General features: G+C 36.6%; 1 protein-coding gene across 2 annotated transcripts; it reads left to right on the top strand.

Moving 5' to 3' along the window:
* Window positions 1-21660: 21660 nt before the first annotated feature.
* LOC142345652 (5-aminolevulinate synthase-like) lies at window positions 21661-52732 on the top strand. Of its 2 annotated transcripts, XM_075397844.1 has the most exons (10): window positions 21661-21717; window positions 25727-25869; window positions 30374-30631; window positions 35350-35526; window positions 36403-36687; window positions 37212-37391; window positions 38387-38551; window positions 38966-39043; window positions 44144-44334; window positions 51647-52732. In XM_075397844.1, the coding sequence occupies exons 2-10, from the start codon at window positions 25737-25739 to the stop codon at window positions 51962-51964; spliced, it is 1785 nt and encodes a 594-aa protein (XP_075253959.1). In that variant the 5' UTR covers window positions 21661-21717; window positions 25727-25736; the 3' UTR covers window positions 51965-52732. The 2 variants fall into 2 exon arrangements, with proteins under 2 accessions (XP_075253959.1, XP_075253958.1); XM_075397843.1 differs by lacking the exon at window positions 21661-21717 and having other exon boundaries at window positions 25713-25869.
* The last annotated feature ends 19357 nt before the right edge of the window (window positions 52733-72089 follow it).

Below are 72089 nucleotides of genomic sequence, written 5' to 3'. Positions count from 1 at the left end.
AGACCTTAACACATGTAGTCGGCTATTCTTAATTTTAATAATTGTAGTCTGCCATACCTAATCTAAATACATTTAGTCGGCAAAATCTAATCCTAATACCTGTTTTCGGCTATATCTAATCTTAATACATGTTGTTGTCCATAACTAACCTTAATACATGTAGCCGGCTGTAGCTATATATTTTTTGGCCTGTACACGGCTATACGTACTCTAACACTCTTAATACATGTAGTTGGCTAGAAATGTTCCTAGTATATGTAGTTGGCTATACCTTATCTTAAAACATGGAGTCGGTTTTAACCTATCTAAATGCACGGGGATTTTATGCTCTATCTTAATATATGTGGGACGCCCCTCACTCATGGTGGCCGCTATACCATATATTATTACATGTGTTGGTCACCCCTCGGGGACTCTGATACCCGCTTTTACTGCTCAGACAGATCTGTTCGGTCTTTGAAACTGCTGGTGTATATTAATTTCTAAAAAAAATGTAAAATACGAATTGATGTCAAAAAAAATAGTATTGGTGGATTTAAATACCCAAATCAAATATCTCAATTGACTTTAATGTGATCATATAACAGAGTTATACGCTGAATTTCAGACACAAAATTTCAGGTTCAGCTTGTCCTGTGTCGAACTTTTTTGCCCAACAAGATGTAAGAGTGGGGCTGCAAAGGGAGTATTTTTTAGGAAAACACGCGTGCTTCCTGTAGCGACAGAGGAGCATGGAATAAGCATAATCAATTGATCGTTATAATTGAAATATCTGCCGTTTTTGTTTTTGCTTTTAAATCAAGCAGTTCAGCCGCATGAACTATTATAAAGAGAGAAAAGCAGTTGTCAAAGATGTACAGGACTCTCAGTGGCTTTCAATGTTTCGTACATGGTCTATGTTAAGGTGGAGAAGCTTTTGAGTTCATTAAAATAAATCGATTCTATTTGTATTGAGGCTGAGCTTAATAACTCAGTAACCAAATTGAGTAGCGCTTCAAGGTCATTTCAAGGAGTTCAATTTAGAATATCATGACAAGCGAAATTTAATGCTACATTCTATCGAAACCATACAGATTTGTTCAATTTCTTCAACATTTATATTTAGCAACTATTATCAGTACACAATCGTCATTCATGAAGTAAAACTCAAACTCGAACTACCTCAACCACCGGCAAAACAGTACTACGACTTAACAGTATTGCATCAGATTCTTTGCGATTGGATTGCGAATCAACCTGTTATTGATACAGAATATTCGACAAAACTTCTACATGGTTAACAAATTTCCCATGACATCAAATTTACACTGAAAAGGTGACGTTATGGAAAAGTGTTCACATTCTGTCGACATTATTATCTACAACCAATCAATAGTTGAATTTGACATGTAAATCCACGTGACTAGCAGCATAAAAGGATCTTGAAAAACTACCAAAAATCAGAAGAAACTTGGTAATTTGTCTTATTAAACTGACATACAGTGCGTATCGAAGCACACTTTTTTGAGCGGTAAATTATTTGTTATCGTGTCTTGGTTCTGTAGACCATATTAGTGATTGTACAGTTTTAATTATACTTCGACTTGTGAAAAGAGAATTAACTTTGATATTCTCAAAACTTTCTTTCTGTGGAACGAAGTTCCTAAGTAAGAGAAACTTTGTGCAAAGCATAAAGTCAGTTTCTCCCACTGGCATTAGCGAAGCCTACTCTAGTTCAACATTGGTGTTATCAAAACCAATAGAGAGACTTGGTAACATTAAAGTTAGAAGAATATTATTGTTAGATTTCCAACTGGTAAGACTTACCGTTTTACAACTGCTAACTGCAGAAGGTTGAAACTTTGTATAGTTATAGCCAAGTTATAGAGCTACAATTTGTAGGAACGGGAATTCCTAAATTCGGTTTTTAACTTGAGTTATTAACAAAGAACTCAACAAAAATTTGATTGTTTCAATTTGAATTATTTTGTTATTCTGAGAGAAACAAGTTTGTTATAGAGCAAAGCTAAGCAATTAGTTATCAAGCGTAATAGAGCAACATGTAATGCAACGGTAATCTACAGTATAGCGGATAGTACAGTTCACAAAAGTTAGCTTTAAAAACACAATATCCGGACAGATTTGAAACCGCTGAAACGAACTGGGCGGTGTAAAGTTTTCCTTGACTTTGATAGGAGAGCAGCCGTTACATTTGGTCCGCCGACGCGGACAGTGAAAGGCAAACTGCTGTCCAATCTGATGAAGAGAGTGCCGAAGGCACCCCCCAAAGAGAATCCAACAAATCAACACCAACAGGCCAGTGAGGCGAACAGAAGAGTGCAATTCACAAAACACGTTGAAGAATTGACCTCGTTTAAACGGAACAAGCAAAGCAAACAGCAACCAGGCAATTCGAGCACAACCAGCAGAGAGGAGTTTCAATCAACAACTCACAGGTACGACAAGAGACTCCGAGACTTAGTGGAAGAAGTTAACACTAAAACAGGGATTGGTTACAAAATAATTGAAGATTCAGATCGACCCAACAAACTAAAGGTCCTCTACCAACAGACTGTTCACCTACTAGAGGAAGAAATACCCAAGCAACTGCAGCGTCGAAAAAAGCTTGTGCCATACCAAGCAAATTTCGTTGAAGAGCATCTGAAAGAAGCAAGAAAGTGCAAAGCAAGTTTAAACTATCATTGGCTTGCATATATAAGCAAAGGCACGCAACCAGAAATGAATGCAGAGCAAAGCAACGCAACCCAAGCAGTGAACGACAGCGAGAGCAACAACTACCAAACAGACAACCCAGTTGCTCAAACAGTGCAAAATGGAGCAACAGCAAGGGACCAAGAGACGGAGAATGCTTCGGAAACATCTTCAGCAAAGCAAAGGCGCGAGGAAAGGATGAAGAAATTTGATATCGAATTCGAAACCAAGATGTGACTCGAACAAGCACGGTTTGAGCGGAGGAGGCTAGACCTGGAACTGCAAATGAAGGAACTGGAAACCAAGCATCAACTGCTGGAGGAAGAGCGTGAGCTAGAGCGCAAAGTGAAGAGAACAGCATTAGAGAACGATGATGCTCGTTCCCAATCAACCAGTGCTCGAGACAAATCACCCTTCAACTGGACCCCCAAGAAGAGAGATTTCTCTGACTGGGCCAGCAGGATCGGAAACCTTCTAACATCAGAACGACCAACAGCTCGCTTCGAAGTAACCCCTGAAGTGAACAGGCATAGTCACTTCTCACGATGTCGCAGTTCACGAGACCGATCCTCAAGTGTTGAAGACCGAGACGTTTCCCCCAGAGCTGGTCTACTACGTTACAACGGTGGGTATGCAGGTAGCAATAACCTACCAAAGCTGAAGTTGAACAACTTCGACGGAAACCCTCTCGAATGGCCGGAGTGGTCTAGTATGTTCATTGCTACAGTGGATCAACGACCAATACCAGACTCAGAGAAGATGAGCCATCTGAAGACTCTACTGACAGGCAAGGCAAGGTCAGCAATCTCTGGAATGGGCTATTCTGGACAGTTCTATGGTGCTGCATGGAATATTCTGGAGAGGAAATTAGAGAGGCCTCATGTGATCATTGATGCACAACTGGAGAGCCTTCGCAAAGCAAGTCAGGTGAAACCACACGACTCAACAGGTCTTATCAGTTTCTCAGTTATTGTTTCGAACTTTGTGAATGTGCTCAAAGAGTTCAAGCAGATTGGTGATCTGCAATCAAGCTCGACATTGTATATGGCAGTAGATTAACTACCCCAAGTTCTCAAAGAGAAGTGGTGGTTCTATGTTGATGATAAAGATGAAGATTGGCCTTATCTGATTATGTTTGAAAAATGGCTATCAAGGATAGCATTCGTGCACGAAGGGTTTTCAGCTTTCAAGGGAGAGCGAAGAGAAGAAGACCGAAGAAGCACAAACAGAGACAAACGGTTCTCGAAAACGTCGAACTTCAGTGCAAGTTCCAACGTGAAAGAAACGAAGCAAACGCAAAGTGATCACTGTCCGCTAGCTGATGGCACTTGTAAAATATGGAATTGTCCACTATTCAGGAACATGAGTGTGAATGATCGGTACGCAGCTGTGAGGAAGCAACGCTTATGTTACGGATGTCTAGGTAAAGGGCATGCAATCAAAGGTTGTAAAGTCAATGCGTGCGGCATCAATGGATGCATCAAGAAGCACAACCGATTGCTGCACTCAGAAAACCAAATTGACGAGGGCAATCACGCAACCAACGCAAGCGCAGCAACAATAAACCAGAGTAACGAAGTTACTAGCTTTCTTCAGATAGTTCCTGTCTCAATACAGAGCGGTGGCAACAGGCTGAACACATATGCTTTCCTCGATAGTGGATCAACGGTTTCATTCATCGATCAAAGTGTGCAAGAGAAGTTAAGAGCCCAAGGCACCGATGTGACGCTCAACATAGCTGGCATACACGGAACGAAGGATCTGAGGACAGAAAAGTTCCTCTCAAAATAACGGGACTACATTCAAAGGTGCATTCAATCGAAGCGTTTGCACACCCGTCAATCTCCTTGGGAAACACGAACTACAACTAAAACAAATTGAAGCAAAGCTTCAATCACTTGAGTGTTCTACCCAACAAAAGCTTCAACTTGATGGAAGTTGGCATCATCCTCGGTCAAGATGCTTATGAGCTACAACGCCCATTGGACTATAAGATAGGAACACGAAGTGAACCTTTCGCCGTTCTAACAGAGCTAGGATGGGTAGTCAGTGGACCCATGACGGGCAAAAGAAGGCAAAATGTTTGTCATTTCGCCTTCACTGAAGATGTGAAAGTGGCTGAGAATATCCAAACCTGGTGGGACATAGAAACCTATGCTTCCAAAATCAACGTCGTCAGTCAGTCAAAAAAGGAACTGCAGGCACAAAAGATGCTAGAGAGTACTACAAAGTTTACAGGCGAGCGGTACGAAGTGGGAATGCTGTGGAGTGAACCAGAGCCAAACCTACCGAACAACTACAGCTCTGCCTTGGGTCAGCTTTACTCACTGGAGCGAAGATTCCAAAGGGACCCAAACCTGAAGAATTTGTATCAAGTCAATAGATACAGACGTAGAAAAAAGATTCGTAAAGATATTGGACGAGTCCGAAGTGAAAGGCAACTTCGGGAAAGAATCGTATTTGCCACACCATCCAGTGCTAAACCCGAACAAGCCTGGCAAAGTAAGATGTGTTTGCAATGCTGCCTCAAAGTACAAAGAAGTATGCCTAAATGATAAGCTACTAGCAGGACCTGATCTGCTACATGGGTTGATTGGAACAATATTCAGATTCCGTGGAGGACCAATAGCCCTAACAGCCGACATCGAATCGATGTTTCTACAAGTGCAAGTTCCCGAACAGGATAGAAGTTGCTTGAGGTTTTTATGGCGTCCAAGAACTAACGAACCTGTTCAGATATACGAATATCAGCGTCACGTATTTGGAGCTAAGAGTTCTCCAACTTGCGCGAACTATGCTCTCAAGCGAGTGGGACTGGACAACGAAAAAGAGTATCCGATCGCAGCAAAGGCAATACAAAACAACTTCTACATAGTTTTTAAATATAATTTAGTTAATTCTCTTAATTTATTAATTTATCAATTAGATTATTTGTTCTTTCTATTTGTTCTTCTTTGGGAATTGAATTTGTTAGCTTGCTTTAGTTATCATACTTGTTTGGATTAACGATTGATAATTCATAATCATCAAAAGATTTGAAATATACATATGCCAATTTCTTATTTAATAATTGCTTCTTTTCTGGAAATTGTTTATCTAATAGTTTTAAATAATCATTTTGTAGAGTTTTTATAAATGAATCAAGTGAAAGGGGTAAAACTCTATAACTATAAATAAATCGATTACAACCAAATGTAATTGAAATTTATTCCTCATTAGTGTTTGGAATTACTTTTAATTTTTGTGTACTAGATTTGTCGACTAATTTTTTGAAAAACAGATGGCAATCATAATTGCTAAAATTGGGAAATACAACTGGATTGAATTTGCTTTTTTTACATTAATATTACAAATTTCATGAGCAGGTCCTCGATAATTACCTGTTGAATGACAATGATCTCTAATTTTTTTTTACCTTCCTTAAAATCTAAATCACAAATCAATATTAATCACTGTTTTCAAATTCATTCTCATTCTTTTGTGTCAAACTCAAAGGATTATTAGTGTCTTTAAAATAGAAATTCATTTTGTTATCTCATTTAACAATTTCATCTACGAACCAATCTACATAATTAATCCCAAAGTTTGATTTATATTCATTTGGTAATAATTCAAGCAAATCACTCGCAATATAATATCCATTACAAACCGGATTTTGTTTTAAAATACTAGTAGTTTTTTCACCTATATTTAAGTTATCTATTTCGTTAATAAATTCAAAATCAGCTTATATTCTAAAATATGATGGTACTTTTTGATTATTTTTTTCCAATTTATATATTTATCATTAGAATGTTTAATACTAGTAAAGTCCTGTTGTTCAAATCTATCTTTATCCTTTTTCAATACATGTTCTTCTTCAAAAAAACTTAAACATCTTCTACAAATAAGTTTACATTTTGGATTACCCAGAAATATATGTAATTTATTGTTTAGAGCATAGTGAAATATATAAATCATGAAATCAATCTAAGAATCATATCCAGAATTACTAATTTCGATTGGAACTAATTTGAGCTTCCAGTTATCACTCTCCAAATAAAATTTCAATTCGAATATATAAATTGATATTTTTTAATGATCTCAAATCTCTTAACATCTGAAATCTTAAATCCATTTGTAAAATCAAATTGATCAATATTCAATTCATTGAAATAATCTACATAACTAGAAGTTTTTTCTGGATGTCCATTAATACTGGGATGAATATGAGCTAGTATACTCCATAAGAAACAATATTTATCTTTTGTATGTTTAATAACGCTTGACTTTTCAATGGAATTTTTACATATGAAGAAACAATCAATTCAGCAGTCTTATAAAAATAAATACTCATTGAAGTAAATTTATCAAACGCCCATCCAGATTCTTTCATTTGTTGATTTTCAATCTGTGCTTCAACTTGGGAATTAATTGTTAAATTATCCAAATCACTTTAGGTTAGATAGTGATTTATTCTTAAACTAATATTTACTGCAGTTTTATTTTCAATATATCCAATTTCTTTCAATTTTTCAAAAAGAGCACAAAATACAACTTGATATTTAACTCTGTATTGTCCTATCAATCATGCATAAATCATATCTATTTGATTAAAAATAGAAGTTATATTATTATTTTCAATTTTGATATTATATTTAGGTTTTATTGTAATTTTACTATTGAGATGACATAGATTATGAGATTCTAATTCAATAGAATATTGTAAATCAAATCTTTGGTTAAAATAGTGGAAATTTATCATTTTTTGTGCTATTTGAGAATCAATTTCACTAAGTTATGGTTTAATCAATAACTTTTTCATTGATAATTCTTTCAAAGTAGGAACTTTAACATATTTTGGCTTTTGAGTTGTATTTTTTGGTTTTGAGTTCTTAACTTCATTAAAGAAATTAGCTGGAAAAAATCTTTGATTATCTTCATGCATTTTGCTTCGTAAATGTTGCGTATAAGATGATTTATGAACATCCATTACAGATTTCACAACGTCTTTTGTTTTGCGTCTCCATTTATTAGGAAATAATTTATTCAAGTAGCTTTTTCAAATTAGAATAATTAGTAATATTAAATCTTTGAAAAAATATACTTGATAACCAAATTTATCTACATAATCAAAATCAAAATCAGTGTTATTTACTAGTTCAACAAAACTATCAAATTTATTGGAACAACAAATGAAATTTTTATTGCTATATGCTTGAAAAAAGGACATTTATTAATCAGAAAAATCATCACTATATTCATCACTAGATTCATCAATAGATTCAACATCGGAATCATCAATATAATTTATATCAGATTGATGTATATTTTCATCACTCGACATTTCACTATCACTGGGTGAGATCATTTAGAAACGAAAAATCTACTGAAGTTATTCTTATTTTCTTTTTATTCGTAATAGTATAAATTAAATCAAAATATTTAATGTTATCATAATATCTGTCCACTAATAACCAATTCATTAGTCTAACGTCTTCATATCTATTTTTCCACATTCCAATCTCATTTCCAATATTGAAACCCGTATTACAGTATTTTTTTGTAAAAATTTTGACATTAAAATTTAATTTTGAACCCTTTAAAATCAGCAAAGTTGATGCAATTAAATTTAATTTTTGTTGTCTATATATCTGCATAACATCCAAGCATATAACTGATATTTTTAATTCTGCATATTTGAATCGATTACTAACTTTAGCTTGTTTTTTCTCTAAGGTTTAGTCAACTCACGTTTTTGTTTTGTAACTATGGTATTACATATTAAACATCTAAATTCATATTGATATTGAATTAAAAATTTTCTGCAGCAAATTCTACACATTGTAGTATATTTCATAATAATTTCATCTTCAGTAAAGTCATTTCTTGCTGACAATTTGTTAAGTTTTTTGAATCTGTTAACTGTAGTGTACCATCATCTAATTCAACACTTGATTGAGTTTTTGAGCTCTTTGTGTTGAACATAAATTCATATCTAGTTTTCAAAGTCTTAGGCATTTTGGTTTTGAAGATGATCTTGCCATCATAAATTATATATTTTTCGTTCTTAAGTTCTATGTAAAATTTATTGTTTATGTATTTCATTTATTAAAGAACAAAAATTGAAATTAGTTTTCTAAATTTAGTTTTGCCATTATTCTATCGTTTTCATCTAGTGTTAATTTTGATTTCTTCAAAATTGATTGGTTATATCTTTCAGGTAAAAAATCAATATGATAACTCAGTATATTACCATGAAATACTTCTGTTATCGTGTATGGCTTATTACTCTAATTTGTAGTATCACCTTAAGAGAAAATTTTTTCGATATCAGCTGTTCTAACTAAGTCCCCTAATTTAAATTTTGGTGTGTGTTTTTTCCTTGTCTCTTGTATGTTGTGTAACGCTTGCTTTTCGTTAATTTGTTTAGAGTCTTGAATTGGTGTCATCTTCGTTTAACTGTGTACTGTGTTGTTAAATTTTTTTGTTATTGAATCAAGAAGATCGATCCAATTAGCATCTCCATTTTCAAATACCGGCTTCTTCAAAAGATTTCGTAAATTTCTGTTAAATCGTTCAGCAAAAACTGCGCCTTTCGATGTATATCTAGAATATGTTTTGATATTCTTTTTTTGTTTTGAAATTTTAAATAAGATTCGATGATTTTGTTTGCAAATTCTTTTCCATCGTCAGTTTCAATTAATTTAGGTGTTCTTTTTGATTTAATCAAGATTGTTGAGAAAGCATCCTTAATTGTGGATGCATATTTATTTTTCAGTGCGACAGTCCAATCGAAATTACTGAATTGTCAACACAAACCGAAATATAGCGATAACCTCTATTGTCTTTACAATATAATCAACAAGATCTAAGAGACTTAAACTCCAAGTATCATCTATGCTTTTAACAATAATTTTATTAGTTAGGTAAACTTTTTTATGAGGTGGATCATAAATTTTATCAATGAAAATCTTAGATAAGTCCTTCTTCATTTATTTTTTTGAAAACACATGGTTTTTGAAATAAAATTATATAACACGAAGTCTAAGGCCATCCCTACCATAATTATTAGTTAATGTTATAATTTTTCCAGCCTAAATTGATTTTAATATCTGAGCAGTAGCTTGACCTGCTTTTGGATTTTTCGATTTCTCAGCCACAGCCGTACCAATTACGAATGCAGCCGCGTTAACAGCAGTCTTTAGAAAGTGAATCCAAGCCGTTTTGCTACCCTTAAATACTTTTTCAATAAAACTTTTTGAAGAATGAACCTTCTAAGTCAAATTGTTTTGGTGCGAATGTTATTTGTTTTTGGTATTTACATTTCTGATTTGGCCACATGTCGTGGAGTTTTAGAATTGTTCCAATTGCGTTAAGATCGGTCCATGCTCAATTTGTAAGCACACTTTAATGTCAATTTTTACATTTTCCACGTTTCGGAAAGTTTTTACCTCTACTCAATTATTTGGTTAATATTTTAGATATGTTTCTGTTGCAAACTGCACACTGACCTATTATTGTTACTACCTTCTTTTTAGTCTTTGGATTGATTTTTTCAATTTGTGTTTCATTAATTGTTTGTGATCTATGCCTACCCCCCACACACTAACTTTCATTCATTTAATAGTTGTGAATATTACATACAATTTTCATAATCATAAACTCTGTTTGCTTGGACAAATAAACCATGATCGTGATATTTGTTACTTTTAGCTGTGTTATCTTTTGCTGGCATTGGTTGAATATTAGAGTAATGTGATGCTGGTTTTAATTATTCGATATCTGATAAATCAAACGATGATAATTGTTGAACATGGTCCAAATGAATGTTATGCCAAATCATTTCACCACTCATCAAAAATCCCATATAGTTTTTAAATTCTTGAAAGCTAACTCCTAATAATTTTTCTCTTTTATCGTTTTTAGAGTTTGTTTGATTCAAAAAGCATTTCTGAGATATTTAGATAACTTATAATTTATATCAGTAGCATATCTGTTGTTTTGATATTTTTCCATATACTCTGGATTGTTTTGTCTACATTCTGAATTATTTTTTTTCACATGCTCAGAATTGTTTTATTTCCATTGTAATTTACAATCTTTGTGGCAACCCCGACAATGAGATTGCATACTATCTTTATGTCTCAAATCGGAATGGAATTCAGAAAATATTTTACATCTTTGCATTTTGTAGTTTGTTTTTCATTCATCTTTTTAATTAGTATATAAAATTTCAATTGATTTCGTCATATCACGGCAATTCAGGCTCCGATGGTTCAAAATTATGTGTATGCAAAATATTAATATCTATTTTTTTAAACAGGGTTTTTCTAATTGTTGCGGCTGCTCAAGAATCTCAGCGGAACCCAACTTCGCGGCCTGGTTCTCGAGTTTTACGCCGGCCTGGTTCTTCACTCGGTTGCTATCGACTAACACTCGCGTAGTAACTATTAGTCGCTCAGTTGTAATAAAGGACTGTAACTTTAATTTTTCGTGATTGAAGTTAAGAAAATCCTTGGTGATAATCTATATCCAATCTCGTGCTGAAGTTTGTAAGGCTTCAGCCCAAAGCTAGTACTGTTGCTAACTTCTTGTTAAGAAAGCTCAACTAACTTATAACGCTCGAGATCTTAAGATCTAGCAAAACTTAGCGCAAAAGACTAAAGTTGATGAAGAATCAAATTATAGTCAATCTGAGAGCCAACTGCTCCTTATGACAGTTTCTAATGGTTCTAAATACAATATGGTTACACTATTCAGACAATTGGGTTAAAGTAAATAATCCGCTAAATATCATTTATAACATCATTGTCACTGATCTCTGATTGGTTAATCGAATAAAGTGATTTAAGTCAATGTTTACATAGTAAATGTCAAATTACCGCACTATTTGCTTTTGTTGACATAAGCACTGATGGTACATACGTAACTCTAAATGCCTCAAATGTATGACAAATGACATTTAACAAACACTTAAGGGATCATAGAATTAACAATTTAGCAAAATTAACAATAAATGACAAAATATCCAAAAATGCACTTTTTGCTCCATATAAGTGCTAATAGCATCACTTGTAGGTATGATGCAAGGATGTTCGTTGGGTCCATGGATAGCTTAGGGGTTACCCTAACCGTGTGCTAAAACCTTGGGTTGCTCAGGTTTTCCCTTCCCAAACTCGGGGGGGGGGTGGACAAATTTTCGGTCCCAACTTGTAAAAATTTTCAGTTTTGACCTTTTTCGAGTTTTGGCAAAATTTCAAGTTTTTGAGTTTTAATTTCATTTCTGTTGGTCTGATGGCTCATGCTTCTGTTCATTAGTGGCGCTAACATCGCCGGCCCTGTTTTCAATCTCGGAAACACCATCGTAGAAGACTGGCGCCAATTTCACCACCGGCCTGTTGAATTCGCCATGTGCCATCTTGACTCTCGCTGATCGTACGACGCCATCGTTGCCTTTGAAGACTTGGATGACTCGTCCCATCTTGTACTCACATCGTTTTACTGAATCATCTACCATCCAAACAAGTTCTCCTTCTTTCAGATTTCTCACATGTTCCTTTGACCACTTTGACCTCTAATTCCATTGTGGAAGATATTCACGAGTCCATCTCTTCCAGATCATGTCGGCATATGCTTGAGCCGTTTTGAATGATTTTCTCAGGTCATGGTAGCGCTCGCTGGATGGCATAAATGGTGCACTTGCACTTTCTCGTCCTAATAGGAAGTGATTGGGTGTAAGAGCTGTCAAATCCTCTGGATCGTCACTTACTGCTGTCAGGGGTCTTGCGTTGAGAGTTTGCTCCACAAGACACATCGTTGTACTGAGTACCTCGTCTGTGAGGCTTCGGTTGTCCAAGATTGCAATCATCACTTTCTTGCAACTTTGAACCAGTCTTTCCCAGATTCCACCAAAGTGTGGCGCTCCAGGAGGGTTGAATTTCCAAACTATCTTTTTCTGAGCTAAGTCACTTTCAATCTTAGCTTTGTCCCATTCGTCCATGAATGCTTTGAGTTCCTTGGCTGCTCCAACGAAGTTCGTGCCGTTGTCGCTGATGATGGTACTTGGGTAGCCACGTCGTGCGATGAATCTTGTCACTGCCGCTAGACATGACTCGGTGTCCAATGACTGTGCAACTTCGATGTGTACTGCTCTGGTTGTCAGACAAGTGAAGAGGCAGCACCATCTCTTCAATGTACGTCGTAGGAACTTCACTTCTATGGGTCCGAAGTAGTCGACTCCGGTATGGGTGAATGGGAAAACATGTTCATCAAGTCGTTCTCGTGGTAGGTCCGCCATCGGTGGGTGGATTGGGTTGGCGTTCCTGTGTCTGCATTTGATGCATCTGGACTTGATTTTTCGTAACGCATTTCGTATTCCAATGATCCAGTATTCTTGTTGGAGCATGTTTCTCACGTATTCTGTGCCTTCAGGTAGGTTGTCACGATGAGCTCTCTCCAACAGAAGTTGTACTACTGGATGCTTTGCTGTCAACAGTATTGGATGTTTTGCATTGTAATCGAGGTTTGAATGCTTCAGTCGACCTTTCACTCGAATTGTTCCATCTTCCTCTATGAAGGGTGACAATTTGGCGATGTTCAATGTTTTTGAGATTTCCTTGCTGTTTGTTATCGACTTCGAAACATTCGGGAAGCTTTCGGCTTGAACAAATCGCAACAGAATTTGTTCTGCTCCATGGATCTCCTCAGCTTTGAGAAGTCCCTTCTGCTTCGTCTTGAACCTCATGCAGTAGGCAATAAAGTTTCTGATTCTATTGAAGCTGCTGTATCGGTCCCAAACAAATGGTTGATGTAGTTTAGTTTCTGCGGCTACAGTACTTGTAGCTTGCTCAGCTTCAATTTTGTTCGCTTGGCACCACGGCTTTGGCCATTTTTCTTCATCTGTGTGGAGCCATGCCGGCCCGTTTAACCACACGGATTCCTTGAGGCCTTCGATAGACATTCCTCTAGTGCCGATGTCCGCAGGGTTCTCGATGCCTTTGACATGTCTCCATTGATCCATGGAAGAGCTCTCCAGTATTTCAGCTGCTCTGTTTGCAACAAACACTTGTTGCTTCTTGTGAGCTGATTGTAGCCACTGCAGCACCGTTGATGAATCAGTCCAATGATAGACTTTGTCGATTTTCACGTCATGTTCTCTCAGTATCTGTCTCTTTAGACGAACTCCGTAAACGGCGGCTTGAAGTTCTAACTTCGGAATCGTCGTGTGTCTGATAGGTGCTACACGGCATTTTCCAATTACATAGGTTAGTTTTAACGTTGCTTCATCTTGCAGGTATGCCACTATGCACATCGCTTCTTCTGATGCATCTGTGAAGATGTGGAGTCTCAAGTTTGTACATCCGTTTTCGAAATAAAGTCGATTTATTGACATCGTCCTTATTTCTCTCAATTCAGAACGCCAATCACTGAACAGTTTTGAGTGTTCTGCTGACAATTCTTTGTCCCATGCTTGTCCCATTGCTGCCCAAATGCTTTTGAGCAGAAACCGCATTCGTATCGTGAAGGGTGAACATATCCCCAGTGGGTCAAACACTGCTGAGACAAAGGATAGGACAATTCTCTGAGTTATTTTTGCTGGAACCTCTTGCTCAGTTCCACGACAGACAATGAGACTATCTGTTTCCACATTCCAGTTTAGTCCAAGTATTGATGATGATTGAGGTTCAGCTTCGAAAGTTTTCACAACTTTCGTTGATCTGTCTGTCTCTGGGATCTGTGACTTGACCTCTTCGTCACTTGCTATCCATTTCGTCAGTTTGAATCCACCTTTGCTGAGTACGTCTCTGACTTTCTGGTAGATTTGGATTGCTTCTTGGGGGGTACTGACTGACTTAAGGAAGTCGTCCATGTAGAAATTGCGTTGAACCGTTCTGACGAGATTTTCGTCGTTGTTCGCGTTATCTTTCGCCACTTGATGCAAAGCGTAGTTTGCACAAGTTGGCGAGCTCTTCGCCCCAAAAACGTGTCGTGTATACTCGTAAACTTCTATTCTCTGTTCTGGATTGTCTCTCCAGAGAAAACGTAGGCATCGGCTGTCAGCGCTTGGGACACCAATTTGAAGAAACATCGCTTCTATGTCGGCTGATAGCGCTATTTGATGTTCTCGGAATCGAAAAATTATTCCGACCAGACTCTGTAGAAGGTCTGGTCCAGATAGAAGTTTGTCGTTGAGTGCCACACCTTGATACTGGGCTGCCGCATTGCAAACTCTTCTGACTTTCTCCGGTTTATGCGGGTTGATGACGGGGTGATGTGGCAAATACCATTGCAGTTCGTCTCTGGTTTCGTTCAGTTCAGTTTGATCGACTTTGCGAACGTAACCACCTTTGACATCGGTGTCAATTGTTTCCTGATAGCGTTGTCGTAACGTATCATCCTTCTGTAGGCGTCGTTCTAGGGACTTGAGTTGCCCCATTGCAGAGTAGAAGTTGTTCGGCAACTTCACTTCGTCCTCTCGCCACAGAAGTCCAACTTCATATCTCTCACCCGTAAATTGCGTTGTTCGTTTCAACGTCTTGATTGCTCGTTGTTCGTCTTTTGACTGGCCTGTGACATCGCAGTTGGAGGCGTAGGATTCGATGTCCCACCACTTACTCAACTGGCTTGCTAGTTTGTCCTCTGACACTGAGGTTGCTGTAGTAGCAAGGGTTGCTGCCTGTTTTGCTGGTAGGGGACCACCTAAGGCCCATCCTATTTTCGATTTCACTGCCCACGGTGCAGCCTTGTCATCGGACCTCTTAAACTCTAATGGGTGATGGATGTCATAGCAGTCTTGTCCAAGAATGACTTGAACTTCATTTAGATTGTAGCTCTGATTCGGCAAGTTCTTCAAATGTGGGTAGCGGCCTTTCAATTCCTGCAGGTCCACCATCTGGTCACCCAGTTTCAGTTTCTCGTGCACATAGAACTGCACTGTTGTTAATGGTCTCGACTTCTCGTGTGCTGAAACAGCTATCGGCACTATTTCAGTCTTGACGTATTCAGATCCGTGGATTCCTGCTACTGATAAGGACGCTTTTCTGCCTTGCAGCTGCAGTGTAGATACAATTGACTTGTCCTCAAATGAGATTGATGATCCTGTATCACACATCGCTAGTACGCTCAGGCTGTGGTTTCCATTTACGAGCTTAATTCGCACTACAGGTAGTCCTCCTTGTGTGATGTTAGTTGCTAGTGCTGTTGTAGCGTCTGAGACACTCGTTGTAGCTTCCTTCTTTGAGAAGTCACTGTGCAAAAGTTTGTTGTGTCGTCGTCCACAATTGGGGACACTGCAAGTTTTACTTCTGCAATCCCTTGATCGATGACCAGGTCTCAGACAATTGAAACACAGTCTGAGCTTCTGAACTTGCTCTCGTCGTTCATTCAGTTTCATTGATTTGAATTTCTCGCAATTCCAGATCGCATGCTGTCCATCTTTCAGTGGACATTCCAAACTCTTTGGTTTTGTAGAATCTTCAGCATTTGATGCGAATGTACTGGTTTTCGGCTTTTCCCGATTCTGAAACTTAGAGCTTGTCTGAGCTAACAAGTCCTCATGTATGAAAGCTGTTGATTCTAACCAGTCTTTGAAAACAATCAATTTTGCTGCCAGTAGCTGGTGATCCTGTAGGTGACGTAGCCACTGCTCTTTGAGTTGAAGGGAGAGTTTTCTTGTTGCTGAACTCAGAACTCCTTCCGATTCCAGGTCAGGTTGAAATCCAAGCCTGGTCAAAACGTTTACTGTGTTTGTGACTACGTTTGCAAATCGAACAATGCTACTGGAGTCATCGTGTCTAACTGGTGGATGAGTGTATATCTTCTTAAGTTGAGCTTCGACTATGACTCTCGGTCTGCCAAACTTCTTGCAGAGAACATCCCAGGCTTGATAATATGACTGTGAGCTGAAGCCCAATCCCGATATTGCTGCTTTCGCTTGACCCGTGAGGCTGGTCTTCAGATACTGCATCTTCTCAGTATCACTTAGCTTCTTCTGATGAACAATTACATCGAAGAGTTCACACCACTCAGGCCACTCTAGAGGATCTCCTGAAAACTCTGTTAACTTCAGTTTTGGTAATCCTCTTGAGCCATCACTTGGCATCTGATATATAACTTGTGGTGTGGGTTGGCTCAACGTCGTTTGATTACGATTCTCCATCGATCTGCCGCGGGAGTTGTGTTTGGGACTTTGACTTCTCTGCTTGTTTTTCACTGTTGACGTTCCTTGCTGTTGAAACGTCGTCCTGGACAAATGCACTGGCGGATCTGTCACCCTAATTGATGTAGGGATTTCTGATCTCTTTAGAAAGCTTGGTTCCTGTCGTGGGGCTGAGAAGATTCCTACACCCGGCTGGAACAGCGGGGTAGTTTTCGGGTATGCACTGAACCTTTTGTCAGTTCTGTCCTGTGTGACATTCTTAGGAGGGTCGACCACAACGTTTGGTGATAGTGGCCGGCTAGGATCGGACTGCTCGGCTACGGATTTGAGCCAGTCCTGCGATATTGCTGGCTTTCGTCTGGATCTCACACTTTCGATATCACCTGCTTCTGATCCAGATGCTCTTGAGCTTCCCTTAGTCAGTTCCAGTTTTAGAACTCTTTCTTCCTCATCAGCCTCGGCCTTCTTCCTCTCATTTTCAAGCTCTCGCTCATGCTGCCGCAAGCGCAATTCGTCTTCTTGTTGTGTCAGTTGTAAACGCAACTCTTCCTCTTGTTGTTGTTGCTGGTGCTGTAATTGTAAGCGTAATTCTTCTTGCCGTCGACGCAATTCTATTTCCTCACGTTCCTTCTCTAGCTGACTTTGACGCTCTCGCAGCCGTTGATCGGCTTCTTTCTTTGCTCTCATGTTTTCGAGTTCTAAGTTCTCAATCTTGCGCCTCCTTGATGAACGTGAGTTGGCAATACTGGGTTCTTTTTTGCTTCGGTGCGTTCCAGAATGCCTAGAGGTTACTTCAACGTTCTCTTCGACATTTTCTGTCACTCCGTTTCCTGTATCAATTACAGTCTCGTTTGGGTCCTTATCACCTGCCGATGTAGATGACACCAACGATGTTTGATTTCCACTCTCTACGGTTTGCTGGTACTTTTTAAGTAGATCTGTAAGTTTGGCCATTTCGATATGAGTTGACATGCGCTTTTGCTCTGGTTTGACAAGTCGGATCACGTCTTTCCAATTAATGACTTCAGTACGATACTCTTCAATTTCTTTGAGTCCTGGTACCTTCTCGATGAGCCATTGCAGTACCTTTTTCCTTTCGCCCAATTTTCGCTCAGTGTCGGCATCGAAACTCTCTAAGTACTTTGGCTTCAGGAGTTGTCTCTGTTGCTGTCTGTTTTCTTTCAGCTCATCATATGTCTCAAAGAAGCATCGATACACTCTTTCAGCTGTCACTGTTTTATTCTGGGCTAGTTGTGCTTTTACGGCAGTGTCATGCCGGTCAAAGGTTTCCAGCAATTCGGTTTGCTCCTTTTCTAGCTTCTTGAGTTGGCCTGACATCTTGTAGTCAGTCGTTTTCCAATGTCTATCGGGGCTCTTTCCAGCCATCGTAAGGATTTCGTTATGGTCCACCAAAATCGAATCGATTCGTCTCTGTTCGTGTCACTGCTGTCTGGATCACTGTTATCCAGATTACTGCTCTCCGGGTCACTGTTGTCCGGGTATCTGTTCGTGTTGTCGTTGTTGTCCGGGTCGGCGGACCAAATGTTGCGGCTGCTCAAGAATCTCAGCGGAACCCAACTTCGCGGCCTGGTTCTCGAGTTTTACGCCGGCCTGGTTCTTCACTCGGTTGCTATCGACTAACACTCGCGTAGTAACTATTAGTCGCTCAGTTGTAATAAAGGACTGTAACTTTAATTTTTTGTGATTGAAGTTAAGAAAATCCTTGGTGATAATCTATATCCAATCTCGTGCTGAAGTTTGTAAGGCTTCAGCCCAAAGCTAGTACTGTTGCTAACTTCTTGTTAAGAAAGCTCAACTAACTTATAACGCTCGAGATCTTAAGATCTAGCAAAACTTAGCGCAAAAGACTAAAGTTGATGAAGAATCAAATTATAGTCAATCTGAGAGCCAACTGCTCCTTATGACAGTTTCTAATGGTTCTAAATACAATATGGTTACACTATTCAGACAATTGGGTTAAAGTAAATAATCCGCTAAATATCATTTATAACATCATTGTCACTGATCTCTGATTCGTTAATCGAATAAAGTGATTTAAGTCAATGTTTACATAGTAAATGTCAAATTACCGCACTATTTGCTTTTGTTGACATAAGCACTGATGGTACATACGTAACTCTAAATGCCTCAAATGTATGACAAATGACCTTTAATAAACACTTAAGGGATCATAGAATTAACAATTTAGCAAAATTAACAATAAATGACAAAATATCCAAAAATGCACTTTTTGCACCATATAAGTGCTAATAGCATCACTTGTAGGTATGATGCAAGGATGTTCGTTGGGTCCATGGATAGCTTAGGGGTTACCCTAACCGTGTGCTAAAACCTTAGGTTGCTCAGGTTTTCCCTTCCCAAAATCGGGGGGGGGGTGGACAAATTTTCGGTCCCAACTTGTAAAAATTTTCAGTTTTGACCTTTTTCGAGTTTTCGCAAAATTTCAAGTTTTTGAGTTTTGATTTCATTTCTGTTGGTCTGATGGCTCATCCTTCTGTTCATTAGTGGCGCTAACACTAATCGATACATTTATTTCACCTTTGTTAAAAAATTAGCCAATTTCTGAAGTTGCTCATTGCTAAAAACATCTTCAGCCATTTTGACAAATATATCTTCAACACCAACTTTTGTAGCATTCATGATCTTCTTTTTATTAATTAGATAGTAATCATATATCTTTTTCAACTCAAGACCAACTTTTTCATAAATAAATTTATCCATTAATGATTTTTTCGGTACTTTTTCATAATCAACTCTAATTTTAGTATCAAAGTTTCTCAATCGTAGATAGCGTTCTAATAATTTCGAAAAATACTCATTTATAACTGTAACATCAATATAGATTAACAGTCCACTTGCTCCAATTACTGGAACACCAACCACAGCTCAAACACCTGTTGCCGTCAAAGTTATTCCGGATGAGACTCCTAAAATTCCACTTACTATTCTTTCTATAATTATGATGCCTTTCTTAGTATTAAGTGATCTACATTTCCTCTTATATTTCTCTCCACATCGATTAGCTTTTTAACTACCCTTCTTAATTCAGTTTCAAATAATTATATTCTAAATCTTGGATATAATTATCTTTCTTCCTAACAGAGATGAGATTTGCTTCAATATCTTTGTTTAATTCTTTGAGCGTACTCATTTAATTATGCAAAATATGAAACATCAATTATAGCAACATTTCAACTGTATAGGTAATCATGAAAGTAGGTTTTCCAAATCGTCATAAGTTTTATCAATTTTAAAATTTAGACCATTCTCAATTCGTGTGCAAAAATTCATCTGCAGATAATGCAACCTTATCTACTTCAATTTCGTATAAAAACATTTGATTTTTAATGAGATATGCTGTTGAATTTTGAACTGCTTTTTCAAAAACTGACTTCAAATCAACCTCCTGAATATGTAAAGCAGCAATTTCAACTTTATCACCCTTTACAAGATGCAACCAATCCCAGAAAGACGAACAAATAGATTGTAATGGGTATTATTGCAATCTATTTCACCACTTTTCAATATTGTTCATTGATTTGTAAGAGTGTGTTTAATTTCAATTAGAGTTCCATTATTAAACCGTTACCAAATTTCTTTCCAATACTATTTCCTACACCCCTAACTATTATTCTAAAAATTTACGATTTACTAGATTTCACATTAATTTCAGATTGTATCAAATGTAGTGAATTGGATGCACCTGTGTTGGTACAAGTATATATTTAATATGGAACTCTTAAAAACTTTTATGAACAGAAGTAACACTATTTGCCTTAAGGCCACCTGTAAGGGGGGTTGATTGTGTCCCAAATCATAATTTTTTTTCAAAAACATGTGGACTGGCAAAAGTAGTTTCTAAATCACGTCTGAGAACATCTGGGTTTGTTGAAAGTTTATTCTGTATACTATCTAATTCTTCATCTTAATACAATTTGTTTACAACATCTGTTGCTGCTAGTGGAGATCACCCATTAGTAATGTTGTTACCATTCTTATTATTTTCCCTTTATTTTAACAGATTTTTGTTTGAATATCAACAAACTCTTTCTTTGTTAATTTGATACATTCTGCTGAAATTGTATTTGCTAAATCTATTGTATTTTTATCTAAAAATTATTTCTATTATCTCCTGACAATCATTAGGGTAGAGTGTGAAACTGCCTTAGATCTCCAAGAAAGGGTCTCTGAAGCCACCCGACAAGATACAAAAGTGGAATTCAAAACTCCGAGAAGCCGTTTGCAAAAACCGGCGACAATTTTTTGCGTAGAACTAAGTCTCTCTACAACCTAGTTAGTAGAGTATACAAAGACGACGGGCAGTACCTAAACAAGCAAACATTGCTGAGTATTTACTAAATTCATTGAAAAATCCTTCACCGAAAACAATAAATGCACATGGAGTTTACTCTGCATATGTGGACATTAATCCCCTGAACAAAATTAAACTGAACCCTATAAACTGACTTTGAAACACGGGTGAAAACCCTTGAACAAATGCTTTAAATCCTTATCCACTACTAGTACTACTAATAGGGTTCGAACGCCAACCTGAGTCCAATTCTTCCACCTCGACAGAGGCATTAACCACTCGGCTATCAGGGGCTTGTCATCGTATCTCTAACAATCGTTTGTTCTAACAAACTTTATCTCGGAGTGAGAGCAATTGAAATCACTCAAAAATCAAGAAGTGCAAGGAAAAGTCACTTCAGGAAGCAAAGATCACTCTAGAATAAAATCGCAAAAACGGTCAAGGAGAAATTGTTCCTAAAAATACACGTTTACAATAGCTGCTTCTCATCCGAGAGCAATCAACAACAATATCAATATGCTTGAATTGCAACAAATCCTCTTTTCCAAAAGCCGTGAGTCAACCCTAAATCTGTGTCTACTATTACTACTACTATTTTGCACACTTTTTGCATTATATTAAGACAAAATTAAGACAAAACATGAGACATGAACTTATTTTCTAGGAAACGTGCACGCACCGTTGTTGGTGTTTTACATTTAATACGCATTACTTTCAAAAGGGCACTGTCTGACAAAAGGCCACGGGCAAAAAGGGAACAGGAGCCGCCACTAACAAACTTTACAGAAACGTTATTAAATTTAACGCAAAAACGCATTTTTAAACCTAGAGCATAATATTCTAGGCTCTGGGAGAAAGAGTACATGAGACTTGACTACAGTATACTCTTATGTACTCAAAGAAAGGTTTCTTGCTGCCTTAAGTAACTGCAATTAATTGGAATTATCTCAGTTAATTGATAGCTTCAAATCCCATTTTCAATTAAGTGATTGCTTTATACCGTGAAACGTTGAAAAATTAGGACTTGGCCGCCGAAATTTAACTGAACGCAAATGGAAAAAGGTATGATCTACGCGCTATGGACGGAACAGTTAACACCACTATGAGACAGCACAGCAGCGTATTTAAATTTACCGCATTGTATTTTAAACTTACTTATGCTAGGCTCTAGGAGCCCCGCTAAAATTTTATATGACCGATCAGTTTTAAAATGAATTAGCCTCAACATTGAATAACTTTTCGGTTTAACTTTTCCTAACGCATGGGATCACGAGAAAGAGTACGTACACGAGAATTGAATAAAGTATACTGTTATGTACTCACAATTAGGGTTTATTGATAATCACAAAACAAAGGTTAGAAATAGCATATCTCATGAATGAGTAGAACTAAAAAATACGAATGAGTATGTTGTTGTCAAAATTGAACCAAAAAACACAGCTTTCTTAATATGCTGTTGTTACAACCCACCAAAAGCAAGCCCGTATAGGTGGTCTGAAACGTCAATGATCGACCTTCTCGATGAGCTAAAGACACATGCGGAAAAAGAAAATTGTGAAAAGATTATTCTCACAGGCGATATTAATCAGGAGAACACTTGTTGGAAAACATTGAACTCAACAAATGATTACAAAAACAAAACTGTTGGGAAATTTAGTGAATACAATTTTCAGGAAATTTTGAACCATATACAATTTGGACAACTGGATGTCTTCCTCAAAAACAATCCCAATCAAGTAATAAACCGCGATACCAAAAACGAGTTCCATAAATCTTTTAATTCCGATCACGATGCTTTTACTGTGAAGATAGAGGCGCAAACAGATATGCAGTCCGAAACCAAACAGCATAAGTTTAAGTTCAACGAAGCTGATTGGAAAGATTTAAATAACTATATACTAGAAAACCCTTTAAAACCATATTGCTACAGCAACATTGACGAACTAGTCAAGCAATGGTATACATGGCTTGATGATGTTTTAACTAAAAACGTTCCCAAAACCACGCTGCAATGATCCAACCTTCCCTCCTGGATAAAAAAGGAATCCTCCCATCTCTTAAAAGTCATATCTACTCTGAAAAGGAAAACTAAAAACCCAAATCTTGGCAGACTGATAGATTTAAAAAGCAGAGAAGAAATACAGAGATCAGTTGAAACAAGATCAAGCGGACTGTGAAGACAAAATCTTCCGAGGGAGGAGATTCTCTGATCTGCAAAAGTATCTCAAGTCTGTCTTTAAATGCAATAGATACCCGGAAACAATGTCTTACAAGACAACAAGTTGTTGTCTTAGGACAACAAGACAAATGAAGATAGCCAAAAGTGCAAATACTTTAACGATTTCTTCTCCAGTATTTTCCTCAAAAGTAACACAATTAAAATAAAGAACTCTTACGAAAAACGAAAATTACCAAAGTAATCTTTGACGAAAGAAAAATCAAGGAGATACTAACCAAGCTTCAGACAAAAAAAAACTTGTGCAACTGATAAGGTTGGAAATACACTCCTGAAAAACCTGTCAACCCTCTCAAAATCATTGCATATAGTTTTCCAAGCCGCTTTAAATAAAGGGTGTTTTCCAGCATACTGGAAAACAAATGAAATTATCCCAATTTTTAAAGATGAAAACAGAGCAATGATAGAGCAATACAGACCGATCAGCTTACTTTGCAATGTCCCGAAGGTTTTAGAAAAGTTAATTTCAATGAAATTTACGAAATAGTCAAACCACATCTGGATAACTCTCAACATGGATTCAGGAGACACAGGTCTGTGGTTACACACTTTCTGCTCTTTCTAGATCTTCTGTACAAAGAACGTGATGACAAAGAAAGTGAATTATATGTGCTGTACTTAGATTTTAAAAAAGCTTTCGACAGCGTACCACACGACAGGTTTTCAGAAAAATTTGAAGAGCTGCAAATCGGCGGAAATTTCTTGAAAATCATTGCAAGTTAACTCACTGAAAGAAAACAATATGTAAAAGTTAATGAAAGCAAACTGAAATTTTCTCAGTTACTAGCGGAGTCCCGCAGGGGTAACTCTTAGGTCCTCTCCTATTTATTATTTACGTGAACTATCTACCAACTCAAGTCAAATGATGTGACGCTTTTGTGTATGCTGATGATTTCAAGTTAGTATCAACTCAGCCAGCTGATATCCGAACAGATCTAGAAGCAATAGAAAGTTGGTGTGAAGTGAACAAAATGAAGCTGAATGAAAAATGTTACGTCTTACCAGTAAAACAACAGCAAAACAGCGAATAACATTTCCAGCTAAATTCTAAATTCCTAGAGAGCAAGTTTGAACACAAAGATCTGGGTGTCATTATATCTGCAAAACTTTCTTGGAGAGCAAATAGTCTACAACGATGTAAAAAAGCTTCGAAAGCTTTCCATTTTCTCAAGCGAAACTTATCGGTTTTAGCAAACACTAGAACGAAACTTAATGCTTACGTGGGATATGTCATACCAGTAATAAGTTATGCCTCAATGGTTTGGTTTCTTAATAAAACAGAATGCAAAGAAGTAGAACGTATCCAAAAGAAAGCCACGGCATGGATTCTCAGTAGTTGGGAATTGAATTATAAAAGTAGAAGCTCAAGCTTCTGCTGCTATCATACTACTTCGAACTCCATGATTTACTAACGCTTCTAATATGTTGGGAGGCAATTACAACATCAATTTGCCAATAAAATAAACGAATGTGCAGTAAATACACGACAAAACGAGCTCATAGCAATTGATAAAACTTGTACCAAAAAAGCGGATGAGAATTTTTGGATTAGATCCAGCAAGCTACTGAATATCATTATTAAAAGCGCTAACATTGAAATAAAGTAGATTGACAAACAATATCTAACAAAAATTTACTGGAATTACTTCGAAAATTGTAAATGGACCTTGCTGTGCAATTGTGGCAGCTGTAACACATTTCAGAAAGTGGTCAACTCTACCCCTCAATGATGGGTGCAAACCCTTGTGCAAACTACACAGAAGCCTAAACTCTCTCTCATTGCTGCCTTAAATAACTGCAAATAATTGGAATTCTGCCAGTTAACTGATTGCGTTGAATCATCATTTCAATTAATTGAATTTCATTTCTTCACTCAGACTAAATTCTTTTGTCTCAGAAGAAATTCTTTAAGTTATTACTCTCTTAAATGTAGTGCAATGATTCTGAAGTGCCAATTCTATATCATATAAGCTTAATTTTGGTTTGCTATGAATCTTCCTGAAACAGCAATTATTGATTATTTATTTTGCAAATTATACCCTTCGCTACTGTGAAAGTTTATTTTTGTATATAGGAGTCCCCCCCTCAACTACCCAACTAGTCGAACAACTGCCCCTTCAGAGGAGCGGCCTTTTCAAGTTGTTTTTTTTTGTATTTGCGTAACAGTATTAATAAATTTGAAAATACAGGGTTGATTATTTATCAGCCAATCACAACCAAGTAAAGAATATCCTCTAAATAACCAGTTTTGATAGGAACTTCACCGGCTGGAATTAATGGTAGGTTGACAAGCTGTATTTCATCTTTTGAAAATGCATCGTTTCAGAGTTTATAAAATGGAGCAACTGATTAAACATTGTCCCTTTGTGTCTCGATTACCTACCAATTACATTCGTAAAGTCAACGGATACCTCCCAAAATATGCGGAACTGTGTCCTGTGATGTCAAAAATCATGGATCATAATTCTGGTTTGTAAAAATTTTCAATGAACTACTCCACAGAATACTTTTGTGATAAATTAATGCATTCATGATTTTGTACACCTTTATTCAGAAAATTCGCCTGACTTACAAAAGTGCAGTTATTTTAGCTTTCGAGTTTTACCTGACTTTGAGATTGCTTATTTAAAATTGAAGCCAGCAACTCAACTAGCTTTTGACTGAATGTTCCCACATTTGTATCTAACAGCGTTCTATTAATGATATCACCGCATTTAAGCTAATAATGTAGTTTTTGACTTCGTTCAAAATTTCGTGTTCTAGCAATCCCTTGAAAACTAGACATCTATTTTTACTTCATTTTTGAAAAGGGGTAAAGGGAAAAAATGAATTTTTATAGAGAAACCAAAAAAAGCCTCGTAACTTTGGAAACATATTATCAGAGCAGATTTATAATTCAATTGTACTTTTGGAGGCTTTTAACAATTATTAAAATCCAGCAAGATTGTTTACACCAGATCAATTTATTTATCATTGTAATGAATACAAAACTTTTTAAAATTAATTTGGGACAAAAATATCCTATTAGAACAATAGGACAAGAATTGACAGCAAAACTTAAGATTCGCATACGTTTCTGAGAGTAAATGCTGTCACTAGAACCATTCACTACATGCAACAAGGTTTACAGAGAAGAATGAAAATATGCACCGGTATACAGCTCTTCTGACCTTTCAATTAATTGGCATCGTTCGAGAATTTTTGTGACCTATCAATGTCGAAAATTGTAGAAAATATAAATTTTAGAGACTAAACCTTTGAAGTCTGAATTGATTCAATTTTTTATCAATACAAAGGGAAGAGAGCTGTTAATAAGGTGGATAAAGGACGAAATTCAAAAACAACAGATCCGGGCAAACAGTTTTTTTTTTTGAAAAACGAGTGCTGTCGAACTAAATACCATAACGAAATTAAACGGTGGAACGGTTTAAACTGTGCCTCATCACAAGGGGGATAAGACCTCTTTTAATCAACATGTGAAAGTTCGGGAAAAATACAAACAGGGGTTGAACTAAAAACTTCTAACGCTATTCCCAGATAAATAGTTGTCAAAATAAAAAATTAGATGTTTTATTTTTTAGCTTTTGATTGCTTTCCAGAAGACTACACATGGTGAAATGAGGAAGCAGTGAGAACATCAGTTAAAATTCCGGACGTTAATTAAAACTAACGAAAAATTTCTCATTGAATCCAAAGGAAGCATGAAGCAATTTTACGCCCCAAGTAGTTTCTCTTATTGCTGGTGAAAAAATGGCAGAAAATTTGGGCTCTACTTGACTTAGAAAGCTACCAAATGTTTGAGCAGATCTGAAAAACAGTAGACTGCGTCCCGATACAACTAAAGTTTTTGGCTTAAAAATATTCAGAGCGCAATAGTAGACAGCGGGGCGTGTAGGTGACGCAGTTATTGTCAACTTATATTGACGGTTGCTTAAATCAAACTAGAATCCATCTAATTTATTTTAAATCTCACGTTTAAAGAGGCCATGAAGCTCATGGTTTTATTCTCAAGGTTATAGAGACCCCAGGACCAAACTGCTTTTGTGAATATTTAGTCAATTTTGCCTGTGGAGCAAGCTTTGTCTGAAAAAATTAAACTTTTGAATTTTGCTAATGAATTATCTTCCTAACTTTAATTTTTTAACAGATTTTCATGAATTTTTAACCAAACTGAGACAGATCAGAGAAAAAATATTCATTCCTGGTTCTCGAATAAAAAAGCGTTATCTAAAATGTTGATCTGGATGGAAAAAGTGTTATCTAACATGTTGATCTGGATTGAATTTTGCTAATGAATTATCTTCCTAACTTTAATTTTTTAACAGATTTTCATGAATTTTTAACCAAACTGAGACAGATCAGAGAAAAAATATTCATTCCTGGTTCTAGAATAAAAAAAGCGTTATCTAACCTGTTGATCTGGATGACTAAAACGAGCTAAAAATTGTATTAACAATTTTTTCTTAAAGAAGTCAATTCTGTTCATTTAAACACGAGATACAAACAGAAATCTAAGTTAATCATGGGTGTCAGATGATCTCAAAAGTTGTTATTTAAATGATCCGAAAGCCGGATGTATTTTTTGCAAAGCATCAAAGGGAGTAACCTTAAAAATGAGAATATTTTTGCTGGGAACACAAAATGATTTTATTTCGAAGGAAAAGCAGAATACCCCGCAGTTAAATTATATTCACTTTTAAGGTATCAAGATGAATTTGACAATTTACTATAAAACTGGCTTCTGGTATTAAAATATTGAATGCTTTTGAGGATCCATTGACTTGTAAGTGTTTTGATTAATCCTTTGGTATTTTGCCATGTGCCTTACTCAAGACTTTTTCATGGGAATAATGGGCCATCTAAAAATTACCTACAGCGGTTAAGTTGGGCCAAGAGCGCATCCTTCAACAAAAACAAATTTGCTAAGTCCACTAGACAAAATTGGAATTTAAGATGACACAAATACAGTTTTCCGTAAACTTCAAAATAGCATTTTAATTTTGTCAACTTTTAATCAACAACGATAATTTACGTGACTATAGAAGTCTTATTAATTGCTCTCGAACGAAGTTTGAAGCAATTACTGTTAGCGTGTTGGATTATTTTATGTAAAATTTTTGCTTGCCTTTTTTTCGCTTTTGTTCTGGAACATTCTGACTTCTCAAGCCACTTTTCCTCCACTCTTCACATCTTCATTTCGAGTGATCTCAAATTGGTCTCATTCTGAAATAAAGTTTTGCTAATATAAAAGCGATTGGTAGCGGGTGAGTATCAAAGTCGTTGTAGCATAGTAGTTAAGATGTGACTGCTCACCTGGAGGACTCTTGTTTGAACTCCTATCAGGACCGAGTTCTTTTGCGCCCTAGAAAAATTTAAGCTACATCCCTGAATTAATATTTCCCTTTTCTGTCCTCTTTGGCAATTTATGAGCCCAGATATACTTTAAACTACTTGAATGTAAACTGATTAAACTATTTAATTCTTGTTGGTATGTAGATATATTTAAAGTGCTGCATCGAAAAGACGAGATCTAAACGTTTCAATGAACAGTTCTTCCTTATTTCCTACTGGTCTTTAAAATTTTTTCAGCCTTTGCCACTTTTATGTAAAGGCCTTTCTTTTTGCTTTTTGGCCTGGGTTCCTAAAACGTATACTGGCATCACAGTTATTTGCAGGAATATAAATGGGTTTTAAACTTTAGATACTGCTCCTTTTTAAAACATGCATGTTTTGGTTCATAAGAACAACTTCGTAAAAGCTGTCGCGTTTTTGGTTGTTATAATTAATTGATCTTAAACGTAGTTTGTAGTAATTTTTTTAAAATCTTGTGGTCTTCCTAAACCGATTTTCTGCTTGAGCAATTTTTCGTCTGACTCTTTTAAGTTTTCGTCCTCAAAAATGGGATAAACATGCAAAGTCAGGCAGGCATTAAGTGTCTGGACAGAATTCTTAGAGCGTTACGGCTCACTAGTCTCTAAGTATGCGCTTCACCGAAAATGTTTTGAGTAGGTAGTGTGAAGGGCTGTTCTTTATTGATCCCCTTCAGTCAGTTTTCTAACTTGATTGTTGACTCGGATTCATGTGGACAATTTATCATTCTCGAGACGCACAAGGAACGTTAAACGAACCCTTGGTAATTTTTTGGCAGCTTTTTAATTGAATTCGCTATCTATTTTATGGTATCAATGCTTAGATTTTGTAAATGGTCATCTGAAAGAATCTTAAAATGGCTTCACCTTCATTTTGAGCGGATTACTAAATATTGAACTTTCATTTTTTTGCAGTTTATAAATGTTCCCATACTAAACTTTTGAATGAAAATTTTAGATGTGTAATTATATTAGCTAAGCATTATTTGACAACTTTGTTCTTTTGCCATGTTTTTTAAATTCCTTTTTTCCTCAAGTTTAAATGAAAGTTTCTCAATGTCAACATGACTGCAAGATGGAATTATTAAATAGTATATTTCTTTTATAGTATTTTTTGAGTGAACCTTCATTCCTCGTGATTTTTTTGACAGAATGATTTTGAAAGTACCTTCATTGGTGATTTTTTAAGGAAAAAATCGAACACATTCCCATACAACTTGAATACTTTTACAGAACAGTTTAGAGAGACTTTCAAAATAATTTTATGTTAGGTTTAAAAGAACATTAATTCTTATATGCAAAACTTTCAATAATATTTTGAAGTTTGTGGTTGAGAGGGGTTGGCACATATGTGAGAACGCTTATTACCGAGTCTCCTTTTAGGTAATTATAGATCGATTAATTACACTGACTCATGTGAACTTGACGTTCTTATCTCACGATCTGATACTATTATGCGAAGCTTAATTTTTGGTTGCAAGCCAAATTATCGGTCTTAAATCTTTTAAAATTTGAATGATAATAGTCTACATAAAGTTTATTGTAATTAAACTACGTTATGATGTTTGTATTTAGATACTACGACATATGATGTTTGTATTTAGATGAGGGAGCAACAACAGCCACAGAAAAGTTCGAAACTGGCCTGGCTACAATTCAATCTGCCTCTGACCAGCTGGCTAAGTTGCACAACCAGTATGGCATCAGATTTGATGCCACCGATTCCACTGAACATAATGCCGCATCCAAATGTCCGATGCTGAAAGGGCTGAGAGGCAATTCGAGATCTCCGACTGAACATAATTTTCCTATTGTGAAGCAAGTTTGTGATGACATACGACAGCAGAACAGTAAATTGCCAAGTAAGTAGAGTTAATTGTGCTATAAATTGCCTTAAGGGTAGTGTTTTAGGTTACTAGATTCTTTGGAAATTTAGGACTGGTCGACTCTGGATTGCGATTACTTGAGCTCCTAAGGTATAATCCCCTGAACTAATCTTCAGAGATGCGTTTTACTAATTAATGTACTAGTCGTTTCAGCATTTCTTTTGCATTGTAAATTATAAATGGAGAGTTAGCCTGGGTCTCTTTGGCCTGGGTTTTGGTTGCAGCATTATTGCCAAATTAGAAAGCGATACAACTATTCCTAGCGACTGGTATTCACGCATGTAGAGGATCAACTACTACAAAAGAAAAACTAAAAGTTCTGTTATATATGACGAAAACTGAAAACATTAATTTTACAGGATGACACAGATAATCTCAAAATTGACTAGAGAGCCAATTAGATATTGCAAGAATTTGAAGAATTAAGTGTATAGATAAATTTGATCCTGATAGTTTTTTTTTAATAGTCGCCCTCATCTTCTCAGCCGGCTATTATAGCGCTCGTATTTTTTTTACAATTCAAAGAATTTGAATTGTATTGGGGCGCTGTCTTTTTTTCACAATTCAATGAATTTGAATTGTATTGGGGCGCTGTCTTTTTTTTTAAGATCTGTTCACACATTTTCATGATTTTTGAAGTCAAATTGGAGAAGTGATTTTGGTCACGCCGAAACAGGAAGTGGAGCGAAAAAGCGAGTGGTTTTGCGGCGTGAAATTTTTCGCTCTAAATTTCAAGTAGAGTGAGAAAACGGGGTTTGAACAAAATTTCGCTTTCTCGCTAGTGGTTTTTTGTTCACATGCGGCAATTTCACTTTGATTTTTACAGTTTTTTCAATTTTTTGGATTGGATTTTTTTCTAAATGGTTTTTCTAATCCATTCATAGTCCGTTTTTTGTCTAGTTTTCTGTTTAGTCAATGAAAATTCTTTGAATTGTACGTCAGGACTTGTCCTGCTATGCTTTTTTTAAGATCTGTTCACACATTTTCATGATTTTTGAAGTCAAATTGGAGTGGTGATTTTGGTCACGCCGAAACGGGAAATGGAGCGAAAAAGCGAGTGGTTTTGCGGCGTGAATTTTTTTCGCTCTAATTTTAAAGTAGAGTGCGAAAATGGTGTTTGAACAAAAATTCGGTTTCTCGGTAGTGGTTTTTTGTTCACATGCGGCAATTTCACTCTGATTTTTACTGTTTTTTTTCGATTTTTTGGATCGGATTTTTTTCGAAATGGTTTTCGCAATCCATTCACAGCTCATTCAAGGCCTAGCTTTGTTTGAAGGAAGTTTTCATTTCTCGCTAGTGGTTTTTTTGTTCACATGCGGCATTTTGACATTGATATTTTGTTTTTTTTTTTTCTTATTTTTTTATTTGATTTTTTTAAAATGGTTTTCTCAATTCACTCATAGTCCATTCTAGGTCTAGTTTTTCTGTTTAGTCATTGAAAATTCTTTGAATTGTTCGTCAGGACTTGTCCTGCTATGTTTTTTAACTTCGTCGAACAAAAAAATGTTTCGCTTTACCTCATCTTGCCGCTTTTTCAACATTTTGCGTGATATCTTTTTGACTTCTCTAGGCTAGTTTCTCTCTTCTCTCGTTCTGCTAAAAGTGAATTTGAACATCAGTTGCTCAGCAAAGCAATTCAAAATGAACATAGTCAGAATAAAAAATTGAAGTCAGAAATAGAAACGGGATAAACCCATAAAGCCCAATTTTAGATGCCCGCTATTTGAACGTCGTTCCTATAAGTTTTAGTTGCCATCTCTAATGCTTATTGGTATTGACAGTATACCCTGTAGCCTCTCTCTAAGAAACAGAAGTACGTTATGTTCAACTACGAAATGCCATCAAAATAAATCGGACTTAAAAAATGTCTTTGTACAAAAATCTTTTTTTTTTCAATCTCTTCTATTCTTTCAATCCCAATCATGCTTATTGGAATCAACGGCGGCTATTTTCCGGCAATCTGCCGGGTAGGTTTGATGTGCCAGCGCTAAAATGAAGATTTGAAAATTTTTCTAAAACAGGCTTATTGACGAGCTCAATGTTTTTTTATCGAACATGAACACTGATCAAATTTCTGGTAAATTTGTAATCATTCGATTAAAGGAACTCATTGGCATTGTACGGATTCAAACTGACGCTTAAAAGTGGTCCGCGCTTTTCATCAAATTTGTATGGAAATAGCTGCTATCAACCTCCGTCTAATATATTTTGACCCTTATTATTTTTCGGTTTCTGTTTGGTATTGTTAGGCCAAATATTGTGAAATGCGTATCTACTCAACTCATGACGTCAAGTCACGGTTAGTGTTTTTGTTAATCTGATCATATCATTTTTCATCCGATTCCCACGCCTGCTTTGATCAGATAAACAGAAATAATTCCTCATAACCATAAGAAACAAAAATACGTCCCGAAACAAATTTTATATCTAACCATTTTCCTAGTCAGCAGTCTTTTACTGAACGCAATAGTTGCTTCAGTGTTACTTCAAAAAATGTAGACATCGAACTCAATCATGGTCCGCTCTCAAAATGTTAAGATGTCTACGAATTTTTACACAAACAATCAATCGACTTAAAACTATTCCACTAAAATGATCGTACATAACGAAAAAAAATTGTACATTTCATGCAATAGTTGTATATATGGAAAAACAGAAATTTGGTTGAGTGCCATTGAACAAGCTTGATGAATTTCTGGTCTACTTGGCTCACGACATTGATAAACAATTACTGGAAACGAGTCAGTAATTCTAAAGGGTGATTATTTGAATTAGTTCTGCAAAAAACAAAAACAAGGGGGAAACCCTTTTAAGACCATAATATTTTTGAGTCCAATTAGTGTTGATAACCCCACCAGAATCGCGTCCCACAATCAAACGCTCAGACGTTTTAATAATTTATGTTCTTATCGAAAATAGCTGACTGAAACATCCAAGTCTGAGCGCCTAAAATATTCAATAAATCGGGTCATAAATTGCAGTGAAAAAGCCGCATCTATTAAAACTTCGATCAATTTGCAAATATGATGACTGTTTTTCCCTTTTCTTCACAAAACGTGAGTCCTTACTGGTTCCCAGAATCCTGCAACCTTTAGGACTTACAACTCTGCCAAAATGAAAGCTTGGAAAATTAAATGTCCTGAATTGAATTATTGGTCAACCAAATTTTTGTCATTTTTCTTGTAGAATGGAAAGAGTAACTGTGAATGAAGAAACTTCGGACTGCGTCGTGGTATACTAAGGCTATCCTCAGGATACAAGTTTAAGGTCTTTTTGTAAACAACTTAGATTTAAAAACGGGCCATGTCATCCAACACATACTGATGATACTTTCTTTTGAGATCCCATTAGAACCATGATAACTATAAAAGGTCACTTGAATACTCAATAGATTTTATACTGTACTCTTTTAAGTCACTGGCAGCTAAGCCAAATTCAGATAAAACCGAATTTATTGTGTTCAGCAAAAGTTATCAACCACAATCACTTCAATTTCGAAAAAACAACGAAAACTCAAGTAAATATCTGGGAATAACTATAGAGAATGAGCTCAGATATCAATCAGATGTCAAAAAGTTTCTCTCAAAAATGGAATAAATTTTTGAATGCTTATACAACTTGAGAGACTGCCGACCAAACAGCTACTTCCTGTTATGATTAATACTCTTGTGAATAGCCATTAATCTAGCTGAACAACTGAGCACCATTGATAACACTCTAATCATTATCTTAGAAAAACTTGTAAGCTGGGAAGTGAAAGCGTGTTATCATTATCGGAAATTCGAATAACCGAAACTCGACTAAAAGTTAGGTGTTATACCATATCGAATCCAGACCAGCATACAATACGTCAATTGGAAAATCGCTACCTCCGCTATAACCATAAATGAACTGGAAAATTTTTTCGTCGAGCTATTATTAAAAGCATATACTATAAGACAAGCTTAATCCGGAGAGCTCTTGAAGTTTTGAACAAGTTGCCTGAACAGTTTGTTGCCAAGTTTAAAATTCATAGTTTTGGTAAAGTTTTCATGAGCTTTCGATTTTTTTCAGGAGCAAATTTGTTTTGTTTATTCTAACAAGTGTAATTTCTTTCCATCCTCAATGATGCAAGCGTGCAATGTTTCTTTTCGAAATACTGAATAATTTTCTGTCTTTTAATCACCTCCTTTAAAACTAGTAAAATACACTGCCTGAAGCTATACATAACATTGTAAGGTGTAAAGATTCACGTATTTTAGTATTTCAGTGTTTCTTTTTTCAACTTTTTTTTAGCTGAAGATGTCCCTATAATTCCAGAAGTTCCATGATGCAATATTTCATAATGCGCCTTTTAAAAATTTCAGTTATAGGTTATTATCAGCTCCTATAAGATAATAATTCAGTTGTCAAATAATTAACACGTTAATTCCTGAAATGATATATAAAATGCATCATGCACGTAGTGTATATACTAAATGAATAATAGACTTTGATATTCATTTAGTTATTTTGTAGGATCTTTTAGGTAGCGTTGAGAATTCATCTCATCGTTAAGAACTTTATCAAGAAATGAAAAATTATTTAATTGTTTTCTGTATATCGAAGCCATAATAATAAAATATATCACTGAAAATATTTGCAGAAGCAGGCGGCAACTTGCTCACTCAAGATAATAAAATTAAAAATTTAAGTGAGAAAAGAAATGTTTTTAGAGTTCGGTGATGTAGACTACGAGGAAATAATGGAGAAGCACATAGAGAGTAAGAAGAGTGATCATTCATACAGGATGTTCAAGTCAGTAGAGAGACACGCGGGAATACACCCTATTGCATTCGAACATGAGAACAGTGTCCCTGTGTGGAACTCATTCTCTTCACAACCAAATCATGGTAAATATAATTTAATATAAATGACTTGGAATTTGTGTTGCGAGTTGCAATTTTTTGGCACTGGAATTATGGCGAGATAAATTGATTGAAACTTGTAAATTACCCTCGAATGAAGTCTGAAACATTTATTGTAAACATGTGTGTCCTGTCCTTTTTATGCAAAATTTCGGCTTGAAGGGCTTGATTTCAAAATTTCGGCTTGATCGTTCGAACTTTTTTTCCAGAACATTCTTTTGCTAGCTGAAGCGAATTAAGTTGACTTTCCATCTTCGAAAGTTGTATAAAGTGATAGAGCCCGTGGGTGTAAATGTCTGAGCGGCGCTCGTGGTGCTTTAATGGGCTCCGAGGGTAAGGTTCACTGAAGCTGCTATGAAAGCAGAACTTCAATAGGCTGGTGACAAACCCTCGCCTGTTGTTCGAGATAGTCTGTTTGTTAAATTACTCCTAAGCAAGGTAGGAACGATTTATTGCATTTCTGTATGTCACTGAAATAAGCGCCCGAGCGTTGGATCGATTTTCACGTTCGTGCTATTGCCTTATTGTGTGTTGCATGCGCTAGTCGAACTCGACGCTTAGCGTACAAGATTCTTGCAAATCCACCGGCTGACAAGTCGGTAATAGACTAGGGTGGGCATTGTTTTGTTTATTCGCCTGTAGTTCATTAATAGCCGCGAAGCGATAGCTGAGGTTTTTAACTGCCTTCTCTTGCTTGGGCTTCAAATAATTATTAAACTTTTAAATAAATTTATTATTAATTATCAAATTAACATTTTCCAAAATGATAAACTGATTTTTGTAGGTTGAAAATTTTCAGAGAAATTAACTTATCAAAGGCATCGAATAAGTGACTATGAGGACAACCATTATTTTGTTCAGGGACAATTGCTGAACTGAAAGACACAAGGGACATAACAGTGTGGTGCAGTAATGACTACTTGGGAATGACTTCTCATCCTAAAGTGGTGGAGGCAGCAACCGCTGCCATCAATCTACACGGATCAGGGGCGGGTGGAACGCGCAATATATCCGGAACAACTCCATTCCACTATATGTTGGAGGCGGAATTGGCGGATTTGCATCAGAAAGAGGCGGCATTGATATTTACATCGTGTTATGTGGCAAATGATACAACACTCTTCACTCTGCCAAAATTGTTACCAGGTAAAGTTTTCAATTTATCTCTCTCTTGATGACATGAACTTTAGAATGGGTTATGTCATGAATGGGTTATCAGGCTCATTGGTTAACTGCTTTGTATCCCTGAGCTACACAATCTTGGTTTTAGCAATGCACTTGAAATTAGTTTTAACCGGTATGAATTATGAACTTATTTGATCTCTCAATGAGATCTGCCTCAAAACGATCACGAGGCGGTAGTTCTGTTACTAACTGGGACATAATTGTTCTAGTCGGTCACGTTTTTTTTCTAAAATGACGATTTTTTGTATCTTTGACCTTAAACTAACATCGATTAGTCTTTGTACAATTTCTTGATGACTTTCTTTATAACTTACGCTCCCAGGGGCATGTGTACTACAGACATAGCGAGACATAGTTTGTAACGAGGTGTTATGATAAACATTGGGGGAGGTGGTGGGCAGAATAGATCTCGATATCTTTCCAGTTTTAAGCTGAAATGTTTTGTTTCTGTATTGGATTTGGGTGATGTTTGGTTTCCTTTTCAGGCTGTGAGATTTACTCAGACGAGGGCAACCATGCCTCTATGATACAGGGTATTCGCAACAGTAGAGCTCCCAAATATATATTCAAGCACAATGACCCTCACCACCTGGAACAACTCTTATCCAAAGCTGATCCAAACACTCCCAAAGTGGTCGCATTCGAAAGTGTACATTCTATGGATGGTAAGAGAAAAATTCATTTTTTGATCACTGAGATTATGGAAGAATAGACTTGTAGCGTTATATTCAGAAAAACTCATTCTTTTTTTCATCGCTCAGGTACGTTGTGACCCCGTTTGATAGTTGTTTGCCATTTTAACCGTTAATGAATAAGGTAGATGTTTTTACGCAAACTCCGGAACGAGAAGAAGACTTAAATTCTAGTCACAGATTTCAGATGCCGTGTCACAGGGAGTGTAAAGTCAAAATATTTACAATTCCAATGGGACATAGATTTAAAGTATTGAAAATATTAGAAAGTTTTTCTTAGCAAAAAATATGCAATTGTTATCCTGAGGTAGCAGCAAATTAATTGACTAAGCTAATAGTCTATGATCAATAGGGAGCTTTTAATCAAGAATTATTCTAAGAATTAATCAAGCTAAAATAGTCGTCCTAGTATAATGTTGCTGCATTTGAAGTTATATAGTTTACATGAAACGGTTGTTAGCTTTCAATTGACCTTGGCTTATCAATTTAAAGCTGAATGTTTCGATTATGCATTCTTGACACAAAAGTGAACTTGAGACTCTGATCGGCTCTATTTAGTCCTCAAAGGTTATGTGAGGTTATAGATTAGTTTGTTTTGTCAGTTGAAATTATAATTTAACATCAATCCTTTTCGCGTAACTTTTTGAAAGACTGCAGTCCTGCCTTGTATTGGTACTCTGATTATTTTAAGCAAATTCAGTGCTTAAGTTCACTATATTTGTGTTCTAAAGATCGGAAAATTGTCCAAAGTTCCTAAATTAGCCAAAAGGGCAACTGTTCAAGATGCTGAAATCGTCTATTTTTGTAAGAACCCTCAGACCGAATGAACAATAAGAGTATCCAGCAACAATCTCGTCGTCTGAAACTACTGAGGGGTTGTTCAGACATTTCCATTCAGATCACGAAGGATGGAGTAACCCTTGACATTAAGCATTTTTAAGGAAACTCGATTGTTTTCTGTGTTTTAGGGAGTATTTGTGACCTTCACGAGATGTGTGATATAGCACACAAGTATGGGGCATTGACATTTGTGGATGAAGTACATGCTGTTGGGCTGTATGGGCACAGGGGAGGAGGAGTGGGGGAGAGAGATGGGGCACTGCACAAGATGGACATCATATCTGGCACACTAGGTGAGGAAATAATTATCTTTTCTACAAGTTTCTTTAATTATCTCTTGTTGTTAAGAATCCATTTCTCGCATAAATTTGCCGCCTAATCCATAAGAGAAGTTAGTGACAGAATTGATAAGTACTGAACTTCGACCACTTTTGGTAGCTGGGTCGGGATTTGAACAGAATTGAAAAAGCAAAATTGTCACTTATCCTGTTATTAAACACGCTTGCCGCTCAATTTGATGGGTCACGTTTTTACTGGATTTCGCGGTTGAGCCCAGAAAAAAACATTTTTTTTGGCTGGCTCAATGTGTATCCTAATTATATATATAGCACATGGTTTGCGGTTGATTAAAAGATAGGTTTTTGTTATTAGGCGCATAAAGTTGGAGTAAATGTCATTTCAAATAGAAATATTTTTTTTTGTTTCAGGCAAAGCTTTTGGCAACATAGGTGGCTACATAGCGGCCAATGCCTCACTAATTGATGCCATTCGCAGTTACGGATCGGGTAAGTTAATCGAAGTTTCCTGAAGTTTGGATTAACAAAATTTACTCCCTTTACTTGTGAGTGTCGATGCTCGAATAATTTAACGAAATCGGGAACATAAATTTTGGGTATGAGTCAATTACGGTTAGCAGGAACTCTTCTTAGAACTTATCCAAGAAGTTGATCTGATATCAGCTCAAGCTGTGCCTGAGAGTATTGCTTTCATTTGTAATTGAAAGTACAGATAAGCGAAAAACTATGTGAGCGATTTTGTAGTAACTATATTAGCCATGTGGTCTTTTTCATGCGATTTTTTGCTTGGTTATTTTTTTCGTCTTATTCTAAGGGTTCTTAGAGCCCTACCGCATAGTAGACTCCAAATGTGCGGTTAACAGAAACGTTTTTGGACACATAAATTTATGGTGTGAAGGGCCGGGGCCGCTTTAAGAATTTGACCCCCCCCCCCCCTTCAAACCTCGCCACACACATCAGCCCTCCGCCCCTGCACATCGATTGTAAAAATTTTAGTTGTCCACAGTTCTTACAGGAAGTGAATATCCTTTTTCAATAAACTCGTCTAATAAAGAGGAGTTTTTATCTTATTAATAGCCTCTCAACGATTTTTAGCTGCTCTGTTTTTTTTATATAATCTTATTAGTAGCTACCGGCATCCTCTCAACTAATTTTAGGCGCTCTGTTTTTCTTTAATAATGCAATGGATTTTTACAGTAAAAAAAGAATTTGGATTGTAGTAGTGAGCTGTATTTACGGTTCGAAGAGGAGTATTGATGGAGCGTCTTTGATCGATAATTTTTTGGAGTGTATTTAAAAAAGATGTAAAAGTTAATATTGCACGTAAGAACTCAGTGTTTAGGACAAACGGCTGAGGGAATTGGAGGGCAAAGAAAAGAGGAAGTGATTTTCTGATCATACTGCAGAGAGAGAGCGAGAGAGAGAGAGAGGGGGGGGGAGAGGGTGGAAGAGAGATTGGGAGAGAGAGCGAGAAAAGTGGGCGTGCAAAATTTTTCCACATGCGTCTTAAATTAAGTTTTAAATCCTTTTGGCTAGACCCTATTGGCAAGTAACTATACGTTTGGAAGCATTTTAGCTGTCTCAATCACATACTAGACTTTAGATGCAATCTTGAGCTATTTTTGTGATATCTCCTTTTTAAACGTTTCAGTGGTTTTTGCAGCCTTTTCCAAGTTTAAACATCTCAGGTTATTTTCTGTTTCATTTTCATGGTGCGACCCCCTCCCCATCCACACTTACCCCACCTTCAATACTATGCGGAGTATTGGTGGAGCGTCGTTTTTTGATGGGTATTTTTATTGGAGTGTATTTGAAACAGGATGTGAAGTGCGTGAAAAGAAAGTGTTTAGGTCGAATTGCTGAACAGTAAGGGGTTTTCTGTTCATGCTATATTTTTGAGATTGCGAGAAAAGTAAGTTGGCTGCGATATAATTGTCATTGATTTTGAGTCATTTTTTTAAAATAATGGAGTTAATTTAAGCAAATTTTTGGACGATTTTTGTGGTTTTTGAATAGTTTTGCTCAGTTTAAGCTTCTCGCTATATTTTTCTTGTTTAATCTTAAGTTTTGATCGATTTCATAGGTTTCGCTCTTAGGAAGTGCAAATGGAAGAGAGAGGGCAGTTTTCACTGAAAAGAGTAATAAAACTTTTTCGGGTTTTTTCGTTCTATGAAATTTTCATCATTTATTTTTGGCGAGTGTTGGGCGGGTAGATGCCTGAACAGAAACAGTAATAATTTGTTTTTGTCGAATGTTTGAGGGGAAATAGCATTTCATCATTTTATGGAAAATTTTGTTAAAATGTTTTGTCGAAATTTTTTTCGCACTTCCTTTTCCTTTCCGCGGTTTTCTCTATATGAAGTGTTTTGTCGCCTCTTCTGTCAATTGGCATTCAATAGTTAACTGAGAACTAACCAAGTAACAAGAAAATGATGTCATGATTTTTCAAAACTTAAATTCAAATAAATTCTTTTTGTGGAAACGTGATCTTATTTGTGCCAGAAAGGTTGCTAACTACAAGGCTCCTTTCGATGAGTTTCAACAGGCAGTAGCATCTTCTGCTCGAAAAGATGGTGTACAGTTTTTAAGTGGCGTCAGTAACTTTATCAATTTATTTCTATCTCTTTGTATCTACATTTTAGTGCTCGTTCAATTTGCAGCTATATTTGGCAGTCGTTCGGCTATGTGTTTAATTGCTCTCAAACTAAGTTTGTAACATCAATTATTTTGGTCCTGTCGGTCTTAATGCGATTTTTCGCTTGACCAATTTTTCGTCTGACCCATTTGACTTTTGGTCCTCAAAAACGAGATGAACAGGTAGCGCCCAGCGGGCATTAAGTGCTCTAAGAGCCTTTGAGCTCACTAGTCTGGAAGTATGCGGTTCACAGAAACGGTTTTGGAGAATTTTACTTATGATGTGACGGCCGGTTCTTTGAGTTTGACCCCACACACACGGCCCCCGATGCGCTCACCTCACGCCCCCTCATTTAAGCTATCGCTAGCCTCACTGAACCGTGGCTAGCTACTGACGAAGGCAACCGCTCGCCAGTCGTTTGAGAGCAATTTGCCCGACGTTAGTCGGTTATGTTTAGTCTTATTACTTCAGTTAAATGTTGCTCGAGATCCTAAGTTAAGTTTTATGTCCCAGTCAATGATCTGTTTACTGTTTTCGATTTTTTCATGTTAACCAGAAATCAACTTTGCGATTATTTTAATCAGGCTGGAGTAAGAAACGCAGCGCAAAAGTGAGTTGGTTTGAAGTGATTTTTTTTCAATATACCTTCAAAGTGGAACGAGAAACTGGTATTTGACTGGTGGTTTGACTTTAGGCAATTTCTGTTCTCTTACTGTTTTCTGATTTTTTGACTAATAGTTGAAAAGTTCATACATGTGTTCTAATTTTGCTTAGTTGTATTTTTTGGAATTTATCAAAGGACAGTAATGGTTTTGGGCCATTTGTGCACCTTCCAGTACATTATGCATCCTATATAAAAATATGATACGAGCGTCTGGGGTCGCTATTAATATGCATTCGGTAAACTAGGGGGCTCAAACAAAAAAAAAACATCCAATTGTTTGTGACTTAGGCGCTGTTTCAGTATAATATGCGAATTGTTTGTTCCTTGTGTTGTCTTGTTTCGTAGTGTCACTAATGATTGGTCTCATTGACTTTTTAAGGAGGCACAGTAAGAGCTAATCAATGGTTTTAATTTAAAGGTAAAGGTTTGAACTACTTTGTGACCACTTGTTCTCAAAAAAATTGTTTTTTTTTTAGTTTTCTCCCAGTTTTGATGTTCTTTTTGTTGTGTGATCACTTAGTCTCAGTAATGACTGTTCTTATCGTTTGCGAATGAGGGATAAATGCGTCGAATTTTTGAGATGAGTGCATAGCTCCTTTTTTCACAACTTGACACTTTGTTCACACTATTTTTATTGTCATATCACTCAGTCTGATTAAAGATCAGATCAATCATTTGTTGCCAATGAAGCTCAAATAATCGAATAATTTTGGTTCATTTATTCATAATTGTAATCGGTTGCTAATGAAGGTAAATGAATGTATGTAAATTTTTGAGTTCATAGCAGTTGTTTTTTTATGACTTCAATTTTTTCTTTTCAAAAAATCTTTCTTGTTTGGGAGTCTTGCCTGCTTTGGTTCAATTATAAGATGTCTTTTATAATGTGTCGTTTGAATCGCAGAGTTAAATGCGGAGACTTGAGTTTATGAGATCAATCATTTCATGCCCTTGTCAGTTTTTTTAGCTCATCGGTCTTTGTCCATCTCTAAAAAATCTTCAAAGTTCAGGGGGTTAAAATAATAAATCTTATTCTCTATGTCATTTTTGTGAATGGCGTCCATATTACTTTCGGCTATTTTTGCTTGCCTCAATGATGATTTTTTGTCGCTAAGACCGCGTTTAGTGTGCTGCGGCAAAGGATAGTTTCGGCGCAATAAAATTTTCCGACGCTTTTCACTTCTTGGATTTATCCAGCTTTGTTTTATTTTGTTACGGTTTTTAATTGCTCTTAAACGAAGTTCGTAGCAATTATTGTAATTGTGTTGGTCTTTTTTATGCAGATTTTTTGCTCGACCTTTTTCGCGCTTTTCTTCTAGAACATTCTTTACTTCTTTGCTTTTGTTCCTTATTTCTGAGTGATCTCTATTGCTCTTACTCCAAAGTAAAGCTTGTTGCTATTATAAAGTTGGTTGCAACAAAGTAACAAAAAGGGTCGGATAGCCGGGTTAGCAGTGCGTATGGTTATCGATGGGGAGGTCAATGGTTCAAATACCGGCGGGGTCAAACGTTTGTCCACCAGCCTGTTGTTCGAGAGCAATTGTTCCGACATTAGTCGGTTTATGTTTATTACTATCTATGACGTCACGCTGACGTCAGGCTAGTTTCACTCTTCTCTCATTCTGCTAAAATTGTTTTTACAGCAGTTGCGCAGCAAAGCAATGAGTCAGTATCGGAAAACGAAATCAGAGACAGAAACGGGATGAACACATAAAGCCCAATTTTAGATGCCCGTTACTCGAACTTTGTTGTTAGTTACCATCTCTAATGCTTATTGGTATTGATACTAGCCCTTGTGTTGTCTCACTCCAAAGCAGGAGTATGTCCAGCATCAAAATGACATCAAAATAGTTTGCACTTTTGGATGGTTTGTGTACAAAAATCATTTATTAGTTTTTTTCTCCTTTCAATTCCAATCTTAGTTATGGGAATCAACGGCGGCTATTTTCCGGCAATCTCCCGGGTATGTTTTGAAAATGCAGCTCTACGAAGGTATCACAGAAATTTTTGGGCAATCCGCAAGCTATGTTGAAGACTGAGGTAGTGATAGGCGCTTAGTTAGCTCACATCTCAAACATGTATGTCAGCTTTTTTGGACTTGTGTAAATTGAGTTAAATGTTCTTCGTCTGAATTCCTTTCAATTTGTAGTAATTGTTTCTGCTGGATCTATTCGGTTTACGTTGCTAATTTTTGTAATATAGCTCGCTAATTTGTTTGTAAGACATCAGCGGGAGATACACTACGCACAACTTTTCAAAGTGTACGGTGTTGATCGATCCATCCAAATTTTAGGTTTCATCTTTACCACCTCTCTTCCACCCTCTGTGCTGTATGGCTCCATTACATCAATTCGAATTCTGAAGGGAGAGGAGGGGAGGGAGTTGAGGGAGAGACAGCAACACAATGTGACTCTGCTGAGGAATAAACTACTCCATTCTGGGCTGCCTGTCATAGATGCACCCAGCCATATCATACCCATCCATGTTGGTGTATTTGTTTGAAAACTTTTGTAATAGCAACGAAGCTTTAAAGTGACCGTAGCTATATTCTAGTGCTCATAGTTTGAAGACTAGAAGGGGTGTATTTTAATTAATAGCCGCCCTCATCTTCTCAGCCGGCTATTATAGCGCTCCTATTTTTTTTTTTTTTACTTCGTCGAATAAAAAAATGTTTCGCTTTACCTCATTTTGCCGCCTTTTCAACATCTTGCGTGAAATCTTTTTGACTTCTCTAGGCTAGTTTCTCTCTTCTCTCATTCTGCTAAAAGTGATTTTGAACATCAGTTGCTCAGCAAAGCAATTCAAAATGAACAGTCAGTATAAAAAATTGAAATCAGAAATAGAAACGGGATAAACCCATAAAGCCCAATTTTAGATGCCCGCTATTTGAACGTCGGTCCTATAAGTATTAGTTACCTCTCTCTAATGCTGATTGTTATTGATAGTAGCCCCTGTAGCCTCTCTCTAAGAAACAGAAGTATGTTCAACTACGAAATGCCATCAAAATAAATCGGACTTAAAAAAATGTTTTTGTACGAAAATCTTTTTTTTTCAATATCTTCTGTTATTTCAATCCCAGTCATGCTTATTGGAATCAACGGCGGCTATTTTCCGGCAATCTGCCGGGTATGTTTTTAATTCCTTTTACCTTTAGATCACGTTTTTCGTTTTACATAAGTCGCAATTTTCACGTTTGACTTCTAACTTTCCTCACTCACTGTTTCAACTGAATGGATGTTAAATTCTTTCACGCATTCAACTACGCAATGTGATGAATACTGTCAAAGTCAGGAGATCAAAATCAAAAGAGACGGGATAAACCGATAAAGTCCGGTCATGTAAGTTATTAGGAGGTTGTCAAAGTTCATTAGAGTGTTTGCTAGCTGACAATGGTATTAAGCTTATTAATTGCTCTTGAACGAAGTTCATAGCAATTATTGTAAGCGTGTGTCTTCTTTATGCAAAATTTTTGCTTGACAATTTAGTCTTTTCGAGTGACTTTTACGCTCTTTACTTTTTGCGTTTCGCGTGATCTAAAATTCTCTCTCAATCACAATTTCAAACAGCTGAACTCAATTGGCGGCAATTTAATACTAAAAGTCAAATGAAAAGTGCGCCAAAACTGGTGCCATTTTTTACTTTAAATCTTAATAGTGATTTATGTTAACCTCTAATGTGGTTATTTGAAGCCCATTATTGAACTTCTTAGTCCCATTTAAGCTCCCCCTCTCCCCCCCCCCCCGACTGAAGCAGGCTGCAATGCATTAGTGCTCCCACTATTCGTTCGACAGCAATTCTTCCGACGTTTAGTCGGTTATGTTTAGTTTTCATTTTAGAAGCCAAATTAAGTATAGTTTGAGAATCCAACTGAAACTGCACGCCAAATTGAAACTTTTTGACACTGAAAAAAAAAACAGAAAAAAATTGTCAATTTATCTCTTTTTTCTGTTTCCATCCCGATGTACATGAAGCGCGTCATTGGCGGCAATCTGCCGGCTATGTATTTTAATTGCTCTTGAATGGAGTTTGAAGCAATTGTAAACGTGTGAGAATTCAGAAATTAAGTCTAAATCAAAACCGATTATTTTTAAAGCGAGGTTGTTAATCTCCGCGTCTCTCATTCGAGAGGTTTCGGGTTCAGGCCCCTCCGCAGTCTGCGCCCAAATGCTTTTTGCATCAGGAAAGTTTCTCTGGCATATGCCCTCTTTCTAATCGTTTGCCCCGCCAGTCGTTCGAGAGCAATTCGTCCGACGTTAGTCGGTTACGTTTTGTTTTTAATCAATAATTTTGTTAGAGTGAGTTTGAAGCAGGAGGTAAAAGCCTTAGAGAGTTGTTCATTGACTTGCTGAACAAAATATTGGAGCGGCTTGAAAAATGACTGGCTGTTTTTCATACCACTACTGTGAAAGAGCGAAAAATTGGGGCACAAAATATTTTTTTACACAATCTAATTTGATGACGTGCTGCGTTTTCAAGATTTTTAAATTGCTCTCAACCAAAGTTTGTAGTTATGTTGGTCCTGCTGGTCTTTTTCAATGCGTTTTTTCGAAATACCAACTCTTCTTCTGATCGTTTTTTTCTCGCCTGACCATTTGACTCTTTCTTCTCCAATACAGGATAAAAATGAAAGCCCATAATGCATCGATCTCTTACAGCCTTACGGCTCAGTAGTCACTGAGGGTGTGATTAACCTGAACTGTTTAAGAGACATAAATTCATGTTATGGATTTAAGCCCCTCCCCCACCACCACCGCCACCCCTAACTAAACCCGCACTATATAAGCCTCAATATGCTGTAGCTAGCCAGACGATTGAGAGAAATACGCCCAAAGTTATTCGGTTATGCCTAATAGCCCTCCTCATTTTTTATTAGTTCTTATTTAAAATGCAATAGATGAAAAAATAACTTGACTTGAGTAATTTTATTAAAATAGTTTTTCATAATTGTGTTCTTGAACGCAGTTTGAAAATGTTATTATTTATTTTTTTCCCGAAGTTTAATTGTTCAAACGGCGTTTTGACCTAAAAACGAAAGTGAGTAAAATTTTCATGTAAACTAATTTTTCTTGAATGAGGGAACTTCTTTGTTTATGCTCTGCGTTAAGTAAGACTTTTCGACTTGGGAAAAATTGTTTGAGAGAATGGCAGCTATAGATAACCATTCTCAGCGGTTTCTTCGTCCTTTTGGCTCAAGTTTTTGCTTTTAATTTGTTTTTTTTTGTACTGTTGCTGCATTAGTTTAGCTTTCTGAAATATCGTAATTTTCTAAGTAATTCTTATTTTCAATAATTTATCTTTTTTTGGATCTTTCGGTGATTTTTTTCTATAAAACCAATGCATATGCAACCTCTTTTTGACAACTCATGCACTAAACACCTCTTTTTGAGGAGTTTTTGTTTTGAAAGTTGAAACACATACTCATCAGATTTGCCCATTTTTGTCCAAATTTTGTTGATTTTAATTAGTAGAAAGTCTTTTGTGCCCCGTTGCGGATTTTAACTTATGCTTTTTAATAATTGAACTTTTTGGCGTTAAGTCTTTGAACTTCGGTTGGATTTTTTCCATAATCGCAGTTGTGATAATATTTTTCCAATATATTTTATTGTTTCGAATCTTTGAAGTCTTTTTTAACTTTTTAGACAGGGTGGGCTTTGTTATTCCTCCAGCCATGAATGCTAATTAGTGAAATGTTGTTTTTCTATTCCATTTATTAAAATTTTGATAGTCGTTTTTTTTTTTTAAAAAAGTACGAAGTTCGTCTCTAACAAGAGAGAAGTATACTTTATTTTTGTTCTAATTGCTGTGACGCCAAATCTGTTTCTAATCCTAAAGTTTATTTTTTTGAAACTTTCTGTTCATTTTCTAAGAATATTATCTACCTTATGCTTTCCTATGTGTCTTGGACCGCATAGTTAATGGCGCAGTTCTAAGTAGTAAAGAACATTATCATGAGTTATTTGCCAATGATGGCATTTTTTAACCCGATCAGTTTTGTGATCCTATCAGTATTTGTCCGTCCTAATAATTTGGTCACTTTTTCAACTTTACCAGATGTTTCTTATGATGCTGTTTTGCGGTATCAAGATTTCACAGTTAGTCTTTATCGGTCAGAATTATGTCAAGATTTAGATCTATGCGGCTTTTTTGTATGCTTTCGGAATGATGTTCGAAATTGTTTTTAGGCTAGCTTTTTTTAATGATATGAGTGCTCACATCTTTCTTGTTACGACGGGTGTGATCTTTTATCGAACATTTTGTCAAATCTGGCGAGGTAAGGGATAAATGTTTAAAGAAAAAATATAATGGTTTCGGCTGCTGTTACAAGTTTTTTTGTAAAGTCGTTACCGGAATTCTTCCGGCTATGTTTTATGTAAAATTTCTGGCCCACTGTTTTGAGTTTTTAGCTAGAACATTCTTTCGCTCATTTCTGCGATTTAAGTGACATTCCGTCTTCAGAAACGGGATTCACTGATGAAGGCCGAGGGCATTAAGCTTTAGCAAAGATAAAACTGTTTCTATTCTAGCTGAATTATACTGCGTCAGTCATTAATATTTTGGCAGCTATTTATATCAGTCTGCCTGCAATTTTAGGTCAAACTTTCAAGCCTGAAATTATCAAATAAAACAAAACAAATCTAAGGAATGCCATAATTCTGAATGGAACCAAAACTATCACCTTAAGTGTTTATCAGTATTTCTGTCTCGTCTTTAAACTTGATATGATAAAGCAGTTCTTCTATTTTGAGTTTTCATACTATTTTTGAAGCAAATGCGGGGTGGGGTCACATCTTTTTGTTTGACAAACTCAGACGATTTCGTATAAGTAAACAATTTAGTGTGTAGTGTACACACCCTAATGTAATGGCAACACCCCAATTCAGAGCTACGTTCTACTGACTATAAATGTTTTCAACTGTAATTGCGACACCACTTGTAATTGTGGACTTAGTGTCGGAATTCCAAGCTAGTGAGCTTTGACTATGCACCTGCTAGCTAGCTATAATAGTAAACATAAAGTTAAAAAGTTACATTGCACTACGAAAGGAAGAAGCTAACAACGTTATATATGCAAAAGCTTGTTATTGCATGGACGAATAAAAAGCAAAATCATGCAGTCCCTTAACTAACTTGGTCCGTTTGTTCATGAAACTAGCACCGATCATGTAAAATACCCGGTTTTTGGAAACTGCAGTTTTCGCTAGTTTTGAACTGGTGTGGTCAATAGTGACATTGTTATTAATAGCCGTCGTCAGCCTCTCAAAGGCTATTATTAATAATTGCTCTCAAACGAAGTTTGTAGCAATTGTATTAGTCCTGTTGGTCTTTTATAAGCAATTTTTCGCTTGACCGATTTTTTGTCTAACCCATTTCGACTTTTCGTCCTCAAAAACGGGATAAACAGGTAGCGCCCAGCGGGCATTTAGTTCTCTTAGAGTCTTTCAGTTCACTAGTCTCCAAGTATGCGATTCACAGAAACTGTTTTGGAGACTTATGGTGTGAAGGGCGGACCCCCCCCCCTCCCTCCCCCTCCCTGCACTTCACCACCCCACCCCCCCCCCCCCAAAAAAAATACCCACATCTGCACATCGTTCAGATCGTAAGGGCCCCGTGCAGCCGAAGACCCCCTCACATCGTTGCCCCACCCAAAAGTTGCCAACCCTGATTGTTGAGTTTCCTCTCTGCTCGGTCCTAACACGTGAGGATGTATAAGTGAAAGCACAAGGCTACAGACATAAATTGAAAGAAGTTCACCTTTAGTATATGGGGACGTTATTGCTAAATAGAATAAACAGAATATCAATTCCTCGCAAAGTCAACGTATGTTTTTTTCAATTCAAATAATAATTGTATTGGGGCGTTTTTGTTATCGAACAGGAGTATTGGTGGAGCGTCGTTTTTGATTGAAAACGAATTTTGAGGTTGTAATTAGAACAGGCTGTAAATGTCAATGCTGCACGTGAAAATTAAATTTTTGGGACAAACGGTTGAACGAACTGAAAAGCAGAGAGAAGAGTGATTTTCTGTTGATGTCGTTTTTTTGGGAGAAAGCGGGAGATGTAAGCGTGAAAAACTTCCGCTAAGCGAGCGAATATTTTTAATTTCGTGTGGCAGTCTCAAATCTTCTTCTGTCAAAATTGTTTTTCTCAATTATCTAAACTAGTCACAGTGCCTGGAAGCATTTTTAACATTATGAATCAAGTATTACACTTTTGATTCAATTTTCAGCTATGTTTAACCATTTTGCTTTGTTTTTAGCTTTCTCAGCAGTTTTTGTATTCTTCGAATTTTTATAGCCTTCGGAAAGTTGTGTGGTTGAAATTAATTGTTCTAGCAATTTTAGTATTTCATATTGATTAATTGCTCTCGAACGAAGTTTGTAGCAATTATATTAGTCCTGTCGGTCTTTTATGCGATTTTTCGCTTGACCGATTTTTCGTCTGACGCTTTAAACGGGATAAACAGGTAGCGCCCAGCGGGCATTAAGTGCTCTTAGAGCTTTTCAGCTCTGTTTTAGCTCAAACTGTTTTGGAGACTTATAGTTATGGTGTGAAGGGCAGTTCTTAGAGGTCGAAGACACCCCAACTGTTGACCCCCCCCCCCCCCACTTGCCCCTACCCCCCCCCCACTGTGATGTTGCCCCCCACCCCACGGTTGACGCCACCACCCCTCCCCATCAGCAACCGGAGTTTTCTAAGATGAGCATTAGGGCAATCAGAATCTTCAGTTTTATATTTAGAGTAGTTTCCGGAATTCTTCCGGCTATGTTTTTGAAATCTGTTCACGCATTTTCATGATCTTTGATGTCAAATCGGAGAATTTATTTGGTAACGCCGAAGCAGGAAGTGGAGCGGATAATCGATTGGTTTTGCGGCGTGAATTTTTTTTGCTCCGCTTTCAAAGTAGAGTGAGAAAACGGTGTTTGAACAGAAATTCGTTTTATTGCTAATTGTTTTTTTGTATAGTTGCGGCTATTTTACTTCGGTTTTCCCAATCCATTTATTGTGCATTATAGGCCTGGCCATTTGTTTAGTCAATATAAAATTCTCTAATTTGTGTCAGGATTTGTCCCGCTATGTTTGCTGGACCTGCTCGATTAAATTATGCTCGAAAGCAAACTTGTGATTTTGTTGCCTTTGTACCAAATTTAGCAATCTTTGGGTATTAGTTTACCAATGGCTAAAATCACGCTCTTTCAATCCCTCAATTGGCGAAAAATTGGGCTGTCAATCATTAAAAGCAACATTATCTTGAAATTTGAGGATTATTCCGTAACTCGAGTTATTTCTTTTCAGTATGCTATGGAAATTCGATCTGCTATTTTTTATGCTGATTTTGCGAAATCTGATATTTTCCATGCTTCCTTTCGAATGAATAGAGAAGAGAAAGGATGTGGAATATAGTTTAGGTAGTGGAAACCCACACGTGAATATTTTTGGTAACTTTCTTGTTCATGATGCTTCCATATTAGTAGGCTGTTAATAATTAGTAGAACTTCAATTTAAATAACATTCGCCTAACGACACCTAGTAAAATGTTTCATTTTAAATCATCGCTCATGATTTCTATAGCATGAAGTTTATAATGTATTTTATAATTTAATATTAACAAGTGGGGCTACTCAATTATAGATGGCTGTGAATTACGGGAAAATGGTTGTGAAAATTTTTCACAATTAATTGTGGAGGCTTTTTTTTCAATCTTCAGGACAACACAAAATTGGCAGTAGATCTTACAAATGTATACAAATAGTAGATACAATTATATAGATTCCCTTCAAAATGATTTTTGCTCACAGGTGGGTAACCCTGAGGCCTGTACACGTGTATCGGACTATCTACTGGACAAATACGGAATCTACATCCAAGCTATCAACTACCCTACAGTGGCCAGGGGTACGGAACGACTCCGAATAGCCCCGTCTCCTTTACACACTGAAGAAATGATGGACGAGCTAGTGGGGGCGCTGTTTGAAACATGGGTCGAAAACCGGCTGCCTTTAGATCTGCCCCTGTGCCCGGCTAAGGGGTGCGACTTTTGCAAGGATAAGGCTATGGAGGATGAGTGCAGCTTCAGAGCTGAAAATAATGGGAGAGTTCAGGTCGCAGCCTTGTGACAAAGGAGCACTTAAGAACAGTTTCTAATGGATCCAAGATTATTTCCGAACTATGTATACGGAATAAATGGTTCTTTCTTAGTGTTGTAGTCATCCGCACAACAAATTTTATAAATGATAAAGACCCCGCTCCTTTATTGAGGTAAATATCAGTAATGAGGGGACTTTACACTATAGTTTAGGTCACTGAATTAGAATGACTATAATGAGAAAGAATCTTTTAATTATATGGCTGATTGTCATTTGAAGACTGACTACTTTAACTCATCATGAAAGGACGACCTCAGCTGACTCAAATAACTCTGATGTGCTGTAAAAATGTTTCATATTTCAAAGAAGAATTAATTGGTAGTCTTATGTGTATGAGGGCACCTCTATTTGGAAGTAACGACCGTCACACGAATCTCAATTGTGGTTTGATTTTTCTCGTTTATGGGACAAACTACGAATAAAATCAAACTCAGCAGCTGCTTTTTGTTTAGGCTGCTAAAAATGGTGATTATTAGGCTGCTATAAATATGCTAAATTCTTCCAAAAAGAGCATAAGTTGGAAAAAATCCCCGATTTAGTGCTCATTTAAGCGCAAATATTCTGGGTTTTTGTAAAGATGTGAATAACCCCTAAACATGCGATGTTTTCATAACCTTATGCTGGTCGTTCACCAAAAATTTTGAGGATTTTATTATGAATTCGAGCTCCTTGTCAAATATCAATTCCGAATATTCTATTGAAAATTATTACCTGAGAAGTCATCACTTGTTTTACAAACTTGTTTTGAATTGGTTTCCAGAGTTACAAGTAGTTAGAACTGCTAGGGATCTATTATCGACAAGAAGAAACCGGATTTTGGGAATAAAAATAGCGCTATGACGTCAAAATTGATATCAAATATCGACTATTTGATATTTTTGCTATCTGAAGTGCCAGTTTTTTTAAAAACTGCAGGTTTTGGTGCAAAGTTAAAATCGATTTTGTAAAAGCTTAATTTTCGAGGTAGGGTGGGCAGGTTATACTTGATAACTGTTTGACCAGTACCACATAGTTGATGCTAATGTAAGTGTTCAAATGGCAACATATTTGTTTTTTTGTCTAGTTTCTGCCTAAAAGTTGACTTCAATATTAAACTGCATAATTGTTGATAAATTGAGTTATCAAATCTCAATAAAACTTTCAGTCGCCATTCTGACAAATTTGGCACTGCCAACAAGTCGCTGCCATTTTTGTTTAAACTGGCTCCGTTTTAAATCGACAGATGTTGAGTTAACAATCTAAAATTAGAACAAATTTTATCCATTGTTAAGCGTACATTCACGTGGTATTAGATTCAATAACTTTTGATTACAAGTACTGAATTCTGAACAGGTGCGCACAATATAAACTTAAAATATAAAGAGCACAGACTAAATGCTAGCGAGCTGGAATTTTTTTAAAATTCATGCTCAAAGTAATTTGAATTCACCAAAACAATCTTCGTGATTGTATTCTCTGCATAAAAAACATGATCTAAGTACATTACACATTTTAGTAGAAATCACTGACGACCGCAAAAAGTTCTATGGATTGTATCTTAAATAATGGATTGAGTTAGCATGCGCTAAGTTGGACAAATATTTTTTTCGTATTGATAATTTCTCAGTCGGTACTATTCGTGCTAGAAAATTTTATTCCCTGAAAAGTAATTTATCCGGGTTATTGAAAACCGCAAATTGTCTAAACATTGTAATAAGGTAGCATTTTGAAAGTCGACAGATAATAATGAATTCTTCGCCGTCTACCACCTTATTGTGCTCCATTAAACTTTTCTCTGAAAAAATAGCCCGTGGACGAATTAAAACTCGACGTGTTTTAAATACTTATTGCTGTCCAACAAATTAATCAGTTTTTTTTAATCCTGGTGGTTTGTTTTTGATTGCTCTGGAACGAAGTCCGAAGCAATTATTGTAAACGTGTTTGACTTTTTAATGCAAAATTTTAGCTCTATCATTTTGGGGTTTTTGTTCTAGAATCTTCGCGATGAAGCGAGTTCCGTTCTTGGTTTTTTTTTATTTTTGCTATATCTCAACTGCTCTCAATCCTAAGTAGAGTTTGTTGATAAGATAAAACTAATTGTGAGAGATGGTGCAATAAAACGGTTGTGGCGCATTTGGTAAGGTCGACGACTGCTAATCAAAGGCCGCGGGTTAGAAAACCTATGGGGTCCGGCATTTCTAGTTGCCATAAAAATTTGGACACCGATTTCAAATGCCACATTTGTCGTTCGAGAGCAATACTAGACCACTGCCTCTTTATAGCTTACACACTTATCGACGCAGCGGAAAGTTGTGAAATTTTTTGCGCGATATTTTCACTATCGTTAATGATACTTGTACTCTGAAACATATTCTAAACTCCATGGATGACATAAAGTCTCGAGCTTAACGAACGGCAAAATCGTGTTAAACAAAAACGGTTCAACATTTAAGGTGCCTTCGAATACATGTTTAGCTCCTAATGAAGCAGTTACGCTTCATGGGAAACTATAAGAAAAGATAATTTTAAATTAGCATTCTGTAACTCCTGTGTCCTCCAGGTTTGCTAATTGTTTGAAATTTTTTAGTTTCTAGTAGTGAAGTCACTAATAGAAAATATTTTTATATGAATTGTCTCATCCGATCCAGAGATTCATAGATTTTCTATTAGCGACTTCGCTACTAGAAATTAAAAAAAATCAAACAATTAAAAAACCTGGAGGACACAGGAGTTACAGAAGACTAATTTAAAATTATCTTTTCTTATAGTTTCCCGTGAAGCGTGAGTGTGGACTCAATCACTGAGAATTGATGTTTAGGCACCTATCTTTACAAATTCTAAAGGACTCTGAACTTGCTGATCTGTAAACATTACTAACGTAAGTTGTGTTTGAGCCTGTGTACGTCAGGCAGTAGTGCATCAAGTTGACGCAGATGCTCTATTTCATTGATATTTTTTAAGAAACCCACCCAGTGCGTCATAATGTTAAACTCAGATAACTCAGGAAAACTACGATTTGGGGTTTGATGACTCAATTCATCAAAGTTTCCTTTTAAATTTTCATAAAAATTTTCGAAAACAAATGCGTTCAAAGGGCGAAACAAATTGTGAAACCAATCCAAATAGAAACGAATCTCTTTTCCTGATAGTTCTCTTAAAAATAGGTTTCCGCCTTTAAAACTTCTGGATCGGATGCGCACCATAATTGCAACAGCTTGGTGAACAGATTGGAAGTCCGACAGAAAAGGGAACAAATATTGTGAAGAAGGATTTTTATTGCTGTCTGCCTTGCCCTTTTTCCTTGTCTGTTACTCGTTTTCTGTGCCATTTGCTAAACCTTGTTTTCTTTTTAGCTCTTTGAGAAACCAAAAATAAAAACATTCTTCAGAGAAAAGACTACCTTTTAAATTAAAAACGCCAAAGAGATTTTCCCACGTGCATCTACCTAAACATTTTGAAAGTTTTATTTGTCCTTCACTTTTCCTATGTCTGTTTCTGAGAGGCAGAGGGATCTCATTTTGTCTCTTTTTCTCTATCGCTTATGTCGTACACAATCAATATTGTGTACTTGAACTTGCACTGCAAATCACGTTTAGAATTTCTGTTTCGTTTACTTGTGCGGCGAGTGCACTTAACACAGTTTTGTACTTGAATTCGCTTAGCGAATCGCTTATCTAATACTTGTTTAGTTTACTCACATAGTAAATAAGACTGACACGAAATAAGTTAAATTGAGCAACTGCACTCGATGTGCAAAACTAAGAGAATGAGATTTATAATAAATTAGCAACATTTAAGTCATAACGAATGTGAACAAATAATTCCCAGTGCGGGAATTAGGGCAACAGACATACTACGTGAAATAAAAAGCGGTAGACAGTGAACTTAAGATGACTTTATGATACGTCCTTCAATGTTAGGTACAATCATTAAATAAGTACATCGTATAATAATTTTACTGCACCAAATAAAATGATTATGTATAACATTTCTCCCTTTTTAGTGAAAATAAAAATTGCACATGAAAATTTTAATAACAATATTGATTATACACTTAAACTTATTCAACGGTTAAATAGTTATCAACAATATATTTACTGGTTATCATAGCTAGTCATAAATAATACTGTACGGAAAGTTTAAGTTTACATATCCTCTTCATCAATAAACAATTCTTCTGGTGGACTCTGCTCTGCTGGGCGAATGCGAGAGGCAGTTGGATAAACTTCACCTATGTCTGGCGAGGGAAATGGATTCGGAATTGGCTCTACTTGAGCCGCAGTATCCACATATGTTTGTTTCACCGAAGGCTGCACGGATTTGACGTCACCTGCACGACTTTTCCTGCGAGGCTGTAAGAAGTTAGGTGGGCATGAATTTGTCGATTCACCAGATGAATCTTCATTGTCAAATCCGTAGTATTTTGGTTTTTTCGTGTCCTCTTAGTTGAACGTGGAAGGATTTGGCGCAATGCTTCTGCTGGTGCTGAAGTAGAAGGTAATGTCAATTCTGATCATTGATTCTTTGGTGGAGGGGCAATAGTTATTTCAGAGGCTATAATTTGTTGGGCGGAATTGGTCTCTGGTTGCGATGGGGTCTCTGTCGGTACGAGATTGGATGGCACTTTTGGCATCCTTACTTGCATTGCGCTAGCAATATTGGATTTGTTGGATGAGACAGCGCTTGCCGTATCACATTCCTTTGTGGCCATGCACATGTTTTTCTCAACCTCTTCGTAACTACGATAATTCTCCCAATGGTCTTCTGGTAGCAATTCATTGGGTGTGACTGTCTCTTCGTCTAAATAATGATTTAAAATTTTCTCATAACTTAAATCAGAAGAGTGTGGTTTAGTGCTAATATTGCTAAGCGGAGTATTGGCTTGTCGCCCAAAGTTTGATTCGAAAGGTGAAATTTTAGTAGTTTTATGCTTACATGTGCGGAGCGGGTAGAGGATTAATTTTAGTGCTGCTTTAATGGTGAAAGAATTTAATTCTTCATTTGCTTCTTTTATACATGCAGGGCGCTGTTTAATTGTACTAATTAATCGTTCTACTAAACCTATAGCTCGGTGATCATTTGCTGGAGCTGTAATTAGATTGCTATTATTTTTTGTGCAAAAACTTTTACTGGGTTTCCTATAAGAAAACGGGCTTGATCTATTCTTAATGATCAAGGAACTCCGTGGATGTGTATATAATTATCCAAAAATTTAATGACATTGGAAGCATTTGCGTTATCAAAAATTTCAGCCGAGGAGTATTTGGAAAATCTATCAATGCATGTTTAAATATAAATTTCATGACCTTTTCATTGTTAATAGGTCCTGCGAAATCTATTTGTGTCTCTTGGTTCGGGACTATACATGGTTTATGTGCTTGAAATTGGTTTGCAGGAATTTCAGATTTTAAGTTTTTACCGATGGCAGTGCAAGGTTTGCTCTCTATTGCTCGGACCAAAAGGTCTCTTTTCATATATGGCCACCAACAATGCTGGGCCATACATACCATCCCCCAGCTACCCGAGTGACTGGCATGGAGGTCCTCGATGAGCGCATCCTTTAAGTCGTTTGGGATAGCCACCTTCTCGTCCAAGCAAACGCAACCATCGCTTTCATGTAATTCCCGCCAGTAGCTATGCAGGTAGTGGTTTCACTCTTTCAAACGTTCCTCGTCAGAGCGGATGATGCAGTCCCTGGCTTCTTTGACCACTGCACCTTTACTTGTTATGGAGGCGATTAGTCCTTTGTTGAATACTTTACCAGTCACCTTGTCAAGAGGAGAGGACTTGGGGGCTATCGGTGAGCGGGGTGCTGATATTTGAATGTGATTATTTTTGGCGAGGCGTGTTTGGGGTTGAATTATCCGTGAAGGAAACGAGAGGCGAGGTTCGGGTAGAACGAGTAGAGGTTGATTTGCCTCTCATTGCGGACACCTGTTGGCTCATTTTTGATGAGTTTGTTGAATTTCAATTAAATTATTTGAAGAAGAAGACAACTGAATCTCAGAGTGTTTGAGCAAAAAGCGACTTTTCGTTGTTTGTCAATTGAGCACGTAAATTATTTAAGGTATGTGACTTTTGAGTGCTAAATAAGGAAGAACTTTGAGGCTTAATTGTGATTGACAAGTTAAAGTGGCTTAATTCAGTGAATTGATGCTTGTTTTGGTAAGCGAGTGATGTCTTTCCTGTTTTTTGCGTTCCAAATAGTGCTATTTGAGGTTCAATTTGTGGTGGAGTATTTACAGTATTTGTACTATGTGACGCGAGTTGAGCTTTAATTTTGGTGTTTACTAGTGTGAGTTGCAAATAAGGCATTTGAGTTATGCGAAATATATGACTGGTTGAATAAGATGGGATTATGCCCGGCGAGTGCTAATTTATTATGAGTAAAGCGTACGCGAGGATCGAAATCACCATCAACAATATTATGATTTGGAGTATTCGATTGCAAAGTATAAAAGTGCTGAGCAGGTGTTAATTGGTTTTGATTTAAATGTACTCGCGTTGCGGGTGTGCTATCAACTTTTTGTACAATTAAAGTGAAGGAAATTTTGATTAGACTTTCACTTCGCGAATGTTAATTTCTTTTGAGTTTAGCGTACGCGCATTGCGTGTTCACTATCCGAATTAATATTGTTAGAAGAGAGTATATTTGAATAATGCTTTCGCGTGGCAAGTTATGAATTGTTTTAAGTTAAGCGTACGCGCGTTGTGGGATCACTAATAAAACTATGAATACGTTTCATGGTAAATCTGTTAAGACTTTGCGGAGCGAGTGCCATAGTGTCTTTTATTAACAACTTAGGCTTAACAGAATTTACATTCAGTATTGGTTAGTCTGTTGAGTGCTAGATGTTTGTATAACAGGTTTATTATCGTGGTAAAAATTATCAAGTGTGACAGCCGAAACATGTTTATCTTGTTGAAGTAATTTTGCATCAGTTTGTATACGGGATAATGTTGCAACTAAAAATTCTTCATCATACTTAGAAATAATTTTTGCTGGTTGATAAGGGTTTCGGGATATATAATCGACAAGTCCCATCTTTGCGCCTGGCAAATGTTCTATTTTAAATTGGTAGGATAAAAATTGATAAACCCATCGTGATAAACGACTGTTATAGCTTTTATTGGATCTACGTTCTTTTAAAATTGAAGGAAGAGCTCGATGATCAGTTATGATAGAAAATTCTTTGCCATAAAGATAATTTATAAAAAATTCTATGGACCAGACCACTCCAAGGAGTTCAAGTTCGTTGATGCTGTAGCGTTCTTCATTACTATTCAAAAATATAGATGCAAAAGAAATCGGCTTCCAACCATTGACTGTCAATCGTTTTAATGCCGCTCCTAAGCCGGAGCTAGAAGCATCACATTTTATGTGTTTCGAGTTGCGGGTTATAATGAGTGTTTTCTGTGTGATTAGCGATTCGCGTTTTAATAGCATTGAAATGTATGGTGTGTTCGTCGGTACAGATTTATTTTGTAGATTTACGGAGAAGGGGTCTTAGAGGATAGCAAAGTTGTGCTAGATTGGGAATAAGTTTATTAATATAGTGAACCAAACCAAGGAAAGAGCGTAATTTTTTAAGTGTATTAGGTGGTTGCAATGAAAAGATTGCCGAAGTTTTAGATTCAAGAGGTGACGTTCCGGATTTATTAATAATATACCCCAACAATGAAAGTATACACCAACAATGAAAGTGATCTTCTTCTGAACCTTTGCTTGCAAAAAAGATATCGTCAAGGAAACAAAATATATTTTTAAGGCTGATTAGTGTGTAATCAATTGCCTTTTGAAACTCGGCAGGCATGTCTGTAAGTCCGGAAAAAACTGGTTTAAATCGATATTTGCCTGTCATATCACCACTGACATTATTGAAGTTGCAATGTTTGGCTGTGTCAGGATAGAGATTCAGTTGACTATACGTATATTTAAGATCTATAGTTGAAAAATAAATTTTATCAGGTGGTTCTGTTTTGTAATCTGTAATTATTTGTGATATGGAGTCTATAAGTGTTTCCATATTCGGCATTTGGTACTTGTTTTTATTTACGGCTTTACTGAGAATTTTTGAGTCTAAAGCTATTTTTATTGTTCGATCTCTTTTAACTGTAATAAATATTGGAGATATAAAATATTGATCGGAGCAATTGTTAACTTTCTATGTGTTCTTCTTCAAGAAGTTATTTAATGTCATTATTATTTTGGTCTTGTATATTAATGGGTACTCTGATACCTTTTTGATGTTTAGGCTGAAAATTTTTGTGAGATTTAGATTTAACAATGTGAACTTTTGAACTGCCAATGCGTGAGATAAGTTGAGGAAATTGATTTGTTATGCGTGTTTTGAATGGGCATTGACTTGTGATAGTGTTGACCATACTACCTTCATCCGAACAAAGAATATGAGTGATTGAAGTTCCAAGAACTTCAAATAAGTCTCTGCCAATCAGTGATTTCAATCCGTCTCGAACAACCACAAATTTGGCGTCTTCAATCCGCCAACCATTACTTTCTATCGGCGCTTGCATCATTCCCTTGACGGGTTTTGGTTCATTAGCAAAGGTCTTGAGTTCTTGTGCAGGTGCTGTTGTCAGCCATCGTGCAAGTGTAGAAATGTAGACTACCTCTGTAGCAACGGACTCGTTCAAATTGCTATACACACTCACCGAATCAATGAGAAGTCCTACTTTAGTATTACCGATCTGTAAGATTGTATTTTTGGGTTCCATTTGAACTGTTTTACTAGCAATGCTATCTACCATGTTAACATCCGAGTTTTCGTAGTCGGATTCACCTTGAGGATTATAATTGGCATTTTGGATTGCATTGATAGACTGTTCAGTTGTATTTTCCTCAATTGAGTAAACATTAGGACGAGTTGGTTTAGTAGACGAAGACTTCGGTTTACGGCATACACGTGAAAAGTGATTCTGTAAACCACAATTATTGCACGTCTTGCTTTTCGCAACACAGTTGTCCTTGTGATTTGCTGACCAAGTGAGGCCACAATTTGGGCATAGTTGATTCGTCTGTCGGATAGGGGCTGAAAGATTTTGTCGTTGATTTGATTGGCGAAAGGACCGTTGTGGAATGATTCACAAGCGATTCGGGTTGTGTGTTTGAAATCTGTAACTGATTCCGTTGTCCGAGTTCCATATTTATGGCCAAGCGCAGGGCTTGTGCTGGTTCGAGAGTTTTTCTAAGTAATTCTCGTTGAATTTCAGGATCTTGCATATTGGCAATGAAGAGATCTCTGATCAGAATATCTTCTTGATTTCCAGGATCGCAATTCTCGGACAATTCCCTCAATTTAGCAAAGAAATGTTCGATAGATCCCCCTTTTGACTGCTTGGTGGTAAGGAGCATGTACCTATCAAAGGTAATGTTTCGCTGACAAAAGAATGTAGATCCACCGTTGTTCCACCTTTGTCAATATGTCCATCTTGAGATGCGGATTTCTGCTACATATGATACGTCTTCCTTCGGTGCCCAAACTGAGATATAGCATAGATGCTGTCTTGCGGTCCGCCTGTGTCCATGGCTTGTCTCCACACATAATCCCCATCTCCATCTGTTTCTGACATCGATTTTCCTAGTTCATTTTCAATTGTGCATTTCTAGCTAACCGTTCACGTTCCGATTGGGCTGAGGAGCCTGTTTTTGTACTCTCGTAGATCAGTTCTAACGGAAGTTGAACATTCTCGGGCTTTGGTTCGAGCAGAATATCCGATGTAATATTCTCTTTCGCAAGAAGGGCCAGTTTCGCCTGCATCTGCCATTTTTCCCACCTCAACGGAGGGTCTGCACTAGGTTTTTCCCAGAAGGGTTCGATGCCAAGTGGAGTTTGTTTTTGCGTTGCTGACTGCGCCATGTCGTACACAATCAATATTGCGTACTTGAAATTGCACTGCAAATCACGTTTAGAATTTCTGTTTCGTTTACTTGTGCAGCGAGTGCACTTAACACAGTTTTGTACTTGAATTCGCTTAGCGAATCGCTTATCTAATACTTGTTTAGTTTACTCACATAGTAAATAAAACTGACACGAAATAAGTTAAATTGAGCAACTGTACTCGATGTGCAAAACTAAGAGAATGAGATTTATAACTAGGGCAACAGACATACTACGTGACAAAAAAGGCCCAGTAGACAGTGAACTTAAGATGACTTTATAATACGTCCTTCAATGTTAGGTACAATCGTTAAATAAGTACATCGTATAAAAATTTTACTGCACCCAATAAAATGATTATGTACAACAGCTTATATTGAAATAGTTTTCGGTTTTCATTTCGAAATCAAAGAAAACGAAAGACAAACAAACGTTGAGAGCAATGAATGCAGCAATTTGGAGAAAACAACAGAATACAAACTGAAGCGGAAATTAAACTTTTTGACCCAGCCTTATCTTCATTTATGTTTGTCTGTTTTGCCTAATTCATTTCTTAGTATCACTTGATTTTTTACATGTTTTTTATTGAACAGGAAGCCAAAATATGCAGGACTTTTCAGAGAAGCAACCTTAATTTTAGAAGAATTTTAGTTTTTTCAGTGAATGAACACAACCAAAATTTTTCACTTTAAAACTGCGGAAACCTTTGACAAATATGGGAAGGACCCGAAAAAATCTACAAGAGCACAACATCGACGCAAAGAGATACATAATCTTGTTCTCGCTAAAGGTTATGACCCCTTTTCCCTTCTTTATCTTTTCGCTTGTTTTTAACTTTTCTTACACAAAAGAAAATCCATTTTAAAAATCTAAATTTTTGAGTGTAAATAAGCTCTATATTTTGTTTTCGTTTTTTCTTTGAGAAACAAAAGAAACCGACAGAAAAACAAAAATTTCAATTTAATTTCATTACGCTTATAATACGCTTATTTCATTACGTCTAATTGCGGTGCTTAAAAAGGGCATAATAAGATCAAATATCTCTTCTTTCTGTTACTCTGTTAACTTGCCTGTGTGCAGACTGAGGATAACACACATTCTAAACCGAGGTCATTTAGTATCGCGTCGCTTTTGATCTTTTTGAAAGCCAAACAATCCTACATTTTAGAATCTTGCTGTAATGGTATGCAAAGTAACTGGTGTAGATTTTCCTTCTTTGTTTCAATGATTTTTCAGTTTTCCACAATTTTGCCAGCTAGACGGTTTCTGACTTTCCTAAACATCTATTGTTCGGAAACTTAAAATGTTTAAATGTTAATAAGCTACTAAAACAGATAATCGTAAAAGATTTGGAAAAAAACACTACAATTTTGAACTCTGCCGTTTTTATCACTAAAGAGTAGTTGGCGCCCTGGTCACTGCGAAAGCCTTTTTTCCAATCTTTATCCAGCTCACAAGCCTTTATTCCAATCTAAGCGTTAATTCGAAAATTATTAAGTGCTAAAACCGTGGGAACAATTTCTTGGAATAGATTAAAAGAAGCTGAATTCAAGAAAAACTTCTCCCTAGGTTTGATTGGTTCTGTTTCAAACCAAAGGACTGCTCAAGGCTATGGCACATTGTCAGAGAAAATTAAAGCTAAACAATATACAGTTATCAGCTTCTAATTTTTTTTCCTATATTTGTTGTTGATTACCTTTTCCTTTTAGTCTATTCAATTTTCACATTATTTTGTCTCATTCGTATCCATGCATTATTTTTAGTTCGAAACTTCAATTGAAACTTCTCTATAATTTTGAAATTTAATGAATTTTTGATTTTACTGCGTTGCACGTACGTGTTAATTTGAACATATGGGCGGAAACCGCAAAAAAATTTATACCATTTGCGCGGTCTCAGACTCGGAAATATATAAAGTTTCTTACATTGAAACAAAAGCTGTTAATATTTACACTACCTTCTACTAGTTCCTCAGTATTCCATTAGCTTAATCACTTTTGCTTTGCAGTCGTACATTTGTGTCATTAGACTATTTCACTTTAGTAACTTTTCACCGAAAATTTTACAATTTCCAATACTCTGACAACAAGGAACTCACAACGAAATTACAAAATTTTGCCAACCACGAAAATCAAATTTTTTGAAAAAGGCCGAAAAGTTTTCCTGTCAGCTCATCACTAGGTAAGAATATAATATTTATTTAAATTCTTGTTCTGTACCAGACCATGGAAAAAACTGTAATATGAAGCAGAAGCTTTCTAAATTTCGGTAGATTTTAAAAAATTGCGTCGCAGCAGATGCATCCACCAAAAGTCAAGAAAAATGGATGGGGTCAAAATTAAAGAAATGATTTGTGTTCAAAGAGTTCGATTATTTTTGTAAAGACAGTAAATGATTTTTGTTCAGTTATTTTTGTAAAGAGCTCAACAAGCTGACATTCTCCGAAACTGGACTCTCAAAGATGCTGACCAACTTTGCAACTGGCAGAAAAAACTTCAATTATACTTTAATGTCGAATACTGCAAAACTTATTTGCAAACGGAGCCACCGATTCAAAACTATTTGTTTGAAAAATGAACATGAAAGTCTCATCACTTCTCAATTTTGTTCGCACAAAATATCCGAAAAAAGTTTTAAAATAATTTTGAAGCATAAGTAATATATCGAAAGCCAAAACGTTGGTAGTTAGACAAATTGAGGTTTAACTTCAATTCAAATTTTGCAATCTGGTTAGGGTTAAGAACAACTATTGAAAATTTCCAGACGTATCAAGAAAAATAGAAATTTTGTATCTTTTCCCTTGGTATCCCCCAGTACATGTTGCTGGGGGGCACAAACATGAAGATCCCAAATTGAATTGCTGGCCAATGAGAATTTAGAAGATGTCAATAAAGTTTTCTTATGGGCTGATAGCTCAATAGGGCACTCCACAAACCTACCGTATTTCAAAATAGGAAGTGAACATTAGCTTGAATATGCTCAGCAATCGCGTTAAATCGAAGAAAAAAAATTTTTTTCTGGGGGGAAACTCAATCTCAAGCTCGGTTGTGAAAGATTTTTATGAAGTACCACGGCCGCTGAGGCATGGTGGATATTTTCGGGTTGTGCCCTCCCCCCAGCTTACTGGGTGCTTATTATTATTACACCCCCAGATACACGTGCTATATTTTTAAATGTTGATTTAACATGTAATGATACGTGCTCTGTAATTGGGGGGAGCAAATTGTACTGGGGGGATCAAATGTTCTATCAATAAACTTTGTCATAAATCACTGCTTAGACATTAGTTGAGAAAAAGAGAGTGTTGACTGTTTGTTACATTCCTTATGCCTCTTGCCATCAGTTAGTCTGCTAGAAACTTCTTTTAACCTTTTACCTGAAGAAGCATGAGACCAAATAATAGTAATCCGTAAAAATTTGAGTAGTTGCTGTTGCTGCTGTTATTGTTGTTGTTAGAACTATCTGAGTCACCAATCTTCTTTTAGAATTAAAATTATTCTATGACTGACTACAATAGTTGTTTCCAAAAGTCATTCCGCTGGAGTAATTGTCGTATTCGATTATGATTGGACGACCAATTGGCCTAGTGTCCATGATTTACTTCTCAATAATTTGATAGGTTCAACTGCCTCCATTGAGTAGTGTTGTTGTTATAGGGTAACACATTACTTGCATAGTAATAGAGCAGACTCATAACAAACTGTTGGAAGTTCAGTTGGAATTTGATTTGTAGTTAAACTATGTCAGTGATTGACGATTGTTCCTTCGAGTTTTCGCACGTTATCATCAGAAAAACGATATGTTGTTGCCATTGTAAAAATTACCACTCTAGTGCAACACATAAAACGTTAAAACTTATCAGAAAGAGTAACTTCCGTGATCAAATCCAAAGCAATAAAACTAATGGCAACGGCAAAAAAGTGGTGTTAAGTTCAACCAGAGAAATACATTAATCTTAGCTAACTTTGAGTCTAAGCTACAATGACCGCCGTGAAAAGCTGAAGACTGAACAACCAAAAGCATGTATTGGAAAAGAACGGAATAAAATAACGGGAAGAAAACGACGTTGTCATCTTGCTTTCTTATCGGAGACGTATATAATTAAGTCAAATTAGGTTGTTGATTGATCAGACAAGAAAACGAAGAAAAGCTCTGAGAGTGGCACACAGAATTAGTAATGGTTGAGGCTATATCTGTACAAAAGTCTAAGTTTTCTAACAGTAAAAAAATAGTTTTTTAAATCTTCAGCACTGAGCCAATAATTGATACTAAAGAAACAAACAAAAGTTTTGCTAATTCTTTGTATGAGGATAACAATTTTTGCAGAAGAAATAAGGATCTCTATCATGTGTTCGCAGCTTTGGATCAAGTAATGAAATGAAGTGATTTTGATGATCAACTAGAGGAAGGCCATGACAAACTTCATCAAGAATATCTAACGCGTCAAGCGTGTTAAAGGAGACACGTTGATCTCAGGTGTTCCATCAACCAGCAGTTTATTTCGTTAAACTACTATTTCAATTGAAAATGGCCGTGGCTGATCATGTGTTTTCTTCGAAGAACCTGTTCGAAGAATGATTATTGCAACGTCAACAAACCAATCATATTTACGAACTAACAGAACGAAGAACGAACCCTTTCAGTTAATATAATTGAAATAGTGGTTTACCGAAAAAGACTACCGATCGTTGGAACACCTCAGATCAACTTCAAATATACTTTAATGCCGAATACTGCAAAACTTATTTGCAAACGGAGCCACCGATTCAAAACTATTTGTTTGAAAAATGAACATGAAAGTCTCATCACTTCTCAATTTTGTTCGCACAAAATATCCGAAAAAAGTTTTAAAATAATTTTGAAGCATAAGTAATATATCGAAAGCCAAAACGTTGGTAGTTAGGCAAATTGAGGTTTAACTTCAATTCAAATTTTGCAATCTGGTTAGGTTTAAGAACAACTATTGAAAATTTCCAGACGTATCAAGAAAAATAGAAATTTTGTATCTTTTCCCTTGGTATCCCCCAGTACATGTTGCTGGGGGGCACAAACATGAAGATCCCAAATTGAATTGCTGGCCAATGAGAATTTAGAAGATGTCAATAAAGTTTTCTTATGGGCTGATAGCTCAATAGGGCACTCCACAAACCTACCGTATTTCAAAATAGGAAGTGAACATTAGCTTGAATATGCTCAGCAATCGCGTTAAATCGAAGAAAAAAAATTTTTTTCTGGGGGGAAACTCAATCTCAAGCTCGGTTGTGAAAGATTTTTATGAAGTACCACGGCCGCTGAGGCATGGTGGATATTTTCGGGTTGTGCCCTCCCCCCAGCTTACTGGGTGCTTATTATTATTACACCCCCAGATACACGTGCTATATTTTTAAATGTTGATTTAACATGTAATGATACGTGCTCTGTAATTGGGGGGAGCAAATTGTACTGGGGGGATCAAATGTTCTATCAATAAACTTTGTCATAAATCTTTGCTTAGACATTAGTTGAGAAAAAGAGAGTGTTGACTGTTGTTGCATTCCTTATGCCTCTTGCCATCAGTTAGTCTGCTAGAAACTTCTTTTAACCTTTTACCTCAAGAAGCATGAGAACAAATAATAGTAATACGTAAAAATTTGAGTGGTTGCTGTTGCTGCTGTTATTGTTGTTGTTAGAACTTGTGATATCCCTGATTATAGGGTACAATCGTGCTGTGAATCCACGTAGACTTAGATGTATGGATTCAAAGGTACGAATCCAAGCTTTCAAAGTTAAATGAATTGTTACTTTTAGAATTAGCCACAATCGCGGTACGAATGTAGGCAAACTAAATGAGATTGGATTTCTCCTTCAAATCCGCTAAGATTTTGTCTAGTGGAAGATAGATTAGATTGCGAACAACTGAATTCAGTAAGGAGATTCGAAAGAATGAATAGTTGAGTAAAAGTGGGAGGTGTGAACAGTATGAAATAATGACTTTTTAGTCGGCGGTAATTTATAGTTATGTGAATACTGACTTTTAGTTTTACAAGGACAAGTATAAAATAATTAAGTACATTTTAATAAATGAGAACTAATTTATGGTACAACCGTACCACATATCCTGCGCTGAGCGAAAAATTTTAAACTGTATCAGTATAAAATTTGGAATAATATTAAAATATGTACTGGTTATTATAGATAGTATACATAGTGAGTAGCAACAAATGAGTACCGAAGAATTAATGTAATTGAGTCTCGAATGTAAGAGAAAACTAACATAACGGAAACTGACAACATATGCAGTAAATTTTATGCACGCGATATAAATTAATGCACAAACGTGATGCGAATCCATCCAACTTATAATACGCGAATTATCGTTACAAATGCAACATCAAATTAAAGGAATGTAGAATTAACACACATGTAGAATTAAAATTGAACAAAAACACAAAATTAATGGAAAAGCAGGGCAATTCCGAAATTATTTTAACAATTACAGATTGGAGACAATTCAATAATTTAACTATGAAAGTTTGAAACAGTTTTAGTTTAAATTTGGTTCTCCGCATCAAATACACTCATGCTAACTTCCCGAGCGTAATCTTCATAATTGTACTCTTCAGGAGACCAAGTTCCGACTGGTGGTGGTGCAGAGGGGCTTGCAATTGTCAGTTCATAATCTGTATCAGGAACTGGCGGCCGTGTAGCTTCTTCCTGAAGAATTGTTTCAATCACCGGATTTGTTCGTTTCGGTTTCTTGGAAACCGGAGTTGTTGAGTCGTCACTGACCGAATTGACCGAACTTTCAAATCCGTAATACTTTGGGGCTCGTCGGTTTCGTTTGGTGCTGGTAGTTGATGGAGATGTGGTTGAAGACGTTACTGAAGGGGCAGCAACAGACGATGCATTCGATGTATTCGGGCTCACCGATGTGTGACGTGACCGTTTTCTCCGGCTTGGGGCTTTCGTGGTTTTCTTGCCGACATTGCTTTTGATAAATTGCTATTTGTAGATGACACGCCCGATGCTGCATCTGACTGTGTTGGGCGGTGTCGAATTTTGATCTCCCCGCGAAACTTTTTCTTTAAATCCTTCGTGTGCTGTGCAATTTTTTCATCCGTTGTTTTTTCGTATGGTAGGGGTCGACGTTGCGCGTATTGCCATAATTCGGTGTTCCGTTCGGCGCGAGTACCGAATTTAGCAATATCGCTATTGCGAACACTAACTTCGGGTACTCCTGGTTCTCTGATGACGGTTGTCGTATCCGATGTACGAACAACCGTACTTCCTGGCGCCAGTGTTTCCCAAAGACCGCGAAGGTCTCTTTTTGATCGTTTAGTCACCTTGCGGGAGAGCTTCAAATCCAGTGACTGTACCGATCTGGGAATGGGATTATTTAATTTTGGGTGTAATATGAAGCGAGAGACAGATTTGTTGTGTTCGCCGTTGTAGCGGCGTCCGGCGTCAACTTGGGCTCTTTGCATTGCCTCTTCAATTAGAATGTCGCTTCTGTCTCCCGTCACCCATCCATTGTCGTCTAGGTAGTCCTCAACAGGGACAGTATCGGCGTCTAAATAGTGGTGAAGAATGTTTTCATATGACAGATTAGATGATTTAGGTGTTGTACTTATATTACTTAGTGGTGTGTTTGGCTTTCTTCCGAAATATGCTTGGAAAGGTGTTACATTTGTAGTCTTTTGTTTACATATACGTAATTGATATACAATTGACTTTATTGCTTCTTTAATTGTGAATGTTTTATTTCTATTGTCTAATTTCATGCAGCCTAAGCGTCTTTTAATTGTTTGTATCAAACGCTCCACTAATCTTATGGCTCTATGATCGTTTACAGGGGCAGGTAGTATGTTAATATTATGTTGTTTGCAAAAGTTTTTAACTTTATAACCTATTAAACATCGTGCTTGATCTAGTCTAATATTTCGGGGAACACCGTGGATTTGAATGTAATCATCAAAAAACTTTAGTACATTTGGTTCATTTGCTTTATCAAATACTTCTACCGAAGGATATTTGGAAAAACGATCAATACATGCAAGAAAATATGTATCTTGATCTTTTTCATTCGTGATAGGACCTCCGAAGTCAATCTGTATTTCTTCATTGGGCTCTGTACATGGTAGCAAAGGTTTCCATTTAGACGCCGGAATAACAGGCTTAAGGTTCTTACCAATATCAGTACATGGCTTGCACTGAGCTGCTTTATTTAAGATTTCGCGGTGCATGCACGGCCAGAACGCGTATTGGCCAGGCGTGATCATTCCCCAACTTCCCGGGTGGGTAAGATAGAGGCTTTCCAGTACCGCGTCTTGTATGGCATGGGGAATCGCCACACGTTCGTCTACACAGACGCATCCGGACCGGACGTGCAAGTCTCGCCAGTACGAGAATAGATACGGGTTGACTTCCTTGCATCTCTGGTGATCATCTTGAAGTATGCAATCCCGTACCTCCTTCAGAACTGCTTCTTTACTTGTCAGTACTGCCAGGAAGCCTTTTGTGAACAACTGTGTCAAGTTGTTCTCAAACACCTCTTCTTTGGACAATTCTACACTAGGGGAAGGGTGTCCATCATTGGAGGATCGAGTCGTTCCTGAATTTGGGGTAGATTGAAATGTCAATGGGCTGTGAGTAGGGGGAGTTTGCGGGTTTCGGCTGTGTGAAGGAGAGCTACTCATTTTATGGTTTTCGATTACGTGGATATGAGTTTGGTTTGATTTAGTATTTAGTTGTGGCTGGATTTGAGTTGGATTTGTACTGGTATTAGAATGAGTTTGCAATTTTGTTGCGTGTGCAGAGTATTTAAGAAGCAACTGATTTGTATTACTATTAATGGCAGAAAGCAAATTGGAATAGTTTGTTGAGCGAGGATGTGAGGCACGTGTGGAATGTGTGTGAGTGACGCTGTTAAAGTGCTGTGATTGGCAGTTTTGTGGTGTGGTATTTACATAAATTGCTGCAATTGCGTCACAAATGCGGGTAATTGTTGCTACCGCAAATTCCTCGTCATATTTGTTTGTAACTTTTGCTTTTTGATTTGGTTGGCGAGAAATATAATCTACCAGCCCCATTTTTGCACCAGGAATATGTTCAATGTTAAAGTCAAAGGGTAAAAGACGATCAATCCAGCGCGTTAATCTACTATTATGGGATTTATTAGACCTATGTTCTTTCATAATTGAAAGTAATGCTCGATGATCTGTGATGATTGTAAATGATTTGCCAAATAAATAATATTTGAAATATTCGACGGACCAAACAACACCTAGTAATTCAAGTTCATTAATGCTATAACGTTCCTCATTAGAGTTAAGGAATCGAGATGCAAATGCAACTGTATGCCAACCTGTATGTGAACGTTGTTCTAATGCTGCGCCTAACCCTGCTCTAGAAGCATCGCATTTGATCCGCGTTTCCAAGTGAGGATTGTAGTGTGTGTTTTCTGTGGCGTTTGCTACTCTATTTTTAATTGCTTGGAAATGTGTGTCATGTTCAGTATTCCAAATGAATTTTGTGTTCTTTTTTAATAATGGACGAAGAGGATGACATAATTGGGATAAGTTAGGAATAAATTTTCCAAGGTAGTGTACAGAACCTAAAAATGATCGGAGTTGTTTTAAATTTTTAGGTGCTGTCAGTGATGCGATTGCCGCTGTTTTTGACTCAAGTGGAGCTATTCCAGATTGACTGAATTTATGTCCCAACCATTCTATTTCGGTTTTTGCAAAATGACATTTAGGTAAGTTGATTCGTAGATTATCCTCATCTAGTTTCTGTAAGCACTGATAGACAAGTTTTAAGTGGTCTTCTTTGGACCCACGGCTAACTATTATAATGTCATCTAGAAAACAATAAGTATTTTTTAGTCCGACTAAAGTATAGTCCATTACTTTTTGGAAAGCTGCTGGCATATCAGTTAAACCGTAGAAACCTGTAATGAAACGATATGTTCCCGTTCTTTCACAGCTAATAATATTAAAGTTACAATGTCTGGCCGTTTCCGGGTCTAATTTAAGTTGACTGTATGCGTACTTCAAATCCAGTGTGGAATAATATGCTGTTTCTTTTGATGCGTATGTATTCAAATTTTGTTGAATTGTGTCTATTAAATTATCAATGTTTGGCATTTGATATTTGTTTTTGTGAATAGACTTATTTAAAATTTTTGAATCTAGAGCTAATTTAACTGTTTTATCTCTTTTAACTGTAATGACTATGGG

This window comes from Convolutriloba macropyga, chromosome 9, assembly GCF_964194025.1.
Source record: "Convolutriloba macropyga chromosome 9, txConMacr16.3, whole genome shotgun sequence".
In the NCBI taxonomy this organism is placed as follows: Eukaryota; Metazoa; Xenacoelomorpha; order Acoela; family Convolutidae; genus Convolutriloba; species Convolutriloba macropyga.
Note: the sequence above shows the minus strand (reverse complement) of the source record. Positions and strands in the feature narration are given on the sequence as shown.

Excerpts from the sequence above, each read along its gene's own strand:
- LOC142345652 (XM_075397843.1), top strand. The coding sequence starts at position 25,713 with ATGCATCGTTTCAGAGTTTATAAAATGGAGCAACTGATTAAACATTGT. Across the intron at positions 36,688-37,211 it reads TCTGCCAAAATTGTTACCAG|GCTGTGAGATTTACTCAGAC; the intron begins GTAAAGTTTTCA and ends TTTCCTTTTCAG. Across the intron at positions 44,335-51,646 it reads GCCATATCATACCCATCCAT|GTGGGTAACCCTGAGGCCTG; the intron begins GTTGGTGTATTT and ends TTTTGCTCACAG.